The 72,089-nt window shown below is 41.3% G+C and overlaps 2 protein-coding genes across 2 annotated transcripts; one reads left to right on the top strand and one right to left on the bottom strand.

The window, feature by feature from the left end:
* The first annotated feature begins 36,321 nt into the window (after positions 1 to 36,321).
* Positions 36,322 to 49,021, top strand: ZNF30 (zinc finger protein 30). The gene is given in 4 exon segments (XM_021700821.2): positions 36,322 to 36,332; positions 47,499 to 47,850; positions 47,852 to 48,537; positions 48,540 to 49,021. Coding segments are annotated over 3 exon segments (1,323 nt in total). The 5' UTR covers positions 36,322 to 36,332; positions 47,499 to 47,536; the 3' UTR covers positions 48,863 to 49,021.
* A 15,354-nt stretch (positions 49,022 to 64,375) lies between these two features.
* Positions 64,376 to 69,827, bottom strand: ZNF792 (zinc finger protein 792). Its single transcript, XM_021700851.1, has 4 exons — positions 69,792 to 69,827; positions 67,197 to 67,323; positions 66,606 to 66,728; positions 64,376 to 65,966 (listed from the first exon to the last, which is right to left on the bottom strand). The coding sequence occupies exons 1-4, from the start codon at positions 69,825 to 69,827 to the stop codon at positions 64,393 to 64,395; spliced, it is 1,860 nt and encodes a 619-aa protein (XP_021556526.1). The 3' UTR covers positions 64,376 to 64,392.
* Between the last annotated feature and the right edge of the window lie 2,262 nt (positions 69,828 to 72,089).

Genomic DNA, 72,089 nt, shown 5'->3' with positions numbered 1-72,089 from the left:
TCCCCTCGCAGATTCCAGAAATGACCAAATTAGCAGTCACTGACTTGACCGACGTGTCCACGGGGGCCCAATCCCGTCTGCCCCTTTATCTACCCGCACACCAGATATCGGTCATGGAATGGGATGCACAATTTCCAACTCTCCTTTTGCTGCCCCTCCTGATGCTACTTTAGATTCCAACCCATCTTTGGGGTTTCACTTAATAATGAGAAGAGAGGCCCTTTGCATTCCAATCCCTCAGTCATAGTTGCAGGATCTTCTCCTTCTCTTACCACACCTCCTAGCACCTCATCCCCCTCCCTCTCCTGTCTTTAGAATCCAGTCACCTACATCTATGTGTGTGGATTCTCCTCCCTTTTTCTTACAGCCTCCTCTTCAGGTCCCTTTCACCAGTGTCCCCGTCTTCACCAGCCTCCGCAATCACCCCCCTAACATCGCAGTCAGCACATCTGCAGAACGGACCTCAGTGGCTGCTTTGGACTTGGTGTATCTGCCATAGACACCACTCTGCCTTGCCAGGCTTTCATCTTCAGGTTTCCACCAGGGTCCAACATGAGCCCCGTCCCATGGAACCAGGGACCTCTGCAAAGGCCACCATTGCTACCTGCTTTTATGGCTAGCAGCCCTACCAGAACTTTCCCCCTTCCTTTTAGGGCAGGAACTGCCCTTGAGCTGAAATTTGGGAGCCGATCCAGGCAGCGGCAGGAAGCCAGGCTCTTCAATGCCCCTGGCTTTTTCTGGCCCACCTGCCCCTGCTTCTGCAGTAGCCTCACTCGAAGACTCTTCAGCCTTGCCATCCAAGCCAGCCTTTGACTCTGATACCGCACTCAGTTCTCAGCCTTCTATCTTCCCGCCTCTTCTTGACAGCTTTCACAGCTCTTTCCCTCTGGGAAAGCTAGCAGCCCTCGCAGAACCTCCATACCTAGCCTACACTGCGGCCCTGGCACCAAACAGCGGTCCGCTTTTGGGAGTTTGGCACCCCCGCGTTCCAAATTCGGCATCTCCTGAGCACCCAGCCAGCTCTGGGTGGCCCTTCAGCCGTTTTCCCCACTGGTGCAGTCACGCTTCCCTGCTCTGGGGCTGCCACCAGCATGCACAGCCCTGAAGACTGCTGCTCACCTTTTGCAGGCACTACTCCAGACCCATCTGGGGTTATGGGACCTGCAACCCTTATGGATAGTGGCAGCTTTGGGGTTACTGTGTACATCCCAGGCTGCGGCTTCATGTCCGGAACACTCAATTTTGGAGCAAGGCCAAGTGGGACACCCAGCACCCCAGCTCGTGTTGGGGGATGCTGTCAGCCTGTTGCATTCCTGTTGCAGTTGGAGAGGCCAGCACTGCTGAGAGCAAATCCGTCCTTGGAAACACTTTCCTTCCTACCTATAATCAGAGCACCTAGAGCCGGCCCAGCCGTAACATGCTTACTACTACTGGACGAGAGAGCGTCACTGAGAAGGACCATGTGCCATAAGGCACTTTTGGTCTTCCTTACGTTCAGATCACCTGGGACCCATCCAACCAGGGTACATCTATGGCAGTTAAGGGGACAACACCATACCTGTGCCTGGAGGGCTTTACGTTCCTACCTGCAGTCAGAGATCCTGGGTCCCCCCTGCAAGAGCACGTGTTTTATAGTGGGAAAGGACAATGCTGTAACTGTCTGGAGGGTTCTCTTCCTGCTTCTGGTCTGAGCACTTGGGGCCCATCTAGCCACAGGAGACCTGTTACTATTGGAGAAGCCTGCACCACTGAGAAGAAATGTGTGTCTTGAGATACTTCTGTTGCTGCCCTCCATCAGACAACTGGTGTCCACCTGGCCAGGGCACCTCTGTCGATATCTGAGGGGCTGCCATTGTACTTGTGATTGGAAATGCTAATGTCAGAGCACCTGAGGGACGTGGTCCAGAACACAGGTGGTGCAGTGGGAAAAGTCAGCACCATACCTGCCCTTCTGGGTATTTTTGTTCTCACCGTCATTCAGAGCAGCCAGGCACTCATGGTCAGAGCACATCCGTCTCATGGGACAACGGTACCCTTAGGAAGATTCTCTATTCTCACCTTCACTCAGAACATTTGGAGGCTACTTAGAGTACTCTCTTTGATGTGGAGCAGTGAACCCCACTAAGGAAATGTCCCAACTTCAGCACTTTTGCTGCTGTCTTTCAGAGCAGATGTAGCGCTGTCCTGGGGTACCGTGAGCAGTGCTCTACCTTGGGGCACCCTTGTCACCTGCCCAGATTTCTCTGGAGACAGACGTGTTGGATCACCAACCCCTTCATTTTCTCCTACTGAGAGAAACAATGTCTCAGCAAAAGCTACCTAGAAATGGTGGGTGACCGCCCATTGCCCTTAATGGGAAGAGGCTCAGCCCCTCTAGTTATGTCAAACAAACTTAACCTACACTCCGTCCTCCTAGAGCGAGCTGAAGCCCAGTAGCTCAGCACGTTTGTGTATGTGTAAAATGGTGCAGTTGCAGATGAGGCTGATCAGAAGTCAACACACTGGCCACGAGAGGTTCCACTGTGGAAGGAAGAAAGAGATCAGTAAGTATCAACCATGTCATACCTGGTTGCAACTGTTAGCCTCGCACACTTGGGCTATGGGCCAGTTTTCCTCTATTCTTGGGTGGGCAGGACCTCCTGCTGCCTAAAGCTGTCCCCTTTTGCACTTGCATCACCCATTTGCCTCAGTGGGCTCTTTTCTTTCTTGCCAGATTAAATAATATATAACATATAATGACATTTTACATCATAATGTAAAATTATATATTATGGAATATCTGTATATTACATGTATACATTATATATTACATAAAATACATGTAATATTATACATTATAATATATAAGGATATACCACATCCTATTTGCTGAACCACAGAACTTTGGAAAGTTAAGCCTGACTCAACACATCACCACTCATACAAGTCAATTTTTCCTCCACAGTTGAGTAAAAGAACGAAGATGTATGAGCAGCAGGTTAATTAATGAGAACAAGAAAAATGTGGTATAAGCCAAACTTTACAACTGCATGTGCTGATGTCTGAAACTTCTACTTTAGATGTAAGGGATGGTGACCATGAGGAAGTGAAGTTCAGAGGAGAGAGATATGGGTGGCCCTCTCCCATCACTCCAATTTCACTGTAGGTCAGATCATCCCTAATGTGCATTCGGAAAACACACTTAATAATTTTTTAAAATAATTAAATGTCTCATTTGCATCTTTCTCTTTAATTTGGACTCAGGCAGTCAGCCCCACACATTCATAACTCGAGAGGATGACTGTGGCATCTAGGCTCTTGTGCCTAGAGGAACAAAGGAAGAAAAAGCTCACCACTGCTCTGTAATTATTGGAAATTTTAGGTCTAGAATGCTTCATCTAGGAGTGTTTTCATGCTCTATAAAAATTCAGAAAAAAATCTCTCCTCAAGGGAATAACTAGATATAGCCTCTTTGGAAAAATAATTGGTCTGGCATTCCTCTAAACCCCTAAACTAGCAAATCACAATAGTGATCATTTCACCCAGTTCTGGCTGGCTGTAGAGTCCTGCTGTCTCCACTAGACTTAATTCTTGAAAATATGGTATTTTCTAAGACAATCCATATACTACAAGAACTATCTGAAGCTGGGAAAAAAGAAAAACCTAAGCCTTTCCTTCATCTTTTACTTACTATTTTATTAAATATTTATTCAGCTGATGATTCTACTCTAGACATTGTGCTGCTAGAACCCTAATAAGAGAGAGTTGAGAGACATCTCTTGCCTGAAAGGAATTTACAAATACAGTAGGAGAGACGGAAGAAGATACCAAGGTTAAAACTGGAGGGGTTGTTGGTAGGGATATGGGAGCAGGTAAGAAAGACATAAAATGAAGAATTAATGCCAATTCCTCAGAAACTCCCCCCAAAAAAGAAGATGAGGGGACTTCCAATTCCACACTTAAGGAGGTGGGAAGTCACTACTCTGTCCTAACAAGGAAAAAAGCTGAACAGACTGAAAAATCAACCATTCTTCTTAGATCTGTGAGAGGTGAGACACAGGGCCAACTGCTGGCCCTAAGATAGGAGAGGCAGGTGAATACAGGGAGTCATGGTTTACCACAACAGAGACTTATGAGTGGAGGGGAAGTAAACACACCTCGTCCAGTCTCCTTGAATATGTAAAGACATAATATAGAAATGCAGCTCTCTCCAAACTGCATGTAGGCGAACAAATGTTTAACTTCAGACCTCCATCATTTGGTCTATAAATACAGCCTTTATGGGGACGGTCAGTTCGAAGTCTCACCTGAGGGGAGGATGATCCGCCCAGGGCTTTCAGTCGGGACTCCAGCCTAGCCCTCTCCACGGGGCTTCCCCAGCTAATGAGGTTGGATGTTGTAAGTACCCGATTTGATGTAACTCTGTTTTATTCTCCTTTACTGCTTACTATTGCCCTCAACTATGTGCAGATTTCCCTTTTCTACTTTCTGTTTCTATGAGATTTTTATAACATCAGTAAAGTGTTTTTCCCCGTTGAAACTGAGAGTCTGGCTGCCATGAACCTTTTCTTTAGAACAAAAACTTGAACTGTTGTTGACAAATTTCTGGAAGCACGATGTGGACAAGTCTGTAAGTTAAAAACTCCTGGGGGACCTCCACAGGAAGGCTCCTATAGTGAGTAGTATTTCCAGGAACTTGACCAGGTTCTCACAGTAAATATCAGAGAAAAATCCCCTTGTGCTCTGACGTACGTGGGGTTGAGAGGGATGAGGAATTATTTTTTGACATATGCCAGAGCCCTCTGTTCTTAACAAGGCCTACCCTCAGGAGAAAATACTTAATCACAGCCTAAGTGACCTTAGGGAGGAAAACACACAACTCCAGTCAGCTTGAGCCTTCCACATTATTGGAGAAGGGAAATGCCCCACTCTAGTCCATGCTAAGCCTTCCATGGGGAGAAGGGAAATACCCAACTCCAGCCCATTCTAGCCATCCTGTCCCACCTAAGAGGGAAGAAAAACACCTGAGAAACACTTGTGAAGTTCACAGTGCTGTCGTGTAGTGAAGCGTAGGCTTACTGAAATACTAATTACAGGACTCTCGAATGCTTCTCTTCCCCCGACACATTACCACCACATTACTAAAGGCCTATTTACAGCAGTTCCTTTTACCCAATACATCATGTTGGCCTATCAAAAAAAACATTACAAGGCATTACTAAAATAAGGCATTAGAAGAAAACATTACTAAAAGACCAAACAAAAACAAAAACACTTCCCACACACAGCTTGACAATAGAAAGCAAGCAACAGAACCAAAATAGCAGGGATGTTAGAATTGTCAGACCAGGTTTTTTTTTTTCTTTTAAAGATTTTTTTATTTATTTGACAGAGAAAGACACAGCGAGAGAGGGAACCCAAGCAGGGGGAGTGGGAGAGGGAGAAGCAGGCTTCCGGCGGAGCAGGGAGCCCGATGCGGGGCTCGATCCCAGGACCCTGGGATCATGACCTGAGCCGAAGGCAGACGCTTAACGACTGAGCCACCCAGGCGCCCCGTCAGACCAGGTTTTATTTTTTATTTTTAAAGATTTTATTTATTTATTTGACAGAGAGCGAGATAGCGGGAGAGGGAACACAAGCAGGGGAAGTGGGAGAGGGAGAAGCAGGCTTCCCACAGAGCAGGGAGCCCAATGCGGGACTTGATCCCAGGACCCTGGGATCATGAACTGGGCTGAAGGCAGACACCCAATGACTGAGCCACCCAGGCGCCCCATCAGACCAGGTTTTAAAACAAGTATGATTGATATGCTAAGAGCTCAAATGGATAAAGTAGACAGCATGCAAGGACAGATAGGTGATGTAAGCAGAGAGATGGAAATCTTAAGACAGCACCAAAAACAGACTACTATTCTGTCCTAACAAGGAAAAAACCTGAACAGACTGACAAATCAACCACTCTTCTTAGATCTGTGAGATAAAAAACACTGTAACAGAAATGAAGAGTGCCTTTGATGGGCTTACTAGAAGACTGGACATAGCTGAAGAAAGAAATCTCTGAGCTTGAGGATATCTCAAGAAAAACATACAAAACTGAAAAGCAAATAGAACAATGACTGTAGAAAATAAAATAAAAGAAAAGAACCGAATAATCGACAAAGTGGGACAACTACAAAGGTGTAACCTACACATGATGGGAATACCAGAAGGAAAGAAAAGAGAGGAAGAGAAGAAATATTTTAAACAATAATGCCTGAGAATTTCCCCCAAATTAACATCAGACACCAAACTAGGGATGGATATCCAGGAAGCTCAGAAAACAAGGAGGATAAACGCCATAAAATTACACATAGGCATATCATTTTCCAACTACAGAAAATCAAAGACAAAGTCTTGAAAGAAGCCAGAGGCACTGGGTGTTATATGCAAGCAAGGAATCATGGAACACTACATCAAAAACTAATGATGTACTGTATGGTGACTAACAAATTGTAATTAAAAAAAAAAGGAAGAAAAGAAAAAGAAAACATATAACCAAAAAAAAAGAAAGAGGCCAGAGGCGGGGGATAAAAGAGTAACAAAGAATTACATCTGAGTCTCTTCAAACACTGTGCAAATGAGAGTGGAGTGAAAAAGTTAGTGCTGAGAGAAAAAAACCACTAAACTACAACTCTGCAGCCCACGAAATTGTGCTTTGAAAGTGAAGGAGAAATACTCTCTCAGACAAACAAAAATTGAGGGAATTTGTTTCCAATAGACCTGCCTTGCAAAAAATATATTAAAAGAATTTCTTTAGTGAGAAGGAAGATAATATAGGACAGAAACTCAGTTCTACTCAAAGAAAGGATGAATGCCAAAGAAGGAATGAGTGAAGATAGAAATTTTTTCATTTGTTCTTTGGTAATTGTTCTAACAGATAGCAGTTTGTTTAGAAATACTACTAATAAAAAATACTAATAATCAATAATTTGATTATGTGTGGTTATCTATCATCTACCCGTCTATGGTTATATGTGCTTATATATAGATGAAATGATTGACAGCAATGAAACAAGGCATGGGAGGGAGTAATTTGGATTATTTTGTTATTATAAGCTACTCACACTACCCGTGAAGTGGTATAGTGTTACTTGAAGGTAGACCTGGGTCAGTTGTAAATGTACATCACAAACTCTACGGCAACCACTAAGAGGGAAAAAGAGAAATATGCTTGATATGTTAAAAAAGGAAAGAAAACGGAATCATATAAAATGCTCAATTGTGGCAGAAAAAGAGTAGAAGACAAAAAATAGGAACATAGAACAAGGTCAATAAATAGAAAACAGTAACAAATAAGATCAATATTAATCCAACTATGTCTATGAAGGGTGAAATAAAATGGAGTCGCTTATGTCAGGGGGTTTTAAAATGGAGCCAGGAAGCCATTAAGGAGATGGGCTTTTAATGCAGGTCCCCACCAGGTGGAAACTAGAACACTTCAGTTGGGCCAAACTACAAATACTCCAAGGACTCTGCACAAACACCTGCACCTTGCTACAGTAATAGACCTGTTTTTGCTGAGTGATAGCTTTAGCAACCAATTATGTTTGGCCAAGATTAGTTTTCTGCTGCCAAAACCAATCAAAATTCCTTGTAAACAATGTGTACACCCATTTCTTTTTGACTTTAAAAAACCCCCATTGTATTCTTTTCTTTCTTTCTTTTTTTTTTTTAAGATTTTATTTATTTGACAGAGTGTGACACAGCGAGAGAGGGAACACAAGCAGGGGGAGTGGGAGAGGGAGAAGCAGGCTTCCCGCTGAGCAGGGAGCCCGATGTGGGACTCGATCCCAGGACCCCGGGATCATGATCTGAGCGGGAGGCAAATGCTTAACTGATTGAGCCACCCAGGGGTCCCCTAGGTTGAGTTTTTTTTTTAAAGATTTTATTTATTTATTTGACAGAGAGAGAGACAGCGAGAGAGGGAACACAAGCAGGGGGAGTAGGAGAGGGAGAAGCAGGCCTCCCGTGGAGCAGGGAGCCCGATGCGGGGCTGGATCCCAGGACCCCGGGACCATGACCTGAGCCGAAGGCAGACGCTTAACGACTGAGCCACCCAGGCGCCCTCCCGTTGTATTCTCTTCTTGTTAAGCTCTGGTATTAGGGTAATGCTGGCCACATAGAACAAGTTAGGGAACATTTCCTTCTTTTCTATTTTCTGAAAGAGTGTGCAGAACACTGGCAAAATTTCTTCCTTATATGTTTGATAGAATTCGCCAGTAAAATCATTTGGACCTGCAGTTCTTTTCCTAGAAAGGTTATCCTTTCCATAGCTTTCAGATCTGTATTCATGATGCAGTCTTATTCATATTTCTAGTTATTTGGGGTTTTTTTTACAGCTTTACTGCGATATAGTTCACATACTATACAATTTACTGCATTAGAATGTAAGCTCAATGGTTTGTAGTATATTCACAGATATGTGCAACTGTAATGTCAACTCACACTCTTGTGTATTTCTCGCCTACTCTTACGCTATCTCAGCACTTCACTTCTGACACCAGACGTGTAGGTTTTCTACACACCAAGCAATTCTCCAATTCTCAGTGGAGTCCTACAGATTTAGCTCAGTTCTGACACTGTCTACCCAGAGACTGTGTCAGATCCCTTAGGTTAAGAGCTCAGTCCAATCACAAGTCTCAGGCTGTCACCCATTCTCCTGACTGGCCGTAATTTGGAGGTTCCCATGACTTTCCCCACAGGTTCAGTTTAATTCGTTAGAGCAGCTCACAGAACTCAGGAAACCAGTTTACTTACTAGATTACCAGTTTATTATAGAGGATATTAAAAGATATGAATGAACAGCTGAGGAAGAGATACATAGGGGAACCTAGTTGGTATATCACTGTGGCTTTGATTTGCATTTCCCTGATAACTAATGCTGTTGCACATCTTTTCGTGTGCAAATTGGTCATTTACATGTCTTCCTTAGGGAATGTCTATTTAGATATTTTGCCTATTTTTCAATTCTTTTTTTTGTCTATGTCTTTTTATTAATGAGTTGTGTTGCTTACATACCTATAGATATAAGTCCCTAATCAGATATATGATGTATACATATTTTCTCCCATTCTGTGGGTTTTCTTCTCAATTTCTTGAAGCACAAAAGTTTTAAATGTTGATGTAATCCATTTTATCTGTTTTTTTCTTTTGCTTGTGCTTTACTATCTTACCTAAGGATACTTTGCCAAATACAACAAACAAAAGGTCATGAAGATTTACCCGCATGTCTTCTAAGAATTTCTTCTGTAAAGTTTTTAACTTAAACATTTGGGTAGTTGATCCATTTTGAGTTAAATTTTGTATATGGTGAAAGATAAAAGTGGGGCGCCTGGCTGGCTCAGTCAGTTAAGCGTCCAACTCTTGATTTCAGCTCATGTTGTGAGCTTAGCATCCTGGGATCAAGCCCCACATTGGGCTCCTTGCTCAGCAGGGAGTCTGCTTGAGGATTCTCTCCCTCTGCCCTTCCTCCCACTCACTCTCTCTCTCTCTCAAATAAATAAATCTTTTTTTAAAAAAAGAAAGATAATGGTACAACTTTATTCTTTTGCATGTGGCTATCCAGTTAGTTGCTCCACCACCATTTATTGAAAAGACTGTTTCTCCTTATTGAATGGTCTTAGCACCCTTATAAAAAATAAGTTGACCATAGATATATGAGTTTATTTCTGGACTCTTATTACATTGATCTATATATCTACCTTTATGCCAATACCACACTGTCTTGATTAACACTGCACTGTAGTAGCTTTTGAAATAGAAAAGTGTGAGTCCTCTTACACTGTGCTTTTTCAAGATCTTTGGCTAATTGAGGTCCTTTGCAATTCCTTATGAATTTTAGAATCAGATTATAAATTTCAACAAAGAAGTCAACTGGGATTCTAAAACAGGGATCATGTTGAATCTGTAGGTCAGTTTGGGAAGTATCACCATCTTAAATCAAGTCTTATTCATGAACATGAGGTTTTTCATCTTATTTAGAGCTTTTAAAATCTCTTTCAACAACGTTCTTATAGTTTTCAGGAAACTTTCTTGTTTCATTTATTCCTAAATATTTTATGTTTATGATGGCATTGAAAATGTTTTCTTAATTTCATTTTTTATTGGTTCACCGCAAATATATAGAAATACAATTGATTTTTGTATATTGATTTGTATCCTGTAATCTTGCTGAAATTATTTATTAGTTTTAATATTTTTTAGTGTATTCCTTGGATACTCTCTATATAAGATGCATATCATCTGTGAATATAGTTTTTCTTATGCTTTTTCAATTTGGATGGCATTTTTTTTTCTTTCTCTTGCCTAACTGCTTTGGCTAGAAAGTCCAGTAAAATATTAAGTAAAGGGGTGAGAGTGGACATTCTAATCTTGTTCCTCAACTTAGAGATAAAGCATCCATCTTTTACCTTTTTTTTTTTTAAAGATTTTATTTATTTATTTGACAGAGACACAGCGAGAGAGGGAACACAATCAGGGGGAGTGGGAGAGAGAGAAGCAGACTTCCCACTGAGCAGGGAGCCCGATGTGGGGCTCGATCCCAGGACCCTGGGACCATGACCTGAGCCGAAGGTAGACACTTAACAACTGAGCCACCCAGGCGCCCCCATCTTTTACCTTTAAGTGTGATATTTGCTGTGGGTATTTGTCCATGCCTTATCAGCTTGAGGAGGTTCACTTTTATGCTTTGTTGAGCTCTTTTATAATAAAAGGATGTTGGATTTTGTCACATGCTTGTTCTGCATCTGTTGAGATGATCATGTGATTTTTTAAAAAAATTCCATTGATATGATGTCTTGCAATTAATTATAATTGATGTATATTAGTTTTACATGTACAACATAATGATTTGATATTTGTATGTATTGCAAAGTGATAACAACAAGTCTAGTTAATGTCATCACCACAGAGTTACTTTTTTTTTGTTGCTGTGACAAGGACTTTTAAGATCTACTCTCTTACAAACCTTCAAGTATACGATACTGTGCATTATATACCCAGGATTTATTTTATAACTGGAAGTTTGTACCTTTTGACTACCTTCACCTTCACTCATTTTGCACACCTCTAACCCCTACCTCTGACAAATACCAATCTATTCTCTTTATATAGGAGTTCAATTTTTTTAGATTGCACATATAAGTGAGATCATAATGCTATTTGCCTTTCTCTGACTTATTTCATTTCATGTAATACCCTCAAGGCCCACCCAGGTTGTCACAAATGGCAAGATTTAGTTCTTTTTTTAGGGCTGAATAATATTCCTATCCATTCATCTTCTTTATCCATTAATCCACTGATGGACACCTTGGTTGCTTCCATGGCCTGGCTATTGTGAATAATGCTGCAGTGAACATGAGGGTCAGATATCTCTTCAAGATAGTGTTTTCCTTCTCTTTGACAGATATCCAGAAGTGAAATTGCTGGATCATATTGTTGTTCTACTTTTAATTTTTTGAGGAACCTCTATAGTTGTTTCCATACTGACTACACCAGTTACATTCTCACCAACTGTGTACAAGTGTTCCCTTTCCTCACATCCTCACCAACACTTATTACTCCTTGTCTTTTGATGATAGCAATTCTAACAGGGTCTAAGGTGGCATCTCATTATGTATGTTTTTCCTCACTGTGGTTTTGATGCATTTCTCTGATAATTACTGATGCTGAGCACCTCTTCATGTACCTGTTGGCTATCTGCATGTCTTCTTTGGAAAAATGTCTATTCAGGTCCTCTGCTTATTTTTATTTTATTTTTTTTAATTAAAAAAATTTTAGAGGCGGGTGCCTGGGTGGCTCAGTCGTTGAGCGTCTGCCTTCGGCTCAGGTCGTGATCCCAGGGTCCTGGGATCGAGCCCCGCATCGAACCCCGCATCGAGCTCCCTGCTCGGCGGGAAGCCTGCTTCTCCCTCTCCCACTCCCCCTGCTTGTGTTCCTGCTCTCGCTATGTCTCTCTCTGTCAAAAAAATAAATAAAATCTTACAAAAAAAACTTTTTAAATTTAAATTAAATTTAGTAAATTTAGTTAAATTAAATTTATATTAAAAATTTTTAAATTTTTTATTTAAGTTCAATTTCGTTAACATATAGTGTACTATTAGTTTCAGGGGTAGAATTTAGTGCTTCATCAGTTGCATATAACAACCAATGCTCATTACATCAAGTGTCCTCCTCAGTGACCATCACCCAATTATCCCATCCTCCCACCTATCTCCCCTCCAACAACACTGTTTGTTTCCCAGAGTGAAGAATCTCTTATGGTGGTGCCTGGGTGGCTCAGTCGTTAAGCGTCTGCCTTCGGCTCGGGTCATGATCCCAGGGTCCTGGGATCGAGCCCCGCATCGGGCTCCCTGCTCAGCGGGAAGCCTGCTTCTCCTTCTCCCACTCCCCCTGCTTGTGTTCCCTCTCTCGCTGTGTCTCTCTCTGTCAAATGACTAAATAAAATCTTAAAAAAAAAAAAAAAGAATCTCTTATGGTTTGCCTCCCTCTCTGTTCTTATCTTATTTTTCCTTCCTCTGCTCATTTTTAAATCAGATTGTTTGGTTTTTTGTCATTGAATTGTATGAGTTCTTTATATATTTTGGATATTAATTTTTTTTATCAGATATATGATTTGCCAATATTTTTTTCTCACTCAGCAGGTTGGCTTTGCATTTCATTGATTTTTTCTTTTTTTTTTTTTGTGCAGAAGCTTTTTGGTTTGATGTAGTTCCACTTGTTTATTTTTAGTTTTGTTGCCTTTGTTTTTGGTGTCAAATCCACAAAATCATTGCCAAAACTATATCTAGATGTGAATACAGATATACATATGTGTCTATATATCATCTGTATCTATGTCTCTATCTCTATCTGCACTTACATCTCTATATATCATATGAGTGGACTAGAAAAGTTAATATTGGTAAGTAGTCATTTTCAGCCAGGACTTTAAAAGCTGGTTGTGGAATTACTATATGAGATACATTGCAGTCCTTGGCTTTTAAGCCAGGGTGCATACTTCGCTCACCTGAAACGCACCTGCTCTCCTTGCCTCTGGAAGAAGATCACTCATAGATAGCTGTGTAATCAGCTGCAAGGCTCAACTAGGAGAGAAATGCCCAATATTGCTGTGCTGACAATTGTCGGTCTCTGCAAATGCAGGAGGTAAGAAAGAGAAACAGAAGGCATGCAGATGAAGCAGAAGTAAAGCTGACTATTCAGAGATACGTGATCTACAGAAAACACTATGTGTATGTAGAAAACTCAAAGGAATCTGCAAAGAAACCACCAGAAGCAAAAAGTAAACTTAGCAAGGTCCCAGTAAACGTAGAGAGAGAGAGAGAAGGAAGTGTATTTTCCATGTACTACTAATTACCTATTTAAAAGACACTATTTAAAATAACATTGATGGGCGCCTGGGTGGCTCAGTTGGTTAAGCGACTGCCTTCGGCTCAGGTCATGATCCTGGAGTTCCGGGATCGAGTCCCACATCGGGCTCCCTGCTCAACAGGGAGTCTGCTTCTCCCTCTGACCCTCCCCCCTCTCATGTGCTCTCTCTCTCTCATTCTCTCTGTCTCAAATAAATAAATAAAATCTTTAAAAAAAATAATAAAATAAAATAAAATAACATTGACAAATCTCATAAAATTAGGAATAAATTAATGAAAGCTGTGCAAGACCCGTACACAGAAAACTACAAAACAGTAGTTGCAAACTTTCTCTGTAAAGGGCGAGAGAGCAAATATAAGTTTTGTGGCTCACATATGGTCTCTATCACATATTCTTCTTTTTTATAATAAGTGTTATAGCTCTTTAAAAATATTAACACAATGCTTAGTTCACCAGCCTCACAGGCTATGAGCCGAATTTGGCCCATAGGCTATAATTCGCTGTTTCTTGCTACAAAACATTGTTGAGAGACAATTAAAAAGACCTAATTATATACAGTTAGGTCCCGTGCAGTGGACTGCAAAAATTAATATACTGTTGTCAGTTTCAAGCAGGATCCTGAAAACTGGTCTATGGAATGATTTCAAAAGTTATTGGTGCCCTTAGGGCACAAGGCTTTGAAGCCAGGATGGATCCTTTACCCATCTGATGTGTATCTCCTGTCCCTGCACAGACAGTTCCGTGATTGGCTGCAAGGATCAATCAGAAGAGAAAGGCCCAATGGGGATATGCTGCCAACTGGTGGTCTCTGCCCAGCATCTTCTGAGGAGCCTGGAGCCCAGGTGGCCAATGGCCCACTTATGAGTTGAACCAATTCAGATGCCTCCTAGGCAGCGCAGGTGCTCACCACAGGTGAGCCATGATGCTGCGTACTCTAAGGGCTGTTACGATGGTAATGGCTGATGCCTACATAATGAGGAGGCACCACGGTCCGGTGGCTACGTTCAGGAGCTCTGGAATCACACAGACCCGGTTCCGATGCTGGCTCAGCAACTACCACCTGTATAACCTGAGCAAAGTTCTAAGGCTTAAATGCTGCTTTACCAATCTCACACACACACACAAAAACAATGAAGAGAACCTGCCTGCCAGGAAGAGGTGTGAAAAGCAGCATCCAGGCCGTTGGGGGCATCTTGTTTCCACCTCAGAAAAGGTCACTGCCCAGATGGTGATGCTGTAGGCTCATACCTTTCCCTGGCTCGGGGACCCGGTGAGGCGCTACGGAAGTTCCTCGGGGGCTCTGAACTACCTGTCTGGGGGTGGAGGGAGGGAAAACGTGTCCTCTCGGGCGGCTGCCTGGAAGGGACCCGCTGGGGGTTCTTGGCGCCGCCGCTGCTCTGGTCTCTCCCCTCCCCGCCCCCCCCCCCCCCCCCCAGCACTGGCCCGCTGCGCCACCACCCCATGCAGCATCCCCACCGTGGGAGGATCAGGGTCGCTCCTGCCCTTGGGTGGGAGCCCGTTCTGCTTCCAGGGACCCAAGCAGGAAGGGCTGTCGGGCTCACAGGCCTGGGTGCCAGATGTCAGGAGAGCCTCCGCAGTCCCGGACAGTCTGCACACCTGGCGCGGCCCTTTGGGTGCCAAACGCCTGGAACGAGGTGAGGGGAGGCTCGAAGGCCCTGGGAGTCAGCTGGGCTTGGGCCGTTGGACCTCGCCCTTCGCCCTTGGCCGCTAGTTCTTCGCGCCCTTGGCTCGCGCACCGTTTCTCCGTCATCCGTTGCAGTGGGTCCAACATCCGCTGGGCAGCGCGAGCTTCGGAGACCCCGTCCTGCGTCCCGCAGCCCGCTCCCGAGGACCCCGCAGTGCAAAACTGCTCTTCGCGGCACCCTTCTAGGCGAGCCTCGCTCCCGCCTTGTGCCCCCACGCCCCAGCCGCCACCACCCTCCAGTGCTCACCACTCCTCCGGGGATCATCACCATGATGACCCTGCGCCCCTCCAACCCCTCCCCTGCGCCGCCCCCCACCCCCGCCCGGCCCCTACTGCAATCACGTGTCTTCGCAGGCTCTTCTATTGCAATCGCGTGTCTTCCTCGCCTCGGTTTTCCATCGCTAAGACGTGCTATCTGATCCCACGGGCTCAGCTCCCCTCCCTGGAGTCCCTACTCCGTGTCCCCGCAGGACTCTCAGGTTAGCCCAGTGCCGTCTGCCGGCAAGTCCATGATGTTCCTCACTCGAGAAAGTTAAGTGGATTGTCCAGGATGCAAACTGACTCTCCAATTGCCACCTGAGCAGGCAGTCTTCTCTATGAAGCCAATGCCATTCAGACACTTCCTAAATCCTGGCCCAAAGGAGGCTGAAGCGAGGACCCCAAGAGAGACCAGAAAGGGCTAGTGAAGGTGGAGGAAGATCCGAAGTGACCGAAAGGCAAGGCAATAGTAGAAGGGGTCCCACCATAGCAGTGGGAGTATACAATCAACATCTACCCCTGCAGGCTTGAGCCTCTATGGGAAACCTCCATTCCAACCACCCAGAAGGCCCCCTGAGTAAGAAACCAGAGACATACGTGCTCATTTATTACAGGCTATGCGGTCACCAGCTCACATAGCCTGCCGGAGCATTGCTGCCTCTTTGGAGGAATAATCGAGGTGCTTTCTGGTCCATCCTCAATGGGCTTCCATGTTGCCAGAAAGTTCAACAAAGGAAGAGCTGATGAACGCCGCTCATCCAGTCCTTCAGCCTCAGAAGACAGAGAAGAGGCAGGGAAGGAAGGTCTCAGAATATGCTGTCAAAGAGGAATTGTCCACCCACTCGTGCCAGTGGTAGGCTCTGTAAACAAAATTCCAATGCCCCTGATGAGGCCACCACTGCCATTGTTTTGAGGTCCGGGTGAGCTGTCCCCAACACCTAAGCTCCTTTGAAAGCTTCTTTGAAGAATTGGAAGGAAGTATAATATCTGGACAGTACAAATCTACAAAGGAGAGGCAATGTTTAAAAAAGGAAATATAACTGCTAGATACACATAAAAAGAAAGTATGTGAGAATTTTTTTTTAAAGATTTTATTTATTTATTTGAGAGAGAATGAGAGACAGATAGCAAGAGAGGGAAGAGGGTCAGAGGGAGAAGCAGACCCCCCGCCGAGCAGAGAGCCCGACGTGGGACTCAATCCCGGGACTCCAGGATCATGACCTGAGCCGAAGGCAGTCGCCCAACCAACTGAGCCACCCAGGCGCCCGTGAGAATTGTTTTTAAATATATTAAGGAAACCTTTAAAAAGTCGTGGAAAACATGGAGGAGGGAAAAAATGAGGAAAAAATCAAATATGAATCTAAAGCATCTAAATAAAGACCAAATATGTGGTTATTGTCTTGCTTATTGATTAAAAAAAGAAGAAAGTCTGTGAGTGCATATGTCCATGCATCTGAGATCTTGTAGGAAAACACGAAGCTTGCTCAGTGCCCACCCGACTGTAGGGAATAGTTTCTGCAGGAGCACCTCTCAACAGCAGATAAATACCCCAGCCTCCCCATGCTTTGGTGGGACAATTCTGAGGATGCTCCATCTGATTTCTCAAAGGATCCTTACCATGTGGGCCCAAAATAGCCCACAACATTACTTATCTCTTCTTATTTAAATAAGTGCACTTCATACTAAAAAATTCATTTTTTTTTTTTTAGGACCGTTTGTGCCTACTTCTTATTACTACAGTTCTCATCTCCTTGAATAAAATCATTTTATTAATTACAATTTTGGATTATTACAATAAATCTTATGTTCTAGTGGTGTATGTAGCTCAGATAATATTCTCTCTTTCAGAGTTCTGTCTTCATATGATTAGTATGCTCATGCAAGCTCATGTTGCCAGTATATATTAAGGAAGGGATAAATGAAAATTTCCAATTGGTGTCTTTTCTGTTGACTATAAAGAGATACGATGAGCCCTGGACACCACAACTTGATGTTAACCTCACCCACTTCTTCCCAACTTAGTTGGGTATTAGTGGCCTAATGCTAGTGATAAACAGAACTCAGAGGAAAAAAAAACTTCCCAGGTCCTCATTCACTGGACTTGGAAGTTTGGAGAAGAGAGGATGGAGAAGTTCATGCCCAAATACAGCTGGCAGATTAATTATTCAGCAATAAACACGAAATAACAAAGAATGCCAGTATCTCTGTGGGAAGACATTAATGTCAAATTTCCCAGAACATCTAAATTCAGTGCAATTTTAGTTTTCCTGAGGGGATTATGACAAACTTGAAAAATACATTGTAAAGTTTACATAGAAGAAAAAAAATCCAGAAAGAGATAAGTCAACCTTGATTAAGAAGTTCAAGGGCTGCCTGGATGGCTCAGTCGGTTAAGCTTCTGTCTTCGGCTCAGGTCATGATCCCAGGGTCCTGGGATCGAGCCCCACATTGGGCTCTCTGCTCAGCGGGGAGTCTCCTTCTCCCTCTGCCTCTGCTCCTCCCCAACTTATGCGCTCTCTCTCACTCTATCTCAAATAAATAAATAATCTTTAAAAAAAAGAGCATATTTAAGGCAGTGATTTCACCACAGTCATAAATTAGGTGTCCAAATGTGTGTGGATCTTCTGAGCTCTACATTCTTGCCACTGATCTCTTAGTCTAACAGTGTGCAAAGATTCAAGGTCAAATGATTCTTATTTCTGCAGCTTCAGAATTTATCCTAATTTCTGGTAGAAAAAAAAAACAACACACCCAATAATTTTTTTTGCCTTTTCTAAGTGTGTCTGTTATTATCTGTCTTGTGGATTTCCTTATGACTTTTAGAAAACTTAAAACAGGCATTTTAACACATTCTCACAGTCCTTTTTATCTCCCAATACCACCAACCCAGCAGAAGCCAATGTATGTTGAGAATCTAATTCTGAGCTCCATCCACCTGGAGAAACGGGGATGAGGCTTACTGGCCTGGAAGCCATGGAGAAGACAGGTAGTGCTGAGGAGACCCTCCCCACTTCCTGCTCTGTGAAGCCGAGGAAAAGTTTACACAAATATCATCCAGGAAATATTTCCATTCCCAAACAAAACTTACTATTAAATGTATGGTGTGTGTGTCCATAAATTTATTTTTTCTTTAGCATTTTAGACAATAATGAAATTTATCAGGATATTGATTATCCTCTCAGCATCTAGCAGAGTTATTTTTCTTCTTTGAATAATTTCTTTGAGAGGGGTCTCATGGTAGATCTCATTTTGAAAAAAAATTCTAGGGTTTAATGTGCTCACAAATATTTCTTCTTCTCTCTTCCTTTCAAATATTCTTAGTGTAGAAATTTCTTTCCTTCAATACTTCAAACTTTTTACTTCTTTATACTCTTGCATCCGCTGTAATTACTGAGCCAACTGGGACTGAGCTCCAGCTGATGGGTCCTTTGCATAAACTACAGAAGTCTTCTTTGCCCTTGATTGTATTACAATGTATCAAGATGTAGGTTTCTGTTTTATAAAACTTTCCTTTCTATATTTCCTTGCTTTCTTTAAATTTTATCATCTAGATATGATATGTCTGCTTGGATCATTGTTACTTATTAGCTTTTTTAAGTTTTTCTTTCATATTTTCTGTGGCTTTGCCACTTTCCACCTGCATCTACAGTTCCTTTATCTGATATTTCATCTTACAGTTTCATATTTTAGCTATATCAACCTTATTATCCCATCCATTATATTTCTGTAAGATTGTATCTTATTCCCAATATTTCCACATTTATAATTTTTTTTAAGATTTCATTCATTTATTTGAGAGAGAGAGAGCATAAGCAGGGGGAGTGGCAGACAGAGGGAGTAGACTCCCCGCCAAGCAGGGAGCCTGATGTGGGGCTCCATCCCAGGACCCCAAGATCATGACCTGAGCCGAAGGCAGACGCTTAACCAACTGAGCCACCCAGGCGCCCCTGTAATTCTTTTTCTTATACTGTACTATGAATGAACAATCACCTTGTTTTGGATATAATCATTATATCTTATTTAGTACTATTTTACTCTGTTAAAAAAGCTTTTTCCAGTATCATATACTGCTTCCACTTAGACATAACTCTGAAAGAGAAGGGCAAGAAGTGGCTATCTTGTTGACCAGATGTTAAATAAAACACACTAGAAGGTAGCAGTGACAGATTTAGGTGGTAGTGAGGGTCAATTCCAGGTGGCAGCTAAGCGGTTTGAGAGCCTGCAGCTGTAATGGAAATGCAGGGGTGGGGAGGCATGAGGTCAAGGGGCCCAGGCCTCACCCGACTCAGGGAGGCAGATGAGAAACTTCCTCATGGCAGCCTCCTGCAAGACAGGGAAGCAGGTGAGAAATGCTTTGTGAGAGCTCTTCACGAGATTGTCTGTTTGGTCGTGTTCCTGGCACAGTCATTACAGGACGTTCCGCCAACCCTGGGGTCAGACTGCAGGAGAGCCTTGCCCACGTGATCTTTGTGATGTGCGAGGTCACCGGGGTACCGTGGCGGAGTTGTTCCTATAGCTGTGGTCCTGGCACAAAACCAAATAGATCCATGGGGTAGAACAGAAAGCTCGGGGACATCCTCAGGCCTCTATGGGAACTTTTATATGATGTATGTAACATCACAAATCGATATATTTGTGTATTCAGACTGCTCAGTACATCTGTACCCTTATAATGGCCTTGTGGGATCTGCCCCAAGCTGACCTCTGACCTCATCCCTTGTTGTTACCACCCACTTCTCAAATACACAAAACCCTTCTGTCCAAGAGACCCTGCATTGATATCCCCATCTCCTGGAATGATTTTATCCCAGATGTCCACATAGCCTGTTCTCTCATCTCCTCCAGGTCAATACTCAAAAGTCCAATTGTCAGAGATATCTTCACTGAACAACCTTACAAACATCGAAACGGTATTTCTTTTCTATTTTTAATTTTTAAAGGAATCTCCATACTGTTTTCCACTGTGGTTACACCGATTTACGTTCCCACCAATAGTACACGAGGGTCCCCTTTTCCAGTAATTTCACTACGGGGTATTTACCCAAAGAAAATGAAAATACTACTTTGAAAGGTGTATGCACCCCTATGTTTTTTGTAGCATTATTTACAATAGCCAAGATCTGGAAGCAGCCCAAGTGTCCATTGACAGGTGAATGGATAAAGAAGATGTGGTATACATATACAATGGAATATCACTAAGCTATCAATAAGAATGAGATCTTGCCATTTGTGACAAAATGGATGGACTTAGAGGGCATTATGCAAAGTGAGATAAGTCAGAGAAACAACAAATACCGTATGATTTCACTTATAAGTGGAATCTAAAACAAAACAAAACAGATGAACAAACAAAACCAGACTCTTAAATACAGAGAGCAAACCAGTGGTTGCCAGAGGGGAGGCGGATGGGGGGGTGGGTGAAATAGATAAAGGGGATTTAGAGCTACAAACTTCCAGTTTTAAAATAAGTAAGTCATAGAAATGAAAGGTACAGCATAGGGAATATGGTCAATTAACATTCTAATAATGTCGTGTGGTGACAGATGATGACTACACTTATGGTGAGCATTGAGTACTGTGTAAAATTGTTGAATCACATGTTATATGCTTGAAACTAATATAACATTGCATGTTAATCACACTTCAATAAAAAAGATATATTTCCTATCTTAAAACAATTTCCAAAAGAAAATCCCAGATCCTGACAGATTTATAGGAGGAGAGTTTTAGGAAATATTCAATGATAAATCCAAATATACTCAAAATCTTTCAGAAATAAGCAGTTACTAACTCATTTAATGGGGTTAGAATGAGATTGTCATAAAAAATTGCTAATTAGGGGCACCTGGATGGCTCAGTCAGAAGAGCATGTGACTCTTGATCTCAGGATCATGAGTTCAAGCTCCACGTTGGGTGTAGAGATTACTAAAAATAATAAATAAACTTTAAAAAATGCTAATTGAATTCATATGTATACAAATTGCAATACCTTGAGTTCCTATTAGGAATGATTTATTACTAGGAAACAGATAAATGTCATTCACCATATTAGTGGATAGTACATAATCATAACATCATCTTAATAAATATGGAAAAATGTAAATAAAATTCAAATCCACTCATATTTTTAAAAAATATGTCACACTATGCATAGAAATATGTGCCCTTATTTAGTAGAATATTATCAACAAAACCACTACAATAAACTGATTTTAGTGATAAAACATCAGAAAATTTTGCTTTCAAATTAGCAACCAGACAAGGCTATCATTATTACTTTTTCAATATACTATTATACCAGATAATCTAGCTGGTGTCATGAGACAGAGAAAAAGATTTAAAAGGGTTGTAATAGTACTAACATAACAATAATTTTTCTGAGAGTATCTGATCATGTACACAGAAAAAATAATATGTAATGAAAACTGGAATACTCACGACACTTTATCAACTTTGCCATTATCTGTGATCAGTTTCTAAAAACAAAATAAAGTCCACTTCTACAAATGAGAACTAGATGAGGGGACTAGGTAATTTTTGAAAGGTTTTTGCTTTATAGCAAAAAGAGGTATTCTGATCCTCAGAATAAAACTAATAAAACATGTATGTGGTGGAGATAGCAAGTTTTCATATATCTGATAAGGGGGATTAATATCCAAAATATATAGAGAACTCTTACAATTTAAGAAATGATTTTTAAATGGGCAAAGACTTAAATAGATATTTATCCAAAGATATACAAATGGCACATGAAATGATGCTCAAGATCACTAATAATTAGGGAAATGTAAATCAAAGCCACAATTAGATACCCATTAAGATAGTTATTAGTGTAAAAATGGAAATTAAGGGGTGCCTGCGTGACTCAGTCAGTTAAACATCTGCCTTCGACTCAGGTCATGATCTCGGAGTCCTGGGATAGAGCCCCACGTAATTGGGTTCCCTGCCCAGCAGGGAGTCTGCTTCTTTCTTTCTTTCGCCCCTCTGCCCCTCCCCACCGTGTGTTCTCTCTCTCAAATAAATAAAAATCTTTTAAAAAATGGAAATTAAGTGTTGGCAAGGATGTAGAGAAATGGGAACCCCGGTGCATTGTTGGTGGAAAAATCAGCAGTTGTGGGAAAAAGTAGAGAGGTTCCTCAAAAAAATTAAAAACAAATACCATATGATGCAGCAATTTCACTTCTGGGTATATATCCAAAAAGAATGAAAGCAGGAACATGAACAGATGTACACCAATGTTCATAGTAGCATTATTTACAAGAACCCAAAAGTGGAAACAGCTCCAGTGTTTACCAACAGATGAATGGATAAAATGTGATGTACACATATACAATGGACTAAAGGAATGAAGTTCTGATACATGCCATAACATGGATGGATAACCTTGAAATCATCATGCTAAGTGAAATAAGAGGACAAAAAGCGTACAATTCCACTTACATGAGCTACCTAGACTACTCAAATCCATAGAGACAGAAAGCAGAACAGTGATTGCCAAGAGTTAGAGGTAGGGGGTGATGGGCAATCCTTTTTTTTTTTTTTTTTTAAGATTTTGTTTATTTATTCATGAGAGACAGAGAGAGGCAGAGACAGAGGGAGAAGCAGGATCCTGCAGAGCAGGAAGCCTGATGTGGGGCTCGATCCCAGGACCCTGGGATCACACTTAACCGACTGAGCCATCCAGGCGCCCGATGGGCAGTTCTTGCTTAATGGGTACAGAGTTTCAGAATTTCAGTCTGAGACAATGAAAAGGTCCTGGAGATGGATACTGGTGTTGGTTGCATGGCAATGTAAATGTTCTTAATGCCATTGAATTGTACACTTAGAAATGGTTATAATGTAAATTTTATGTTATGCCAGTTTTTTTCACAATTTTTACAAAGAGCTTCCCCACCCCATCCTAACATGAGCATATCCTTCTTTGCATTCTTTAATGAAGTTGACAGAAAATTTTAAGAATTCATGATAGCCTTGTGTTCTAATCACTACACAGCTGGTGAAGGAGAGATTTCCCCAACCCAAATAACACAGGATGGTCGAACACAAAACACCTAACACTGGACAAATGAAAGTGCCAACAGTTTATTAGTCACATATACACACAGCCTAGGCCAAGACATCACATGCCACACAGGGTCACGCAGGTGTTGCACTCATGAGAAGGGGCTTTGGGGGAGGGGCGGTTTATAGCAATGAGAGTGTGAGGTGCCCCTGGTTGCCATGGAAGTATTGGCCTGGCTTGTATGAGTAATTTCACCAGCGGGCGGGGAACTGAGACCCGCCGATTAAGGACCAGGTGCAGTGCATGGTTCTGGCTGATAGGGGGAGCTAGCCAGGTAAGCAGCCTTTTTCCCTGGGGTGGGGAGCCTACGTGGCCTGAGCCGGGGACCTCCCAGTGTGGTCCTTGGGCCCCAGTGAGACTCAGAGATGTCAAGGTACCACTTGCAATCTCAGTCCTAACTGAAGAGGTGCCTGGGAAAAGCTGCCCAACATCACTGATGATCAGGGAAATGCAAATCTAAACCATAGTGAGATATTATGTCATCCCTGTTAAAATGGCTGTCAGCAAAAAAGATAACAAGTGCTGGCGAGGATGTAGAGATAAGGAAATCTTCGTACTGTCGATGGGAACGTAACTTGGTTCAACCACTGGAAAACAGTATGGTGATTTTTCAAAAAATTAAAAATAGAATTACCATTATGATCGAGCAATCAATCCCCCACTTCTGGGTATATATCCACCGGAAATGAAAAACGGGAGCTCAAGGACACCTGAGTGGTTCAAGTCAGTTAAGCTCTGCCTTTGGCTCAGGTCACGATGGCTCAGCAGGGAGCGTGCTTCTCCCTCTGCCTGCCACTCCCCCTGCTTGTGCTCTCTCTCTCTCGCTGACAAATAAATAAATAAAATCTTAAAAAAGAAAAAAAGAAAACAAGAGCTCAAAAAGACATCTGCACTCCCATGTTCATTGCCGCATTATCCACAATAGCCAAGATATGGAAACAAGCTAGGTGTCTGTCAACAGATGAATGGATAAAGAAGAGGTGGTACACACACACACTCACACACACACACACACACACACACACACACACACTGGACTATTATCCAGCCATGAGAAATATGAAATCCTTTTATTTGTAACAATGTGGATGGACCTTGAAGGCAGTATGCTAAATGAGATAAGTCAGAGAAAGGAAATCTGTATGATATCACATGTGGAATCTGAAAAAACCAAATTTGTGGAAACAGAGTAGAACTGTGGTGGCCAGGGGCTGGGGGCATGTGGTAACTGGAGGGATGTTGTTAAAGTGCACAAACCTACAAGTAGAAGATGAGTAAGTTGTGCGGATCTCATGCACGACATTGTGATTATAGATAACAATACTGTACTATGTACTTGAAAGTTGCTAAGAGACTAGATCTTAAATGTTCTCACCACACACACACAAAAGATGATAGCTTATGAGATGTGGTGGAGGTGTTAGCTGACGCTATGGTTGAGATCCTCTTGCAATACATAAGTGTATCAAATCAACACATTGTACACCTTAACCTTACACAATTATATCTCATTTTTTTAACTAGATGAATTTAGAAAAAGAAAATTCAGGCCTTACAATACAATTGACCCCTTGATATTTTGACCTTGAATTAGACCTTGATGACAGGTCTTTTAGGGAGTGGAAGCACTGGGCTAAGAAGCAAAGGAGGCTTTGGACCAGGAGGGAGAACAAGAACAAGACAATGGGGGGACCTGTGTGGCATTGGTGTAGGGAGCCCAGGTCCCAAGGGGAGTGTGAATTCAGATGAATTGGTGTCAGTGGGAATAACAACCCCACTGTGGGGGATCCGTTTGCCGCTTTGTAACATAAACAACTCTAAAGAGGAAAATAAGTAAAATATTATTTTATTAATAAAATAGAATAATTCATAACCATCAAAAATTCATAATTATGGTGACTGAATTAAATTGAGGAGTGTTTACTTTATTAGACTGAACAAAATTAAACTGCAAACATTTGACCTCTTTTGACTTAGAGGAATGGTAATTTCATGTGGCTCAAACTAAAATAGTTTCTGAAAGAAGCAGAAGGCTATAGTCTATACGTTTATTATAAGACATTTATTTATATTTGAAAAGTGAGCCTTTTAAAATACTCAATAATGATAGTGTGCAGGAGTGTTGTGTCCCTTAAGGCGTAAACATATAATAGGACCTGGGTTATTCTCTAACATGTAGCCCTGTTGACATTCATTATAGCCATGATCATTGTCAGGACTTTTCCTTTCTATTCATGTATTTGCATTTGCTCCCTCACTTCATCCCTGCCTTGGGCTAGCATTCCATCCTAATGACACCTTGCCCAGTTACCCCATGTAAAGTCACCCCGATCTCTTTAATCTCTTCACTTCTATTTGGTTGTCTTCAGAACTGATATTTTGCTCAGTTATTGAGTTCCTTTTTGTGGATCTGTCTTTAGCCCTGGACCCTGAGCTGCTTATGTGGAAGCCAGTCAGTTTCACAAGTTGATATTGCCTCTGTGATTTAATGCCATTTTCCCTGAGAAAAAGGTATAACTTCTGATGACATCCAATGTGTTTCAGAGTGTTTAAAAATGACAGACATAGGGGCACCTGGGTGGCTCAGTCGGTTTAGTGTCCAACACTTGATTTCGGCTCAGGTCATGATATTAGGGTCATGAGATCAAGCCCTGAGTTGGGCTCCACCCTGGCTGTGGAGCCTGCTTAGGATTCTCTCTCTCCTTCTGCCCCGCCCCCCAAATGACAGACATTTTGGACACGAACAACCTATATGGTGAACTTACCAGGCAAAGGGTGTGGCCAACAAACAGCTGCTCCACCAAAAAAACCTGTAGCTAACAAAGTGGAGGGACATTTTTGGAGAGCTGGAAACTAATTCCTACAAGGTTGAAAACATACTGCTGCTAGTAAGTAATATCCTAAGTATTCCATATGCAAACACTTTGCTGAAAGTATATTTAACTTGATATCGTAACACTGGGCTAACACTAAAAATAGTGTAATGTAGGCTTAATAAGACCAGATCTTCAGGGGTGTTTGGGTGGCTCAGTCAGTTAAGCTACAGACTCTTGGTTTCACCTCAGGTACCCATCTCAGGCTGGTGAGATGGAGCCCCAGCCACAGGCTCAAAGGGGAGTCTGCTTGAGATTCTCTTCCTCTCCCTCTGCCCCTTCCCTGCTAGTGCTCTCTCTCTCAAAATAAATAAATCTTAAAAAAAAAAAAGACGAGATTTGCAAGTCAAAGTGATTATTTGACTGTATTCAGTCTTACCACTACTTAAAAAAAAAAAAAAAGAGTGCTATAAAACCCACGGACAGTTCAGACAAGTATTATTGAAAAAGAGTAAAAATATCCTAATGTATGATGAGACAGGAAGAAACATTTCTTTTAAATATATATATGTTTAATTAGTCCTACTGTATTTACATTCTCCTTTTTAAAGGTCTTACGTTTATGTATCTTAAGAATACACAATAATATAGGGTACAAAATTTAAATATTTAGTAAGAACTTGCTGTGTCAGAGGATGGAAACATTTTTCTCACACCTGTTTGTCTTATTATTAATTGCCACTATTAGTTCTATTGATGTTCTATTTAATAGCATTTCTGTAATAAAAAAAGTAAACAATCCAGAAAGAAATAATTTCAAACACCTATTTTTCATATCTTTATGTTAAAATAATAACACAACTTAGAATATATTATTATTATGGTTTTGGGAGGTCTGGTACGGCAGTGTCCTGGGCTGGCTCTCTACTTTGGGCGTCAAGCGTCGGGCAATCGTGAACTCCTGAATCCTCATCTCTGCCTTCCCTGGGCGGGTCAGGTACTTACTTACTCGCCTCCCTTGAGCCCCGACGACCAGCCCATTAAACTCGCCCAGTCCTAGAGTTCGCAGAAACACGTTAGGCTGTCAGCTCAGCGAGAGCCTGCGCCTGCGTAATCTCAACACCCACGGGAACTCCCAGAAGTCTCCCGGGCGCCGAGTGGGCGGTCCTTATGGGAGGTGGGCCGCATGCTTTCTACGGTTTTACCGCCCGAGACTACATTTCCCACAGGCTACTGCGATGAGGCGAAATCAGCCTGAGACTACATTTCCCAAAGGCCACCGGGGCAACCTGGCCCTCTGCCTTTTCCTCCCACTCTTTTGTGATTGTTGGCGCGGCTGCCGGCTCTGAGGTCTGTGAGGGAGGAGTCGACACCCAGCCTTACCGCGGGGGCACTGCAGACTCCGACCCGCTCACAGGGCTGCGTGGACTACTGTGAAGGAAAATAGTGAGTGCAGGGCGTTGCGGGGAGGGGGCTGGCCGGGGCTGGCCGGCGCTGCCCGCGTCCCCGGCGCGCGTGTGTGCGTGAGTAGCGGGGTGCCGGACGGTGAGGGCGAGGGCGAGGGCTGTGCGCCCGCGAAGGCTGCGCGGGAGCGGTGCCACCGTGAGCCGTGTTCTAGGTTCCTGCTGCCTCCTGCCCCTTTCCCCTCACAGCCAAGTGGTCTGCCCTAGACAGACGGTCCCCGGAGGGAGGTCGGTCATGGAGCCTTTGAATGAAAGCTTCCCATCGGGAAGGCGGGGAACTGATCCGGAGACGGGAATTTTAGAGCCTTCAGTTTCTCCAAGCAAAGCTCCCGAGGAGACTGGATGGGAAATTACCCCCTTTTTGTTCACTAACTTGTTTTACGAGCACATTTGTTTTCCTTTGCCCGAAGTACTCCACATAATTGTGACCTACTCTGTGTCTTCTTTCCAGTGAATGATGGGGTCCTTAGAGATGGATTTCCCTTCCCTGTGGCCCCTCATCCTCTCTTTTTACCCAATATTCTCATTAGCATTTTAGTTGTTATTTCTCACTACTGATTACAAATCATTTAAATCTTATTCTGTGATCCCTTTTCTAAGCATCGTGATAGTAGGTTATAGGAATACAATTCCTGAAGTTTGCTCTCAGGGCTTTCTTTTAGACTTCGATAGAGTAAAAAGATGAGTATTAGTATTTGGTTGGCATACTAGATACTACTATACAAGACAACTCACCTTCTCCCAAGGCTTCATCGTCAAGTTCAGCAAGATAGGCATTGGTTTAATAATTTCAGTAGCATATAACAGTCGTCTTCCATGAGAAGCTTTTAGAAGTGGGAATGTGATTGTAGGTTTGAGTGTATTGGTAGGTCTGTGTCCTTAGTCATTTGTTTTATTTTTTTAATTTTAATTTTTAAAAAAGATTTATTTATTTATTTGAGAGAGAGAGAGCGAGCACGCACGCACACAGAAGGAGAGGGAGAAGCAGACTCAAGCCTGATGCAGGGCTTGGTCCCAGGACCCTGGGATCATGACCTGAGCAGAGGCAGACACTTAACCGACTGAGCCACCCAGGGGCCCCTAATTTTACTTTTTAAATTTTATTTGTTAGGCCTTGATTTGACAGCAGAATTTGTTTACACGTCATTGGACAGTGAGAGGCAGCGTGGTATGCTGTTGAAGAGTATGAGTTCTGAGTCTGAAATATCTGGCTTTGAATCTTGGCTTTGCCACTACTAGATATTTACAATCTACACACTCTGCACACTCTGTTTTCTAAATCTTTAAAATGGGTATAACAATAGTTCCTGCTTCATAGGGACATAATAAGGATAAGATGTATTAATATGTATAAAGTTCCTTAAAACAATGTCTGGAACATAATGAACACTCAGGAAGTATTAACTCTTTTTTTTTTTTTTTTTAATTTTTTTTTTTTTTAAGATTTTATTTATTTATTTGACAGAGAGAGACACAGCGAGAGAGGGAACTATAAGCAGGGGGATTGGGGGAGGGAGAAGCAGGCTTCCCGCCGAGCAGGGAGCCCAATGTGGGACTCGATCCCAGGATCCTGGGATCATGACCTGAGCCGAAGGCAGACGCCCAACGACTGAGCCACCCAGGCGCCCAGGAAGTATTAACTCTTCATCATTGGTGATTCTGGGTCATTCCTTTCAGAATTCAGTAGCAATAGAATAAGCTTAACTTGTTAAAAACAAATTTTTTTTTAACAAATCCTTTTTTTTTTTAAATATTTTATTTAATTATTTGACAGAGACACAGTGAGAGAGGGAACACAAGCAGGGGGAGTGGGAGAGGGAGAAGCGGGCCTCCCGCTGAGCAGGGAGCCCTACGCAGGGCCCGATCCCAGGACCCCCGGGATCATGACCCGAGCTGAAGGCAGACGCCCAACCAACTGAGCCACCCAAGAGCCCCTTAAACAAATTCTTAAACTGAAGACTGATTAGGGCTTCCAGGTGACCACAAACCACTTATAATTGCATACAGAGTTGTAGTTTATATATGTGTATTTTTCTGGAGAGAAACATTGTGATTTATTCAATTAATAAAGGTGGTATATGCAATAAAAATATTTAAAACCGTTGGTGTGCAAGCAAAGATTTTAATAGCTGGGAATGATCTTGTACAAAATTAGAGTTCAATATTGTATAAATAGTTAAGTACCTCAGTCCATATTTATGTGATGGAGTATTATGCAACTAACAAAAATATGTTTATAAAGGATCAGTCACAAGAAAAATGTGAAGTAGTTTTAAACTACATGCACAGTTATGGACAGTAGTATTCAAGGAAATCTTAAATTATATATGAATCTCATTTACTACCATATGGTTTTGTGAGATATTTTTCAAGGACGGTACATATTTTAATTAGTGGAGAAGAGGGATTTGGCCACATTTATGGATCATTCCTTGTGTACCCAAGAGTGTTCTCTCTACTTTGCGTTCATACTCTCATTCAGTCTGCAGTGGCCCCTTAACCTGAATTATGTCTTTCAGAGAAGAATAGATATAATTATGTTGATGAGATACAACTAAAAGATGTCCAAGTACTGCTTTTCCCTGATGATCCTATTTGATCTTGGTTTTATTAAAGTCTAGAATGTATCCACTGTGAATAACTGTTTAATTATAACTGTAAAATTATTGTAAAAGTCTTCATATTAAATTCTGAAGGTAGAATTAGGGCAGACTTGTCCTCCCCCCCCCCAAAATCAGTAATCCAAAGAATTTATGAAAAAAGTTAACATTTAAAAAAAAAAGTTACCCATAACTCTACCTATTAGACTGTGAAATAATAAAAAATGTATTTATATTGGTTTCTACTCCTGGTGCTTGCTAATATTTGGTCTTTGACCAGGGTTCCTGACACAGAACTCCTAAAATCCTTGTGATTTCCTGACTAATAGGAGTGTCTGACACAGAACTCCTAAATCTCTTAGAATTTCCTGGGTAATAGGAGTATCTTTTGTTCTAAAGAAGTGACTTTTGGGTTCTTGAATGGGGCCTGGTCACTAGAAAGACCAAGCCATGTTTAGAAGCTTGAACCCTCAGGGGTGCCTGGGTGGCTCAGTTGGTTAAGCGACTGCCTTCGGCTCAGTTCATGATCCTAGCTTCCTGGGATCCAGCCCTGCATTAGGCTCCCTGCTCTGCAGGAAGCCTGCTTCTCCCTCTCACTCTGCTGCTCCCACTGCTTGTGCTCTCCTGCTCTCTCTCTCTGTCAAATAAAGAAAGAAAGAAAAAAAGAAACTTGAACCTTCAGCTCTAGCTCCCATTCTCAGGGCAGGGATAGGGGGAAGGGACTGGAAAATGAGTTAATAATTGATCATGCCTATATGATGAAACCTCCGTAAAAATCCCTAAAGTACAGGGTGTGGAGAACTTGCAGGTTGGTTAGCACATCCATGTGCCAGGAGCATGGCACACCCCATCTCCTCAGAGACAGAAGCTCCTACACTTGGAACCTTCCAGACCTCACCCTGTGTATTTCTTCATCTGGCTATTCATCTGTATACTTTATCATATCCCTTAATGTATAATAAACCGATAAACTTAGTGTTTTCCCTGAGTTCTCTGAGCTGTTCTAGCAAATTTTTGAACCTGAGGAGGGAGGTGTGGGAACCCCAATTTATGGCCAGTTGGTTAGAAGTACAGGTGACAACCTGGGACTTGTGACTGGTTTCTGAAGTGGGGGCAGTCTTGGACTGAGCCCTTAACTTGTGGGATTTGATGCTAACTCCAGGTAGATAGTGTCAGAGCTCGGAGCTGAATTGAATTGTAGGGCATCCAGCTGGTGTCAGAGAATTGTTGATGTGTTTAAAAAAAATACATAGTTGGTGTCAGAAGCACCGTGAGTGTGAGAGTAGAGGAAACCAATGCATGTGTCCGAAACACAGACATAATATTAATATTTTGGTGTGCATTCTCCTCCCCCCGCCCCAGTTTTTTGTTAGCAGATATATAGGGTTTTATTGTATCTGCAGAATAGAATCACGCTAATTGATATGCAAAGTAGGAAAGACTCTTCAACCCTTAGACTAAAACAGGGAAACTATAGGACTCAATGTTCTTTGCGTGCAGCAGGAAGAAGAGGGAAGCACCAGTGATCCTCTTGTTTGAAAAGCCTTATCGGTATTTACACATTTTGGGATTATAGCAATGTCTTATAAAAAATATAGGTGCAGGTGAAAGGACTTCCAAGGATCTGTTGTACAAATTATTCTTCCAGTGACAAATTTATATAAGAAAAGAGAGTAAGATGATAGCAGTTGTGAACATGTACACCAATCTCCAAGTTGCATAGGAAGAACAGGATTCAACCTTTGTTAGTTATTTCAGTTTTGCATCTTGTAACAGAATGGTGCCTCTCTGTAATTTCTATAGAGAAAGAGGAAATTTAAACATCAGAGAAATCTTTCCTGCTATTTTTTAAAAGAAAAGTTGCATTCTTAAGGTCAGGCTCTAAGTGTTTTCATTAAAATTATAAGAAAACATGCCAGAGAGAAGTAAAAAATGGAAATAAATTATGTCCTTTATAAAAATGAAATGAGGGGCATGTCATGTTCTTCAATAATAATAATAGCTAACTTATGTTAAGCCAATTTTCTAGTAAGTGTTTTAAATGGATTTTCTTACTTATTCTTCAAGATAACCATATGTAGTAGTTGATATTCTTATCCCCATTTTAATGATGAGAAAACTGAGCTACTGAGGTGTTAGTAAATGCCTGATCAGTGTCTTCTCTATTTTCTCTCTCCCGTCTTGACGTTATCCTGAGCCCACAAAAGAAGTTCTGGTTTGGGTGGTATGGCTTCTTTTTCATTTAGAATGTAGGAATGATTTTATTTAGGAATGGGCAGAAGCCCTGAATAAACACTTTTCCAAAGAAGACATACAGATACCTGACAGACACATAAAAAGATGCTCAGTATTGCTCATCATCAGGGAAATGTAAATCAAAATCACAATGAGACACCACCTCACACTTAGAATGGCTATTATAAAAACGACAAGAAATAACAAGTGTTGGTGAGGATGTGGGGAAAAGGGAACCCTCGTGCACTGTTGGTGGGAATGCAAACTGGTGCAGCCACAGTGGAAAATGGTATGGAGGTTCCTCAAAAAGGTAAAAATAGAACTACCCTACAATCCAGCAATTCCACTTTGGGTATTTACCCAAAGAAAACAAAAACATGAAATCAAAAAGATATCATCACCCCTATGTTCATTGCAGCATTATTTACAATAGCTAAGATATGGAAGCATCCATCAGTAGATGAATGGATAAAGAAGATGTAGTACATGTATACATACAATGGAATATTATTCATCCATAAAAAAGAATAAAATCTTGCCATTTGTGACAACATGGAGAGACCTAGAGGGTATTATGCTAAGTAAAATAAGTCAGAGAAAGACAAATACCATTTGCTTTCACTTATATATGTTGAATATAAAAAACAAAACAATCGAGCAAACAAAACAAAACAGAAACAGACTCAAAAATACAGAGAACAAATGGGTGGTTGCCAGAGGGGAGGAGGGAGGGAGATGGGTGAAATAAGTGACAAGGATTAAAAGATACAAACCTCCAGTAAAATAAGTCAGTCACAGAGATATGTAGAATAGAGAATATAGTCAATAATAATAACTTTGTATGGTGGCAGGTGATAGATTTATTGGGGTGATAATTTCATAATGTGTATAAATGTCAAGTCACTGTGTTATATACCTGAAACTGAAACTATACTTCAATAAAAAAAATTCCAACCCAAAAAAAAGAGAATGTAGGAATGTAGGGAGGAGGATCTGTTCAAAGCAGAACTGTGCAGGCCAACATTCGATCTAGATCAGCCTCCCCAAAATGAAGGCCTGTCCAGAAAACCTGCTGACGTGTCTAATTCTGGCTTCCGTGAAGAAGTGCTGTTGTTCTGCATCCAGCTGTGTGCATCTTGGTTCACTGGGGTTTGGATTTATCCAGAATCCCTCTGTTCTCCAAAATTTCATGTGAGGGTGGTTGTAACATCATTTGGAACCAAAATGTGGGGACAAGAAGGTTTATTGGCTGAAGTTATTGGGAACACTAAAGCCTCCTTTTCTTTCAGCTCTGAATTTTCTAGAGTTTGAACTTCTCTGGTAGAGGAACCCCCCAGGAAGACTGATCGGTTCTTACATTTCTAAAAGCATGGCCCATGTAAGTTGCTTCTCTGTGAAATATTGGGATTTTTAGACTACATAGATATTTTCATTAAGCACCATCTCATTACCTGCTTGATTCCTCCGGTTTGAAACAGTGCCAAACAATTGCTTCTTCCTTATGAGGTCCCCTTTTCTAAGTGGTGTTCATTAATTCATTGAGCAAATTACGGAAAAGATCACATGTGATAAATCTTTGCTGAAGGACTGTGATGGAACAGTGAAGGTGTGAAGTCTCATGAATTATTTGAGCTCCCTGTGTCAGTCAGTGGTTTTGTGAGTTTGAGATATTGGCCTCATTTGACCGTACATCAGAAGATTTAACATTTTCCACAGACCTACTAAGATGGGATTTTGTACTGATTGGTCTGTCTTAATATGATGAGATCACGTGCTCTGTGAGGCTTTTAGGAACACATTAGGGCCATGACTGTGACATGGAAACACTGATACCATCGTTCTTGCCAGGTGATGCCTGAGAGTGACAGTAGGTCAATTTTGTGGTGGAACGGGACCTGCCAGACTTGGGTGACATTCGTTTGATTCTGAATCATAATCCGCTAACTGAAAAACAGCAAAAGTGTTGAGTGAGGAATGCTGCATGACAATATGAGCTTATTATCGTAAGTTGCAGATTAATGTAGATTACCTGAATTGGGGAAATCAGAGACATTTGGTCAAATCTCATATAAATCTAAAATAATGACTAATTCTGATACATATTCACGAGAGGTACTTTTATGCCATCATGAAAATTTTTTTATTAATATAAGGAAAAATGTTTACGATATGATCTGACATAATAATCTTGAAGCTTGAGAAATTAACAAATTTGTGTAATATCTATTTTCTAAACTAAGGATTTTATGCTTAAAAAATGCCTATTTCTCTTAAAGGGAAAATAATGTAAAGATTACTATTCCTTGAGAATTTATTAGGTTAGGTACTGAGCAGGCAGTGTCTTTGTGTATGCTGTTTTATTTAACAGAGAAACTTGGATTATTTTATCAATTTCTCAACAGATCTGGAGTACTGTGGTATCCCACAGCATACAGAAAATTTTGACCGTAGCAACAGGGTTCTTCCAGAACATGCAGATATTCTGATTCATTTGCTTCTATGCTACGTTGAAACTTATTATCTCCTCTTCTTTCATCTTAAAACATTTTTTTTTTTTTTCAATTTCACCAGACATATGTGGGTTTGCAGTTTCAGGGATCAGTGACATTCAGGGATGTGGCCGTAGCCTTCTCTCAGCCGGAGTGGGAGAGTGAATCCTGCTCAGAGACACTTGCACAGGGATGTGATGTTGGAGAACTATAGTAACTTGGTCTCACTGGGTAAGTTTACCTCTGTCGATAAATTAGAATCTTCTCCCCAACATCGTACATTTTAGGGCTATCTTAAGAAGTGAACGTAATTTCTTCCCTCTGTCCCCAAAGAAATGGTTTGAGCTTTGTTAGGCTGGAAAGGATGAAATGGCAGGATTAGAACTCTGGGGTGTTTATTGCATAAACATTGACAAAGGCCAGATTTCCCATTATGTTTATGCTCAAAATTGCTATAAATGCACTATTACTATCTGACCCACCTGCAGGCAAAACAGCTAGACACAGGGTCCTGATTTGTTCTATCTGAAGAGCCTGTGCAACTTATACAGTGGGGGGGCTGGATAAAGAAACTTAAACCTGAAGGTACCTCACTTTCTTTCTTACAAAACAATTACCCTGATTTTGTGGTTAAAATTTATAATTCATGAACTTTGCATTTAAAATTAAATGAGTATCCTATAGATACATATGTCTCAAGAAACTTTTGGTTTTTCTCTTAGAAAAATAACAGTAATAATGTTAGTAACTCACATTGTGCTTACTGTGTACCAGTCACTATCCTAAGCTCTTTACATGTTTGTATCTGATTTGTATTAACTGATTTTTCTCCTCACAATCACCCTATGAGATAGGGATTATTGATAACCATTTCAGATGAGAATGTTGAAGACAGTTTAAGTGTGTTTCCCTAGGTCACACAGCTGGTAGGAGGCAGAAACAGGAATTTGAACCCATGCACTCTGGTACCAGAGTCTGTGTTCTCAATTACAAGGTCATGCTTTCTGTCAAGACACAGGAGAGAGAGAAAGAAAGAGAGAGAGAATAGATTTCACTTAAAATAAAACCTTTTGCCCATCTATTTGGATTCTTGAATCACCTTGCCTTTCCCGGAAGTACTTCTCAATGTCATTTTAGTCTATTCCAAGTTTAACCTAAGCTCAAAGTATTTTTTAATTCCTATTTTATTTCTTTTCTACATTGTATGGCATTCTTACCTTGTAAGCTGGACATTCCATTTCTAAACCACATCTGATTACTTTATTGGAACAATGGAAAGAGCCGTGGATGATAGTGAGGAAAGATCAAAGAAGACAATACACAGGTGAGTAAGAGCAGGTCAGGTAGAGAAGCTCTCATTGCTGGAAGTAACCCATGTGGTCAGGGAGTAGGCACATTTCTGAGCTGTTGTTTGTAACTTTCCCTTCAAAGGCCCCAGCAAGGCCTGCATAGAAAGCCTGAAACTTGGGAGAAAGATAAATATCTCACCAAAATTTCCAAAGAAGCTTCACCTTTACCAATTTTATCATTCCCTCACCTTCTCATATTTCCCTGGTCATCTTATTAGGCCTGCTCTCTTTCCCAGTGCAATATTTCAGCTATATTTTGAATTTGACTGCTTTCCGCTCCTCTTCTGCATTTAGATTTATTTGTATATTCTGAGGTGGTGATAACTGAGCAGAGATAAGAACAAGAAGGGATTAGGCTGTATAATTATATAGAACATTCCAGGCAGAGTGAATAACAAATTTGCATTACTTGAGGTGGAAATGAGCTTTGTGTGATTCAGGAGCAATGAGCAGAGTGGAACAGAATTAATGAGGGGAGAGTAACAAGAAAAAAGGGAGAATATCAGAAGGGACCAAGTCATGTATATTTTTTTGTTAATTATCAGGAACCTGGCTTGTTTTCTAAAAGTGACTAGAAGCCATGATCTAATTTACATTTTTCTGATTTAAAAATTTAAAAAAATTTTTAAAAATGAGATGAAGACTAGAAAGCCATATTAAATTACACAGCTTAATGAGTTATTATAAAACAGATATCCTTAAAACATCAATCCTGAGCAGAAGTAAAACATTTAAAAAATAATAATTTCAGGGGCACCTGGCTGGCTCAGTCAAAGAGTGAGCGACTCTTGATCTCGGGGTTGAGTTCAAGCCCCATGTTGGGTGTAGAGATTACTTAAAAATAAAATCTTTTTTTTTTTTAATTTTTTATTTATTTATTTGAGAGAGAGAGAGAGCATGAGAGGGGGGAGGGTCAGAGGGAGAAGCAGACTCCCTGCTGAGCAGGGAGCCCGATGCAGGACTTGATCCCAGGACCCTGGGATCATGACCTGAGCCGAAGGCAGTCGCTTAACCAACTGAGCCACCCAGGTGCCCAAAAATAAAATCTTCAAAAAAATAAGCAGTAATAATAAACTAATTAAATAAAAATAATTTCAGGCTTACAGAGAAGTTGCAGAATTCTACAAAGAATTTTCCTATTCTCTTCACCCAGATTCTCCAAATGAGGAGATAAAACTTCTCCAACTCCCCTCAAGCCCTTTACCAGCCTCTACCTAATGACAACCCTTTTTTCTCTCTCTCCCTGATAGATCACTTCCAACCACATCCAACCTTACGAAGCACCCCAAACCTCGCTATCGGTTTCACTACCTCTCCTCCAATTAGCCTGCTAACCTTTTAGATGAATATCTACTGGTTATTTTGAGGTTCTCAGGTCTGCAGTTACCCTCCATCGCTCCCCTCCGCTTTTTCCTGCACAGATGCATAGAGGATGGACTGAATGGGGGCAAGGGTAAGAATAGGAAAAGCTGCCGCGAGGCCAATTCTGTAGTGCAAACTGGGGGTGATGGTGGTTTGGATTAGAATGTTAGTGGTGGAAAGTGGTGAGAAGGTATGGCACTCGTAATGGATTTTGAACATAGAACTAACAACATGCTGGTGAATTATAAATGGGGGTGGCGGCAGAAGGACATGAAGAAGGATGAGCAGGTTTTGAGTTGAGCAGGTGAATGGTGACACAACTGCCTGAGATGGGAAAGAGAGAGAAAAGGCAGGATGGAGAGCAAATCTAAACACGCGTACTTTGAATATGGGAAGCTTGAGATGGCTATTAGAAATGCTGACGAGGCTGTTGAATATGCAAGCCTGAGCTCAGGGAGAGTATAGGCTCACACTTGGCAGTTGGGTTGTATTGGCATATGGCTGGTGTTTAAAGCCAGGGGAGTGCATGAGGTCTCCCAAAGAGCCAGTGCAGACAGAGGAGTCTCACAGTTGTGTCTGTCGGCGGGGCTGCACAAGAGACTGTTGAGAAGCACATTTTAAGGTAGAATTAAGTGGTACCACCAAAGACAAATGAAGAATATGTTTCGGGGCGGACGAATGATCACTGAAACAGGAATTAAAACAAGAAATGAGCAATGGCCTCAATATTTGACCTTCCCAGAAGGGGAAATCCTCAGTGGCATCAAGGAATGAAAGCCTGATAGGAGTGGTTTAAGCAGAATGGGAGTGAGTACCACAGTTCTGTAGAGGCATTGCCTATGAAGAGATGGGGTTGGTTGGGACATGGGGTTACACCTGCATGATTGATGTCGGGAACGCTTCCACAGAGTGGTAAAAATGGATGAATTAGGAGGAAATTATTGTGGAAGCAATGGCCTTCAGCTGGGTGGGTAAGATGGTGGAATTTTGTGCATAAGAGAAAAACGGTGACAGTGGATGTGGATGTCGATAACTTAATTGATATAGTAGAGGAATGAATATATATCTTTTATCTTGTGTTTTCTCAGAGCTATAAGAAGAAAAATGATTAACTGAAAATTAATGAGGGGAGGTATGAAATCTTTGTTGTTGAGTTTACTCATGCTATGCTGACTTATTCCCTTTTTGATCATTGTCTCTTATGCAGACAGGGGTGGTGATAATAGCAGTTTCTTTATTGATTCTCTACTCTATGCCTGACACTGTTCTAAGCATTTTACACGTTATTGCCTTATTGATTCTCCCGGCAACATTGTGAGACGTTTTTCAGATTGCTATCAGTATTTTATTATCTGAGGGAACTAAGACTTGGGATGATTAAGAAATTTTCCTAATTATAGAGCTAGTTCTTAGAACTAGAATTTAGACAGAGTTGGCTTATCTTTAATAATCACTGTGCCATTCTGCATTTGTATATTCTTCTTTTAACTGAAATGTATTGATTTAAACAAATATGTACAGGGTTCTTAATTGATGGATTTTATGTAACTCTTTATTTTGAAATAATTCCTAACCAGAAAATTTGTGAGAATAATACAGAACATACATGTAACCTTTACCTGGAGACTGTTAATATTTTATATATTTGCTTTTTATCATTCTCATTCTGTCCCTTTCTCTTGAAATGACTTCACCTTTACCCTAAATGTTTCAGTGTATATTTCTTTTTCCTTTTTTTCTTTTATTTATATTCTTTTATTTAGAGAGAGAGAGAGTGCACATGAGCAGGGGGAGGGGCAACGGGAGAGGGAGAGAGAGAATCCCAAGGAGACTTTGCTGAGTGCAAAGCCCAACTCCGGCCTTGATCTCAGCCCTGAGATCATGACCTGAGCCAAAAACAAGAGCCAGAAGCTTAACCAACTGAGCCACGCAGGTGCCTCCTCACTGGTATCCTTTATAGAAAAAAAATAAAATTCAACCCAGTATCCAAGACAAAAATCATGAATTTCATTTAGTAGTCTTCTTACTTTAATCTCCTTTAATTTGAAAGAACTCCTTGGTCTCTCTTTGCCTTTTATGATCTTGGCACTTTTGATGAGTACATCTCTTTTGCAGATTGTTTCTCAATTTGAACAATGTTTCAGTTATTTATTCGGTGTGAGCCCAGGCATTCTTACTGTATTCAGTCAGTTGTAATCTTCTACTATCATTTTGATATTCAAATTGTCTCATATTTGGCAAACGGGAGCCTCTTCATGGTAGCCTCTGTGTCCTTTTTTACTTAAAAAAAAAAAAACCCTTATAATGAAATTTAGTTTTAATATGTGAGCTAGAATATGTAATTAAATGGCATTCACAACTTAGTAAAGAGCAGCTCTAGTAGGATATGGAGATGTAAGTGAGGGCAAGAGATGTAGACGCTGGAGTCTGCTGAGGAGAGATGGCCCAAGAGTGGCTGGGAAGGAGGAATGTCCTAGAAGAAGATGCAGCATCCTAGCAGTGAAGAGAAGGCAGGAAGAAAGACATAGCATTCTTTTTGATAAAATGAAGGTCTTTTGCAACATTTCAAATACAGTTCTGTGGTTGAAAGTCATATAGTTAGGAACATGCACTAATTATTTTTCATTTAAAAAACAAACAGAAGAAATTTAGCTTCTTTTTTAAAAAGCTGATATAAGTTCTAATAGAAAATGTTCACGTTTGACGGGAAGGGGAAAGAAAAAGGAGAGAGGGAAACAAACCATAAAAGATTCTTTTTTTTTTTTTTTAAAGATTTTATTTATTTATTTGAGACAGAGAGAATGAGAGACAGAGAGCATGAGAAGGAGGAGGGTCAGAGGGAGAAGCAGACTCCCTGCCGAGCAGGGAGCCCGATGCGGGACTCGATCCAGGGACTCCAGGATCATGACCTGAGCCGAAGGCAGTCGCTTAACCAACTGAGCCACCCAGGCACCCTAAAAGATTCTTAAAGATAGAGAACAAACTGAGGATTGATGGAGGGAGGTGGGTGGGGGATGGGCTAGACAGCTGCCGGGTATTAAGGAGGGCACTTGTTGTGATGAGCACTGGGTGTTGTATTTAAGTGACAAATCATTGAATTCTACTCCAGAAACAATATTACACTGTTACGTTAACTAAGTAAAATTTAAATTAAAAAAGAAAAGAACAGAAAATGTTCATGTTTGAAATTTATAATTTTTTTCAGAGACTATTATTTGCATTTAAAATTTTTATTTAGTTTCAGTTCTGTGTCACACGTTTTGATGGGCTCCCACCTATTTTTTTTTAATTGACACTAACTCTCTATTTATTCCTATAATTATTCAGGATTTGATTAGAATTGATTTTCAGAAATGGAAATTACCTGAAGAAAAGTTTTGTTGTTTTTTTTTTTTAAGATTTTATTTATTTATTCATGAGAGACAGAGAGAGAGAAGCAGAGGGAGAAGCAGGCTCCCCGCTGAGCAGGGAGCCTGATGCGGGACTCGATCCCAGGACCCTGGGATCATGACCTGAGCCGAAGGCAGACGCTTAACCGTCTGAGCCACCCAGGCGCCCCGACAAGTTTTGTTTTTTTTTTTTAACACCTATTTCGTAGCTCTTTTCTGTATTATATATTTATCTTTGTGTATTAGTTTTTGCCATAATAAGTCACAAACCTGTAAATTGGTTCTGCTGTAACAAAATACTACAAACTTGGTGGCTTAAGACAACAGAAATCTACTGCCTCACAATTCTCAAAGCCAGAAGTTTGAAATCAAGAAGTCAAGGGCATTCTGTCTCTGAAGGTTCCGGGGGAGGATCCTTTTTTGCTTTTTTGTAGCTTCTGGTGGTTGCTGGTAGTCTTGGCATTCTTTGGTTTATAGCTACATCACTCCCATCTCTGCCTCTTGTCACAGCATGTCCTCCTTTGTGTCTGTCTCTGTGTGTCCTCTCCTTTTCTCGTAAGGACACCAGTTACTTTAGATTTAGTGCTCACACTAATCCAAAATGACCTCATATTAATGAATTACATCTATTTCCTCACATTCTGAGGGAGGGGGAAACCACTATTCAACCCTATACACTTTGTATCTAATCAGTCTACATATATCACTTTGAGGGCTTTTTGTTTTGTTTTTTTTTTAAATAAATTGTATTGTTTTTAATGTTTCTTAATGTATGGAAATATGCCGTTCTTAAAAGTCTGTTTTGTTGTGTTTTGGTTTTGTATGTTGCCAACTGAATTAAAATCCACATAAAAGTTGTAAAAGTAATACAGCAATCCTTAAAACCATCACGTAGATTCACCAGTTTTTAATATTTTGCTTTGTTCTGTATCTATATAAAAAAAGTTTTGCTATGGGGCACCTGGGTGGCTCAGTTCGTTAAGCGACTGCCTTCGGCTCAGGTCATGATCCTGGAGTCCCGGGATCGAGTCCCGCATCGGGCTCCCTGCTCAGCAGGGAGTCTGCTTCTCCCTCTGACCCTCCCAACTCTCATGTGCTCTCTCTCTCTCTCTCATTCTCTCTGTCTCAAATAAATAAATAAAATCTTTAAAAAAAAAAAAAAGTTTTGCTGTACCATTTAAGTAAGTTGCACAAATTATAACATTTCATCCCTAAATACTCAAGAATATACTAAAGAAAAGGACATTATATTCTATAACTACAACAAGAAAATAATTTTTTTTTTTTTACCTGCAGCACCTATGAGAGGGTCATCTTAGGCTCAAATGAACATTCAGACTAAGACTGCCTTTGGTGATCTTGGCTTTAACTATTCGGAATATCACACAGCAGGCACACCAGCATGTTGTTCGTTCTGTGTTCAAAATATATTATGAGTGCCATACCTTCTCACCATTTTCCACCACTAACTTTCTAATCCAGACCACCATCACCCCCAGTTCGCACTACAGAATTGGCCTCCCGATGACCTTTCCCATTTTCTGAGTCCATATGCAACTTGTCTCTCAGTGGTCTTTTTTTACCATAAACAATATTAGTAAGATAGTTCACCACGTACCACTTTGTCATCTAGAATGTAATGCAAGCCACATATGTAATATAAAGTCTCCTAGTGGTGAATTTAAAAAGAAAATGGTAAAATTAATAATGCATTTTGTTTATTTCAATATATCCCAAATATGATCAGTTTTTATGTACAATTACTATAAAATTACTAATGAGATAATTTACATTTCTCTTTGCTCTAAGTCTTCAAAATCTGGTGTGTATGTTACACTCACAGCACCTCTCAATTTAGTCTAGTCACATAGCTGGTGGCTACCATATTGGACAGGCTGCTCTAGAGCACTGCTCCCTTTATCTTTGCACTCATCTTCTGATTTACATGATATTTATGAAGTGTCTTTCTTTGTCACTTTGCTTATCTTTGCCATAATGGGTAGAAAATGAAAAATTTTGAATTCTCAACTGTGTTCAATAAACACTAAATATTTTTTAAAAGATTTTATTTATTTATTTGACAGAGAGAGAGCACAAGCAGGGGGAGAGGCAGGCAGAGGGAGAAGGAGGCTCTCCACTGAGCAGGGAGCCCGATGTGGGGCTTGATCCCAGGACTCTGGGATCATGACCTGAGCCGAAGGCAGATGCTTAACCGACTGAGCCACCCAGGTATCCCAAATGCTAAATATTTTTTAAGGCACAAATTGATGTCTGAAGTCTTCTTTGAAACCTTAAAAGATAATGGATGCAATCCTTTGAGCAACACATTGAGAAAACTGAAGGACAATGTAGTAATGATTTATTTCACTACTGTATCATCTTTCTGGGCAATGCCAGAATTCTTCCACTTCCTTATTTTAATTTTTCTTTTTTGTACACTGGGATATAATTGATAATGATGAAATAGCTTTTCAGATGATGAAACAGAAAAATGTCCCAAGGGAACATTATTCTTTTATTCTTAAAGGAAAAATAGATGATTGGTATCCCATTGTATATCTTAGTTCCATGAAAAGATCCAGTAGAACCCTATGTAACTGTAAGGTAGAATGAAATTTATTCTTTTTTGAAAATAAGTGAATTTTTGTCTTTGGAAGGTCTTTAAGAAAGAATAAAAGTCAGAAAATATTAATTCTTACAAATAGAACTGCTTAAAAAAAAACAACTCAAAAACTAAAACTTAATCCCATGGGCCCTGATAATTTATGGAAGGTTAAGACATGTCCCAGGAAGTATGTTTTTCTCAATTTTGTTTAACCCAGAGACAAGGAATTATGTTGGTTTCACTTCTTGGTTTCCCCTGCCACCTTTTTGGTCATTTTTCAGCCTTATCTGGAGGATAGAACATTATCTTCTCAGGAGCAAAATTCTCCAAATGTACACAATTGTTGGATGTGTCATGGTTGTGTGTATATGAAAGTCATTTCAACCTTTGAAAGTGTATTTTCTTATTTTTTTATTTGGAAGATTATTTGGATCTGTTGATAAGAAAATGGTGGCACAACAGCATTTAGGACTGTAGATTATACATTTGAATGCTGTAGTATAGACAATACTATGAGAAATATTATGATCAGGATTTCTAGTCTGCTTCTAAACCAGGATCAAAGACTAGTACTCAAATTCAACCAAAAGAACAGATTCCATCCCTGATCCAAAGAGCCCACAGAACCCAATATGGAGGGAATTATCCTTATTACCTAACTTGGTGATTTTTTACTTGTTTCCTGGGTCATTTTAGTAATCTTATACATCTCAGAGAGGTCTTTAAAGATGTGAGTACAACATTCTAAGAGTCATATCTCTGCCTTGTTGGGCCAGTATATTTTCTAAACAGAATCTGTCTAGAACCACTGCCTATCCAATTTCTTGGATACGAGTGCTATACCTTTGTGACATGATCCCAATCTAGTGGTCCTGAACCACAGTGCTGTATAATTCTCCCCATTTTGAGGTCATCTGGTATAGTATGACATGAAAAGCCCTGAGAACAGAAGAAAGCAGTTCAAAATTCTCCTTTAATGGTGGTTGAAGTTTTTTGACAATAGTCAACGCCCAGATTTTCTCCTCTTTGAATGAAATGATCTAAATAGCCTTTTTTTTTTTCTGAGAAGTTGGAGAATTGATGGGCCAAATTGATCTTAAGAGATAACAGAAATCATCCTAAAGGCAGACAGTCAGTTTAATGAGATAACATATCTGATCCAATTTTTCAGTTGACTCTTGTGTGCAAATTCAATACTTATCTGTAGGGGCCATCCCAGTGGTCTAGTTTTGGTCGAAATGCCTGTACAGCTTATCACATAACATGGAAATATTTTTAAAAGGTAAACATTTTTGTCTCAGTGGGTTAAGCAGCCAACTCTTGATTTTGGCTCAGGTCATGATCTCAGGGTCCTGGGATCAAGCCCCGAGGTTGGGCTCCACACTCACTGGGGAGTCTGCTTGAGGATTCTCTCTCTCCCTCTCCTGTTCTGCCCCCCAGTTGCACAGATGCATGCTCTCTCTGTAAAATAAATAAATTAAAAAAAATATATATCGACCACTGGATTAGAGTGATAACAGTCCAAACCCACATTATTTAATTTTTCCCCTTGTAACTAAACAGTAATCTGTGTGGTTTTCCTTTTACTTTATTATCCAGGAATATTCATTTCTTTAGCAACTTGTCATGTTGTTAATCCTCATCAGAATAAAAAATATCATTATTTGTAGGAAGGTACTTTGTTACTATAGTTTCTTGTGTAACTATTTCTTAGTGTTCTAAACTAATACTTTTTGGTTATCTTGAAACATAGTTCCAATGAAAAGAGAAAGACAAATTATTTGACTCTTTACTAGTAGTTAAATACTTTTTCTAGGGACACCTGGGTGGCTCAGTCATTGGGCGTCTGCCTTCGGCTCAGGTCATGATCCCAGGGTCCTGGGATTGAGCCCCGCATCGGGCTCCCTGCTCGGCGGGAAGCCTGCTTTCCCTCTCCCACTCCCCCTGTTTGTGTTCCCTCTCTCGCTGTGTCTCTCTCTGTCAAATGAATAAATAAGATCTTTAAAAAAAAAAAAAAAACTTTTTCTAAGTATGAGATTATTCAACAACAAAGATAAAAATTTTTTTTTCTGTTCACTTGTAAGAATTACTATGGATTCATCTTTTATCCACCCATTATCATTGATTCAGAATGTATAATTGAAAATAATCATTCATGTGTTCCTTTTGTCATTGTATTTGCCATACAGAGCTCCATAGTAAGTCTCTTCCGTTTCTTGAGAAACATATGAGTCTTCAAAATTTACCTGACTTTTTAAAGGCAAAGATATCTGAGGTTCATCTTGTACCTTTCCTGCCTCATTCAAGAAATTGTTTATTTCTTCAGGGATTATCTATATTATATTAATGGGTTATCAGTGAGTTATTTGTATGATATTGTCTTTTAATTATATCCTAATTCTTTCTTTTGTCTAGAGATTTGTCTTTTTTCCTTTTTTTTTTTGCAATCAATTTCTGCTGTGTGCTAGAGAGTTATAGTTCAGTGAAATAGGGGTTGGGCCTGCTTTTGGAGTTAGTTTTCTGTTGCTTTGTAACAAATTACCACAAATTTAGTAGCTTAAGACTATAGTCCTATGTAATCAAATAATTGTATAGATCAGTTCAGCACAGGATGGCTAAATCCAAGTATCAGCTGTGACTGCAGTTCTTTGGGGCATGAGGTCTTCTTCCAAGTTCACGGGTTACTGGCAGAATTTATTTCCTTCTCACACTTTCCATGTGGCCCCCTCTGTCTTCCAGCCAGCAACCAGCAAGTCTTGTCCATCTCACACTTTGAAGGTCTCTGACTTCTCTTCTGCCCTCAGCCAGGAGAAAGCTCTGCTTTTTAGGGCCTACCCAGATAAGCCAGGTTAATGTCTCCGTCTTAAAGCAACTAATTAGTAACCTTAATTACATATCTTTTGCCATGTGATGCAACATATTCACAGGCATGATGTGGGCAAAGGTCATGAAGGCCAAAATATTTATCACAGGTAGGTCTGGGAGAAGTAAATTAAAACTTTTGACAAAGAGAAATAATTATATAATTGAAAACAGGTAGGAATTACAAGAATTAAGTGTTAGAAGATAAAGACATGGACATCCTAAGACAAGGTCAGCAATTTACAGTATCCTGATAAAGTGACATTTTACCTTAAACATATATAGGATGAGAAGGATCCAGTCTGCAAACAACACATGCCAAAGAATTTTTGGGAGATGACATCACCTGCAGATGGAACCAAAAGATGAGAAAATTTGTGACACATTCTAAGTGCTGAAAGGGGAAAGTGAGGTAAATAGGGAACAAAGAAAATTATGACTTGATATGAGGCCTGATAGGTAAGCGGGGATCATATTAATGAAAGATACATGGATTTTACTCTAAGTGTAAAGAGAAGCCACAGTGGGGGGAAATGAAATTTCATCTGTATCAGAAACATTTATAAGAAATGTTAAACATATCAGTGCCCAGGAACTTGCCTTGTGTATTCTGATTCAGGAGGTCTGGGATGATGCTGGAATATCAGTTTCTCAACAAGCTCTTCAAAGATTCTGATCCACACCTAATATCAGAAGTGAAACCTATTTTATCACCAACGTTGGTATTTTAAAGAAACTCTCATTAATCTCTGTATTTCTCTTTGACCTGTTTTTGATTTTTATAACAGTATTTTAGTATTGCCTAGGCTATTTATTTCTAGTAGATATTTTCAGTGTGTCTCTTCCATAGAAATCTCTATTCCTATATTTTCTCATATAGGAAAACAATATTTGGGGGGTTTTTTTTGTTTGTTTTCTTTCAGATTTTCAGTTGAAGGATGAGACCGTCAGCTCTAAAGAAATGCCCACTATTGAGAAATGTACATCTTTTGCTCTACATCAGAGACTTCTTAACAGAGAGCAATCATGTGAATGTCAGGAATGTGGGAAGACGTTTTGTCAAGGCTCAAACTTTGTTCAACATGAGAGAACACATTCTAGTGAAAAAACGTGCAAACGTAAAGAATGTGGGAAGAACTTTAGTAATGGACATCAACTCACCATACATCAGAGATTTCATATTGGTGAGAAACCTTATAAATGTAAGGAATGTGGGAAGGCCTTTACCACCTTTTCGTACCTTGTTCGACATCAGAGAATTCACACTGTTGAGAAACTATGAATGTAAAGAATGTGGGAAGGCTTTTATTAGAGGCTCAGGCTTTGTTAAACATGGGAGAATTCATACTGGTGAGAAACCATATGAATGTAAGGAATGTGGGAAGACCTTTAGTAATAGCCATCAGTTTACTATACATCAGAGTATTCATACTGTTAAGAAACCCTATGAATGTGGGGAATGTGGAAAAGCTTTTTATAGTAGCTCATACCTTGTTCAACATCAAAAAATCCATAAAGGTGAGAAACCCTATGAATGTAAGGAATGCGGGAAAGCTTTTATAGTGTATGGAAAACTTCTTCGGCATCAGAATATTCATACTGGTGAAAAACCTTTTGTATGTAAAGAATGTGGGAAGGCCTTCAGTACCTTCTCATACCTTGTTCAACATCAGCGAATTCACACTGGTGAAAAACCCTATGAATGTAAAGAATGTGGAAAGGCCTTCAGTAGTAGCTCACCCCTGGTTAAACATCAGAGAATTCATACTGGTGAGAAACCCTATGAGTGTAAGGAATGTGGGAAGGCCTTTACTGTGTATGGACAACTTACTCGACATCAGAGTATTCATACTGGTGAGAAACCGTTTGAATGTAAGGAATGTGGGAAGGCCTTAAGACTTAGTTCATTTCTTAATGCACATCAGAGAATTCATGCAGGGGTAAAGCCCTACAAATGCAAGGAATGGGGAAGGCCTTTAGTCATGCCTCATACCTTGTTCAACATGAAAGACTTCATACAGATGAGAAACCGTATGAGTGTAAAGAGTGTGGCAAGGCCTTTAGTTCTGGCTCTTCCCTAGTTCAACATCAGAGGATTCATACTGGTGAGAAACCCTTTGAATGTAAGGAATGTGGCAAGACCTTTAGACTTCATTCATTCTTTAGTGAACATCAGAGGATACACACTGGTGAGAAACCCTTTAAATGTAGAAAATGTGGGAAGGCCTTTAGATATAGTTCAGCCCTTAAAGTACATCAGAGAAACCATATGTGTGTAAAACCCTAAAAATTTAAGGAATTTGGGAAGTCCATTATGTATGGCTTAAACATTGTTCAGCATCAGAGAATTTATGCTAATGAGAAACATGGATGTTAAAAATCTTGGTAGGCCTTTAGAAAATATTCTCCTATTAGAGAATTCATAATGGAATTCAGAAAACATAAAGCCGGGGCACCTGGGTGGCTCAGTTGGTTAAGCGACTGCCTTCGGCTCAGGTCATGATCCTGGAGTCCCAGGATCGAGTCCCGCATCGGGCTCCCTGCTCAACAGGGAGTCTGCTTCTCCCTCTGACCCTCCCCCCTCTCATGCTCTCTATCTCATTCTCTCTCAAATAAATAAAATCTTAAAAAAAAAAAAAAAAAAAGAAAACATAAAGCCTTTATTTGTCATTCTTGTGTTTATAATATTTGAATCCGAATATTCTGGATTGGTGGCCAATTCAGAAAAGGTGGGAGACATTAATACAGCATTGATAGCATGAAAGTTTATATGACATACTCTAATATGGTTGAATGAACTAGTGAATAAAAAAACCTTCCAGTACTCTTAAATCATTGCTAAACTTCAGATAATCCATCCTGATTTTTAAAAAACAGTTTATATTGGAAAGCCTGCCATAGCACAGATGTCAATTCTTGTCATTGTCATGCCACCACTGTCAAGCTGTTTGACATTAGGCACCTTACTTTTTATTTCAGGGCATTGCTTTAAAATGGTGGTGATAGAACCTACATACTTGTAAAAACCTATGCTCAATATTTATTAATTTTATTATTAGCATTTTTAAATTTTTTTAAAGATTTTATTATTTATTTGACAGAGAGAGACACAGTGAGAGAGGGAACACAAGCAGGGGGAGTGGGAGAGGGAGAAGCAGGCCTCCCACAGAGCAGGGAGCCCGATGCGGGGCTTAATCCTAGGACCCTGGGATCACAACCTGAGCTTAAAGCAGATGCTTAACTAACTGTGCCACCCAGGTGCCCCTAATTTTAAAATTAATGTTATTTTAAAATTAATGTTCCAGGGGCGCCTGGGTGGCTCAGTTAGTTAAGCATCTGCCTTCGGCTCAGATCATGATCCCAGGGTCCTGGGATTGAGCCCCGCATCGGGCTCCCTGTTCAGCGGGAGTCTGCTTCTCCCCCTCCTTTTCGCTTGTGCTCTCTCTCACTGTCTCTCAAATAAATAAATAAAATATTTTAAAAATAAAATTAATTAGAAACTTACTGTCACAGTGTATGCAATTAATAAAGGTGTTAAAAGAAGGGACAATCATACACATTTGTTCTAGGACCATTTCTTGAAACAAATTCTCTCCCTCCATTGAGTTGCTTTTTGAAAATCAGTAGACTGCATAACATTTATTTCCGAATACGCTTATATACTATTGTACCATGTGTCTATTATTCTAACAATACCAAAGAGTATTGCTTACTGCACATGTCAAAACTGCTACTGCTTTGTTGAAAGTCTTTTTCAGTTACATATTTTAAAATCAGCTTGACAATTGCTATGGGGGAAAATGTTTTGGGGGATTATAATATGGATTGTATTGAATCTATTGATCAATATGGAGATAATTCACATCTGAATACTACTGAGTCCACCAATTCATGAACATCTGTTTCTTTTTATTTAGGTCTTTAATTTCTCTTAGCAATGCTGGGTAATATTCAGTCTTCCTCATATTTTGTTAAACTTATCCTTAAGTATGTCATAATTCTTGATGTTATGATAAATTCTGTTGTTAAATATATATAATATACATAAACACTTTATATATATAACAATATATAACAAATGAATATATATACATACATACACACACACACACACACACACATATATATGTATATATGTTGCTCATTTGTTTTTATTGTTGAGTAGTAGTCCTTATGGGTGAACCACAATCTGTTTATCCATTCACCAGATGATAGCAGTTTGGGTTGTTTCCAGGTTTTGGCAATCATTAATAAAGGCACTGTTGGTACTTTTGTGTGGACATTTTCATTTCTTTAGGTAAATACCTAGGAGTAGAGATGCTGTCATATGGTAACTACATGTTTTTAACTTTACAAGAAATTACCAAACTATTTTCCCAAGTGACTGTATTATTTTACATTCCCAACATCAATGTATGAAAGTTCCAGTTATTACACTGTTGCCAGCACTTGGTATTGTCAGTTTGTTTTTGTTTTCAGTTACTCTAATAGGTGTCTGATGGTACCTCACTGTGTTTTTAATTTGCATTTTCCTAGTGGCTAATATGTTCGCCACTTTTTCAAGTGATTATTTGACATCCACATATCTTGTGAAGCATTTATTTATTGGGCTGTTTGTTCTCATACTGTTGAGTTTTGAAGAGTTCTTTATATATTCTAGATATAAGCTCTTTGTTAGATGTGTGATTTATAAATATATTTTGTCCAATCCAGTTTTTTTTATTATCTTAACTATCTTTTATAGAGCAAAGGTATTTAATTTTCATATACTCCCATTTTATCAGTTTACCTTATGGATAGTGCATTTGGTGTTTTATCTTAGAACTCTTCGCCTAACCCAAGGTCATGAAGATTTTTTTTCCTGTATTCCCTTCTCGGAGTTTTATACTTTAACATTTTGTGTCTATGATTCATTTTGAAATAATTTTTGTGTAATATGTGAGGTTATAGGTTGAGGTTCATTTTTTGCATTTGGATGTCCAGTTGTTCCAACACCACCTGTTGCAAAGGTTGTCCTTTCTTTATTGAATTGCCTTTGAACTTTTGTCAAATATGAATCTTCCACCTCCTGATAAACATCATTATACCTGTTACTGGTCTAAGGAAGATTGGATGTATCAGAAAAAAATTATGAATAATGATTGAGACCATTCAACAAGTTCTGATTCATTTATAACCAAACTCTATCAATTCCTGTTTCCTTCTTTGATTATATATTTTGGACTCCGTGGGCTCCATAGTGTTTATGTTGTACAGGCAGTAGAAGTAAATCCAACATACTCATAGCCCCAGCCTCCACCCAGACCCTCCCCTACCATGATGACCACTCACCCCATCATCTGAGTACTTATTGTCTCCATTTATCTTTAACATTTTGCTACTATATAGTACTCATTTTGATGGATTTTAATTGTTTCCTTTCTGTGTAAACTATGCAACCTCCAAAAATATGCTTATAGATACTGATATTTGGTATTATCCAAAGAAATAATGGTACAAAACAACTCTACCATAATCTGAAGCACATACAGTTTTAAGTCACTGTTTTAGTGACATTTTTCCATGTTTTTTTTTTTTTTTAATTGAGGCATAATTGACATAACATTTTCAGGTATACAACATAATGATTCAACATTTGTATATACACTGTAAAATGATCATTATAATGTCAGGTTTCCTCCTATCATCATATAAAGTTACATATATCATAAATATTGTTGACTATAGCCACCATGCTGTACATTATATCCCCATGACTTATTTATTTAATGACTAGAAGTTGTTATATCTTGACTTCCTTTGCCCATTTCACCCACCCCAGTTCTGGCAACCACAAATTTGTTCTCTGCATCTATGAGTTCTGTTTGTTTTTCTATATTCCACATATAAGTGAAATCATATGGTATTTTTTTCCTGACTTATATCACTTAACATAATACCCTCAAGATCTATCCATGTTGTTGTAAATGGCAAGATTTTATTCTTTTTTACGGCTGAATAGTATTCCATTGTATATAAATACCACATTTTCTTTATCCATTCATCCATTGATTGTTTCCATAATACTGCAATGAATGTAGGGGTGCATATATCTTTTTGAATTAGTGATTTCATTTTCTTTGGATAAATACCTAGAAATGGAAATGCTGGATTGTATGGTAGTTATATTTTTCATCTTTCATCAACAGTGCATGAGGATTCCCTTTTCTCCACATTCTCATTGACATTTGTTAATTCTTGTCTTTTTGCTAATAGCCATTCTGACAGGTGTGAGGTGATATCTCATTGTGGTTTTGATTTGCATTTTCCTGATGATTGGCAATAAGCATCTTCATATGCCTGTTGACCATCTATATGTCTTCTTTGGAAAAATCTCTGTTCAGATCTTCTGCCCATTTTTAAATTGGATTGTTTTTTGCTACCAAGTTGTATAATTCCTTTATATATTTTGGATATTAACCCCTTATCAAATGTATCATTTGCAAACATCATCTCCCATTCAGTAGGTTGCCTTTTTATACTGTTGATTTCTTTCATTGTGCAGAAGCATTTTAGTTTGATCTAGTCCCATTTGTTTACTTTTGCTGCCATTGTCTCTGGAGTCAAATCCAAAAAATATCTCCAAGAGCAACATCAAGGAGCTTACTGCCTGTTTTCTTCTAGGAGTTTTATGGTTTCTCATCTTTTATTCAAGTCTTTAATCCATTTTGAGTTAAAGTTTGTGAATGGTGTAAGATAGTGGTATAGTTTCATTCTTCTGCATGTAGCTATCTGGTTTTCCCAGCACCATTTATTGAAGAGACTGTCCTTTCCCAATTGCATATTCTTGGCTCCTTTCTCATAAATTTAACTGACTACATATGCATGGATTTATTTATGGGCTCTCTATTCCATTGTGTAGGTCTGTGTGTCTGCTTTATGCCAATACCATACTGTTTTGATTACTGTAGCCTTATAATATAGTTTGAAATCAAGACGTATGATGCCTCCAGCTTTGTTCTTCTTTCTCAAAATTGCTTTGGTTATGTAGTACAAATTCAGTCATTCCATACAAATTTTAGGATTGTTCTATTTCTGTGAAAAATGCCATTGGGATTTTGATAGGGATTGCACTGAACCCATAGATTGCTTGGGGTAATATGGACATTTTAACAATATTATTTCTTCCAGTCCATAAGCATGAAATATCTTTAGATTTATTTGTGTCTTCTTTGATTTCTTTTATCAATGTCTTTAAATTTTCAGTGTAAGGGTCTTTCACCTTGATTAAATTTATTCCTAGTTGTTTTATTCTTTTTGATGTAATTGTAAATGGGATTGTTTTCTTTTCTTTTCTTTTTAAGATTCTATTTATTTATTTGACAGAGAGAGACCAGTGAGAGAGGGAACACAAGCGGGGGAGTGGGAGAGGGAGAAGCAGGCTTCCCGCTGATCAGGTAGCCTGACACGGGGCCCGATTCCAGGACCCTGGGATCATGACCCGAGCTGAAGGGAGATGCTTAATGACTGAGCCACCCAGGCGCCCCTGGGATTGTTTTCTTAATTTTTTCTTTCTGATGGTTTGTTGGTATATAGAAACACAACTGGTTTTGTATATTGATTTTGTATCCTGCAACTTTACTGAATTTGCTTATTAATTCTAATAGTTTTTTGGTGGAATGTTTAGGGTTTTCTGTATATAAAATCTTACCGTCCACAGATAGTGATAGTTTTATTTCTTTCTTTCCAATTTGGGTGCTTCTGTTCCTTGCCTAATTGCTCTGGCTAAGACTTGCAATACTATGTTGAATAAAAGTGGAGAGAGTGGGCATCTTTGTCTTGTTCCTGATCATGGAGGAAAAGCTTTCAGCTTTTCACTGTTGAGTATGTTTGCTGTGGGCTTGTCATAAATGGCCTTTATTGTGTTGAGAAATATTCACACTATTCCTGCTTTGTTGAAAGTTTTTATCATAAATTGATGTTGAATTTTGTTACATGCTTTTCCTATAACTGTTGAGATGATCAGATGATTTTGATTCTTCACTTTGTTAATGTAGTTTGTCACATTGATTGATTTGTGGATGTTGAACCATACTTTCATGCCTGGAATAAATCCCACTTAATCACAGTGTATGTTCTTTTTAATGGATTATTTTATTTGGATTGCTAATATTTTGTTGAGGATTTTTATATCTATGTCCATCAGGGATATTGGCCTGCAATTTTCTTTTTCTGTGGTGTTCTTGTCTGGTTTTGTCATTAGGGTAATTAATGCTGGCCTTAAATAAGTTTGGAAGGATTTCCTCCTCTTTGGTTTTTTTTTTTGGAAGAGTTTGAGAAATTTTGAGAATTTTTCTTTGTCTGAATACCTAGTCACATATTCTACCTCCCCAAAAGTATCAGCCAGTGTGAATTCGGTATGTATCCACTTTATAGAAATTTCACTTATATTTTTATTTATCTTTGCTCAATCCTTTCATGTGAGTTTAAACTCATTTAAGCTTCATACTTAATTTTTCTGCCATGTCATATAGATGTAATGGCATGTAAGATCTTTATGCTTATCTTTTTAAAGAAGTCTCCTTATGGGCTCATTTTTATGTGTTCAGTGTATTTTAATCCATAATGGTCTGGATTCTCTTTTATTGCTCAAATTTTAACAGGCCAGAGATGTAGCTCACTTACGTCATCTCCAGACAGGACTATATTAATTTTATAACTTTTTATTATTAAAATTTCCAAGTACAGTTTTTTAAATTATTAATAGAAACAGACTAGCATACCCAGAATACCTGAAGGTGGGGCTGAGATAAATACCATTTCCTTGCTTGGGCAGGGGCTCACATGGTTTGAATCTTGCAAAAGAAGAGACCACTAGGGCTTTCTTATCAGTTTGCCCAGATGTGAGACACAAGAGGAAGAAAAGCCTTCTACCTTAAACAAAAACGAACTTAAAATGGATCACAGACTGAAATAAAATGTAAAAATACAAAATATTTAGAAGGAAATGTAAGAGGAAATTGTCAGGATTGAAGGCTAAGTGAACTATAAGGAAACATTAAACAAAAGTATTGAGAAAAGGATCTGTTTCCACATTTAAAAAACAAGAAAAGAAGGAGCATCTGGCTGGTTCAGTCAGTAGAGCATGTGACTCGACTCAGTTGTAAGTTCAAGCCCCATGCTGCATGTAGAGTTTACTTTAAATAAATCTTAAAAATAAAGTAAAATGAAAACTAGGAAAAGCAAAAAAACCCCAGGGTGCCTGGGTGGCTCAGTCGCTGGGCGTCTGCCTTCGGCTCAGGTCATGATCCCAGGGTCCTGGGATCGAGCCCCGCATCGGGCTCCCTGCTCAGCGGGAAGCCTGCTTCTCCCTCTCCCACTCCCCCTCCTTGTGTTCCCTCTCTCGCTGTGTCTCTCTCTGTCAAATAAATAATAAAATCTTAAAAAAAAAAAAAAGAAAAAAAACCCCAAATAATAAAAACCTAAATGGAAATCAGTGAAGTAAACAGACTAAACTATAAAGTCGGTAAAACCAAAAGCCTTATGAATAATAAAATAGATAAGCCTCTAGCTAAGATTTATCACATTAAAAAAGAAAACACACCAATTATAAATATCAGGAATTAGAAAGGAGACATCACTACAGATTATACAAATATTGAAGGGGAATAAGGGAAAATCATGAACCTATCTATACCAATAAATGGACAACTTAAATGAAATGGACAAATTCCTTTAAAGGCATAAATGACTGAAGTTTACATAATAAAAAATAGGTAACCTGCGTAGCCCTATATCTATTAAGTTAAATTTGGAATTAGAAACCTGTGCATAAAGTTATTTACATCTGTTGCATCTCTATGATGGATATAAAATACAGTGGTGTACTACTACACACAGTTCCCCAACTTCCCATTCACGGGCAGCATTCATAGCTTGAAAATGGCTGCATGGTAAACACTATAGCTCAAAGCTGGACTTATTGTTTTATTAGCTGTGAAGATTTAAGAAAGTAGACATTATGTTAATAATTAAAAGTGTATTGTGTCTATAGTTTTCCATTGGGAACAACATAAAATTTTAAGGAAATATTTTCAGTATTCAAACTTATTACCCCATTAAGTAAATAAGTTACAACATCATTGATAAATGACTGAAGTTCCAACAAAGTTCTTTGCTGTTTCATTGTATTCTTGTTCATGAAAATAGAAATATTAACCGACATTTATTTCAAAAGAAGGCAAAAGATATGAAAGGACATTTTACCAAAGATATGTGGGTGGTAAATAACATTTTTAAAAATGCTCAAGGTCATGAGTCATTAGATAAATGCAAGGTAAAGCCACAGTGAGGATCTACTACTACCTACCTGTTAAAATGACAAACATTAAAAACATTGATCATAGCAATTGTTGGCTAATATATGGAAGAACTGGAACTCATTCACTGCTGGGGGAAAGTAACATGGTCTAAGCACTTTAGAACACAGTTTGTCAGTTTCCAAAAATTTAAATATTTCTCTGCCCTGTGACAAAGGTACTGTACTCCTAGATATTATCACAAGGGAAATGAAAGCGTAGACCCATATGAAGACCTGTACATTCATGGTCATAGCTTAATTTGTAATAGCTAAAAACCCATGTCATTTAACATATTAAAAGGTTAAAAAATTATAGTGCATTTGAATAAGGATTCTGGAAAGGTAGTGGATAGGAAGCACTAGAAAGTAATCTCCCTACCCTGACAACAATTGTACTGGCAGAATGTGTCTACTGTAATTATTTTGGGACTCTGGGATCCATTCAAAGGCTTACAACTTCCAGAGGAAGGCTTAAGCAGTAGTAAATTACAGTTAATTTGGGTTAGTGTCAGTCCTTAGCACTGTAGCCGCTCCCATCCCTTATCCCCTTGCCCTGTGGTAGGCAGCTATGTGTGTGTCCCTGGAGCAGCATGCATGCAATTTTTGGGAGCCTGGGTAGGACCCCACTTTCCAAATATTGAGGATCTGTGCTCTAACCTGATTGCAGAGGTGAAATCACAGTAGTGGGCAGCCATTTGTGCAACCCTTATCCAATTGTTGCAAGCCCCTCCCTCTCTGGCAGAGTGACTTTCAGGGAATTTAGGTACCAGCACATTTTTTTCCCCTTCATTTTTCTTTCTCTCCTTTTGGGAGCTAAATATTTAGGATTAAGACGTTCCAAAGCAATCACATATACAGGAGAATTTTAAAATTCAAGGCACAGGCTCAGAAAAGACCTGAGATACACCACAGGCTGTTCCCCAGCAGAGACAACCTATGACAATTAAATTCTAAAAATTAAATAAAAATGGCAAACCCTGGGGAAAGATGAAGAATCTGATTTTCCCAGAGTTAACATATTATTAAATTTAAATTGTCCAGTGTTCAAAAAAAAAAAAATCACAAGGCATATAAGGAAATGGGAAAGTATGGCCCATTCAGAGAAAAAAAAAAAAAATCATCAGAAACTATCTCTTAAAAAGACCTGATGGTAGCTCTACTAGACAAAGACTTTAAAACAACTATCTTACAGATGATCAAATAACTAAAGTAAGATATGGAGAAAGGCAAGAAAATAATGTATGAACAAAATGGAAATGTCACACAAGACACAGAAAACATAAAAAGAAAAAAAAAATTCTGTTGCTAAAATTACCATAACTGAAATGAAACATTTGCTAGAGGGATTCAAAAGCAGATGTGAGGATATGGGAGAATCAGTGAACTTCAAGATAGGAAAATCAAAAGAAAAAAGATAGAAGAAGTCAACAGAATATACAGCACCTCTGGAACACCTTCAAGAGGAACAATATACATGTTGTGTGAATCCCAGGAGATGAGAGAAAGGAGAAGAGGGATAACTTGAAGAATTAACTCCCCCAATTTGATGAAATACATGAATATAAGCATCCAAGAAGCTCAATGAACTCCAAGAAGGATAAATTCAAAGAGGCCCAAATCCAGACAAATTACAATCTGTCAAAAGACAAAGAAATTTGAAAGGAACAAGAGAGGTGATTTGTCGCATACAAAGGATACTCAATAAGATTATCCACAGATTCTTCATCAGAATCCTTAGAAGCCAGAAGGCAATGGGCTGGTACGTTCAAAGTACTGAAAGAAAAGAAAATGGTAACCAAGCTCATCTATCTGGCAAATATGTCTTTCAAAAGTAAGGGAGAAATTAATTCCGAGATAAACAAAATCCAAGGAAGTTTGTTACCACTAGACCTGCCCAGCAAGAAATGCTAAAGGGAGTCCTTCCACTTGAAACCAAAGGGCATTGGACTAATTCTAAGCCATATGAAGGAATAAAGATCACTTGTAAAGATAAATACATGGACAATTTTAAAAACTACTATTATTGTAACTTTGGTTTATAACTCCATTTTAAAATTTCTACATGATTTAAAAAGCTCATGCGTTTTCTTAAAAAGCTTGTACATCTTTAAGAACAGTTATTAGCCTATGTTTTGGACATAAAATGTATAAAAATGTAATTCTGTGATATCAATAACTGAAAGAGTTGGGGATGGAATTACATAGGAGCAGAGTTTTTGTATGGTATTGAAGTTAAGTTAATATAAATTCAAATTAGAGTGTTAATAATTTTTGAATGTTCAACATAATCTCCCTGGTAACCACAAAAAAAATAGCTATAGAATATACACAAAAGGAAATGAGAAGGGAATTAAAGCATTTCACATAAAAAAAAAAAAGACAGTAATATAGGAAATGGACGACAGAAAAGCCATATAGAAAACAAATAGCAAAATCACAGAAGTAAATCCTTCATCAGTAATTACTTTAAATGTAAATGGATTAAACTCTCCAATCAAAAGACAGAGACTGACAGAATGGATGTTTAAAATATTATCCAACTATATGCTGTCCACAGAGACTAACTTTAAGTTAAAGACACAAGTAGGTTGAAAGTGAAAGGATGGAAAAACATTCCATGTAAATAAGTTTCCATACGAAAAAAGTTTACAACACAAATTTGGACATTTTTATATCATAATAAAAGGTTTTATACAGCAAGAAGGTATAACAATTATAAACATTTGTGAAACTAATAACAGACCAAGAAAATATATGACTCAAAAACTGACAGGAAGAAATAGTTTTACAATAGTTGGAGACTTCAACACCCTGCTCTCAATAATGGAAAAAAGTCATTAAGGAAATAAAGGTCTTGAACAATACAATAAACCAATCAGAACTAACAGAAATGTACACAATACTCTAACCACCACCAACAGAAAACATTGTTCTCAGGTGCACATAGGACATTTCTATGATAGACCACATTAGGTCACAAATTAAGGCTTAATAGGTTTTAAAAGATATTATGCAAACTATTTTCTCTAATCTCAGCAGGATGAAGTTAGAAATTGATGAAAGGCAAATTGGAAAATTCACAAATCTGTGGAAATTAAATAACACATGCTTAAACAATCACTGAAACAAAGGAGAAATCACCAGGAATATTAGAAAATACCCAAGATGAAAGAAAACAAAAACACAGGGCACCTGGGGGGCTCAGTCGGTTAAGTGTCCGACTCTTGATTTTGGCTCATCATGATCTCAGAATCGTGAGATCAAGCCCCAGGTCAAGCTTTACACTCAATGCAGAGTCTGTTAAGATTCTCTTCCTCTCCCTCTGGGCCTCGCCCTCCTGCTCACATGGGCGCGTGCATGCTCTCTATCTCTCAAAAAAAAAGCGGGGAGGGGGGAGAAGAAAGGAAGGAAGTATGGATGGAGGAAGAAAGGAAGGAAAGATAGAAAAGAAAGGAAGGAAGGAAGAAAACAAAAACAACATACCAAAATTTATGACATGTAGCAAAAGCTGTATGGAGGAAGGTTATATTAAAAAAGAGAGATCTCAAATTAACAACCTTACTTTGCAACTTAAAGAACTAGAAGAACTAAACCAAGAGCTAGACAAAGTTAAGAAATACTAAAGATGGGGCTCCTGGGTGGCTCAGTTGTTAAGCGTCTGCCTTCGGCTCAGGTCATGATCTCAGGGTCCTGGGATTGAGCCCCACATTGGGCTCCCTGCTCCACGGGAAGCCTGCTTCTCCCTCTCCCACTCCCTCTGCTTGTGTTCCCTCTCTCACTGTGTCTCTTTCTGTCAAATAAATAAAATCTTAAAAAAAAAATACTAAAGATTAGAGATTTAAAAAATAGAGAATAGAAAAACAATAGAGAAAAATCAACAAATCCAGAAGATGGTTCTTCAAAAAGTTGAACAAAATTGACCAACCTTTAGCTAGAGTGACTAAAAGAAGAGAGAAGGGGCGCCTGGGTGGCTCAGTTGGTTGGGCGACTGCCTTCGGCTCAGGTCATGATCCTGGAGTCCCTGGATCGAGTCCCGCATCAGGCTTCCTGCTCGGCAGGGAGTCTGCTTCTCCCTCTGACCCTCCCCCCTCTCATGTGCTCTCTCTCTCATTCTCTCTGTCAAATAAATAAATAAAATCTTAAAAAAAAAAAATAAAAGAAGAGAGAAGACTCAAATTACTGGAATCAGAAATATAAGTGGGGGCATTACTACCAATTCTACAGAAATAAAAAGGATTACAAGAGTACTATGAACAACTGTACACACAAAAAATGGAACCTAGGTGAAATAGACTAATCCTTAGAAATACAAATCCTATCAAGACTGAGTCATGAAGAGAATATCTGAATAAACTTATAATTAGTAAGTATAATGAATAAACAACCAAAAACCTCCTCACAACAAAGCTCTGGACCCAGTGACTTTATTGGTGAATTCTACACATTAAAGAAATAGCACTAATCTTTGTTAAGATTTTCCAAAAACTTGAAGAGAACAATTCCTAATTCATTTGCCCTGATACCAAAGCCAGAAAATGATAGTATAAGAAAAGTGCAGACCAATATCACTTATGAACATGGGTGCAAATATCTTTAAATACTAGCAAACAGAATTTAGCAGCATACTGAAAGGATTATATACCATGTTTAAGTGGGATTTATTCTTGGAATGCAAGGAAGTTTCAACATACGAAAATCAATCAGTATAATACACCACATTAACAGAAGGAAAAAACATAGGACCCTATCAATTTATGGAAAAAAAAGCATTCGACAAAATCCAACACCCTTTCATGATAAAAACACTCAACAAGGTAGGATAGAAGGAAACCACTTCATATATATCAGGATAGATACTATTCAAACATTTTTTAGATTTTTTTTTTAAAGATAAAACAAGTGTTGGTGAGGATGTGGAGAAATCAGAACCCATGTATACTGTTGGTAGGAATATAAAATGATAGAGCAACTGTGGAAAACAGTATGGCAGTTCCTCAAAAAATTAAAAATATAATTACCATATGAGCCAGTAATTCCACTTCCAGATATATCTATAAAGAAAGCAAGGGGGCGCCTGGGTGTCTCAGTTGGTTAGCTGTCTGCCTTCAGCTCAGGTCATGATCCCAGAGTCCCAGGATTGAGCCCCACATCGGGCTCCCTGCTCAGCAGGGAGTCTGCTTCTCCCTCTGACCCTCAGCCTACTTATGCTCTCTCTTGCTTGCTCTCTCTCAAATAAAATCTTAAAAAATAAATAAATAAAACAAGAATAGAAAGCAAGGTCTCAAGGAGATATTTGTACACCCATGATCATAGCTGCATGGTTCACGATAGCTAAAAGGTGGATGTAAACCAAATATCCATTGACAGATGAATGAATAAGTAAAATATGGCATAAAAATACAATGGCATATTATTCAGCCATAAAAAGAAATTCTGACACATGGCATAAAACATGGATGAACCTTGAGGACATTATGCCAAGTGAAATAAACCACTCACAAAAAGACAAATACTAGATGACTCAATGCATATGAGGTACCTGAAGTAGTCAAATTCAGAGAGACAGAAAGTAGAAGGGTGGTTTCCAGGGGCTTGCGGGGGGCGGCTTTGAAGTTATTGTTTAATGGGTAAGGACTTTTGGTTTTGCAAGATGAAAAGAGCTCGGGATGTGAATGGTGGTGATGGCTGTACAATATGAATGTACTTAATACCCCTGAACTATGCACTTAAAGATGGTAAAGATAGTAAATTTTATATTATGTGTATTTTACCAGAGACTTTTTAATTTAAAAAATAAAGCATAAAAAATTGTGATGGATTTACTCAAGAGAGCACTACTCAACAGCAAAAGGAACGAACTGTTCATACATACAGCATGGATAATTCTCAAGATAATTACGTTGTAAAAGAAAAAAGACCAAAAATAGGGTATAAATACTTTATGATTCCAGTTGTATAAAATTCTAAGAAAGGCAACAAATCTGTAGTAAAAAAAGAAAAAAGGGTAAATCATGGTTTTCTGGGAAGGCATGAGGGATAGTAAAGGGCACGAGGTAGCTTTGTGGGTGATGGATAGGTCCATTGTCATTGTCATGGTTCTGGTGTTGGTTCCCTGAGTGTATACATACTGAAAAACTTCTCAAATTGTACACATCAAATATGTACAACTGTTGCATGACAATTATATCTCAACAAAGCATTTAAATAAATTGTTGCACATAAAAATCTGATCTCCCATTCATTTTAGAAAATTAGATTTGGCAACCCTACATTGACTCCCTTCTCTGTCTTGGCAGCAAAAATGGCTGGCTATGTGACAAATGCTACATCCCTGGAGTACAGGGTCTACCTTCTCTCAGCCCCCATTCTCCTGCCAATGCAGCAATGGCTGTGGCACGAATAATGCAGAGAGACTTAGTACCCACAAAACCTTTAGGTTTTTGCTCTGTCAGTGACCTGAGTCATAGGACAGAGGTCTGGAGGTCCTGAGAATTTCTGCAAAGCCTGAATTCTGCACAGTCACATTCAAAGGAACATTTGTGGATGCACTTTTAGAACAGGTACATTCCCTCTAGTTTGCTGCAGACTCGTCTACTTCATCATCACCTCCAGTGTTTCCGTACAAATTATGGTCTCAGTTGGGCCCAGTAAGTCTTACAGTTAGGACACCTGTATACCAGATGCTAAACTTCAAGGCATATGGCTCCTTGGCAGGTGCCAGGTAAACAGTGTCTGCTTAACAGTGCTAGGGAACATGAGGCATCCCGTGGAAATGGGGCCCTATTCATGCTGCTCCCAGATACAGAGGAGGTTGTCACAACTGCCCCGTCCTCAGGATAATCTCTGGCTCACAAAAATTCATGCCATTCAGATCACATTAGGCCCACAAAGTCCTACCATCTTCCCCAGGAAGCCTTGAGTAGCAACACAAAGGAGGCCAAATCTGGACAGCTATTCTCCACTATCCTGCTCTTTCTCTGAGGCAATACATTTGGAGACCCTTTTAGTTTGGTAGACCTTAACCGTGTTCTCAACCCACTTCACAGTGATCAGAACACATGGGATTAAAGGGGGCTTTATCACTAAGGCAATGTAAAGTAGGTAGTTGTTGGGATGGGTAATGTGGAGTCTGGATAAATCCATCATGAGCATCATAGGAGATCTTCCCTTGGAAGAAGGGAAACCTTCTCTGAAAGCCGCCAGGAGAACCCAGCTCAGGTCTTTATGGTCAAAGATGGGTCATGTCCACAGCTACACTGGTCACAGAAGGAGGGAATGACATCTTCCTGTGGCCTCAGGCTACTCGGGATTCCCTCCTGGCAAAAGAGAAGAGGTCTGAACACAGGGACTGGCTGACACATGCTCTTGGAGACCTGCCAGAGCTCAATGGCTTCTACCACAAACACTTGCAGTGACAAAGGTCTGGTAGAGTCCACGGTGAGAAAATGCTACTTTGTTCCTGAGACCTTCCAACATGACTAGCATTCATAGGGAATCTGCCCAGTGTGGACACTGGGATGAACGAGGTTCAACCTCTGGCTGATGGCCCCCTCGTAAAGACTGTTCTCAGAGCTTATCTCCACTGCACATCGTTGTGCTGGAGGAGGGTGCACATTCTCTGCACTCCTTTCCCTAGTGTGAATTTTCTGGTGCCGGACAAGGGTAGGCCTCTGGCTGAAGGCTTTTCCACATTCGCCACACTTATATGGCCTGTCTGGTTTGTGAACCTTCTGGTGTTGCCTCAGATTAGACCTTTGCCTGAAGGTTTTCCCACATTCGAGGCACTCATAAGGCCGCTCACCGGTGTGAAGTCTCCGATGGTTATGGAGGCTGGAGCTTTGGTTAAAGAATTTCCCACATTCGGGGCACTGATAAGGCCGTTCACCAGTGTGAAGTCTCCGATGGCTGTTGAGGCTGGAGCTCTGGCTAAACAATTTCCCACATTCGATGCACTCATAAGGCCGTTCCCCAGTGTGGACTCTCTGATGCTTCATGAGGTCGGAGCTCCGGCTGAAGGCTTTCCCACATTCGCTGCACCCATAAGGCCGTTCACCAGTGTGGACTATCTGATGTTGGATGAGACTGGCGATGTGGCTGAAGAATTTCCCACATTCGTTGCACTTATAAGGTCTTTCTCCAGTGTGAACCCTCCAGTGCTTAATGAGGCTGGAGTTGCAGTTGAAAGATTTCCCACACTCACTGCACTCGTGAGCACTTTTACCCGTATGAACCCTCTTATGATGAATGAGGTTGGAGCGCTGGCTGAAGAACTTCCCACATTCGCTGCACTCGTAAGGCTTCTCTCCTGTGTGCACCCTCTTATGCTGAATGAGGTTGGAGCTTCGGCTAAAGAATTTCCCACATTCACTGCACACGTGAGGGCTTTCCCCAGTGTGAACTCTCTGATGTTTAACGAGACTAGAGTGTTGGCTAAAGAACTTCCCACATTCGCAGCACTCATAAGGCTTTCCTCTATTGTGATCTCTCTGGTGCTGAAAGAGGCCGGAAGCGTGGCTAAAGAATATCCCACATTTGTTGCACTCATAAGGCCTTTCTCCAGTGTGGGTTCTCTGGTGCTGAATAGGTGTGGGCTTGTCACTGAAAGCGTTCCCAAATTCACCGCACTTGCTATGGCTCTGCACGCCAGTGCTCTGGGGGGGCTCCTCCACTCTGTGAGCGACCTGATGCCGCAGAAAGCCGGATGTGGCCATCCCACCCACAAAGTCCTTCCCATCCTCCCTGACTGTGAAAGGTTCCTTTGATGTGTCATCTCTGCAGCTCTTCACAGGTGAGGCCCTGTCCTCATCCCTTCTGACAGGCTTGTCTATATTCAGCATGGACTCGATCCCTCTCCCAGCCGCCTCACACACGTCTGGTTTCTGCCTGGCATGTGTTGCCTGGTGTTCAGTCAGGTGCAAAATGTCTTTCAAGTACAGGCCACACGTGTCACAGGAGTAGTCCTTCTGGTTGGACAGAGCCACCTTGAGCTTCCTGTCCTGTGACACTCCTTCTGCAGACACTCTACGCTCACCCTCCGTTCCACAGCAAAACCCTGAAAGCAGAGAAGTGCTGGTGAAGTTCCTAGGAACTCAGACGGAAGGAAGCAGCCCCGTGACAAATCATGCCTGACTCTGGCATGAGTCCTCGGGACTGCTGGCAAGAAGAGGAGCCGGAGGTCAGGGTAAGGATGTCTGCTCTGCAGTACTGTGCCTGGCAAGGTCACAAACCAGGGAGGCCTTGCCAGGACCAAGGACACAAGGATGGGGCACAGTCTTAGGCCAGAAGGCGGGGTTTCCAACTCACTTCTTTCTAAAGGCTTTCCAGCAGGGCCTTGGCCGCTGCTAACACACGGAACCCTGTGCAGAACGGTGTGTCCAGGCCCAGGAAAATCTGATTGCAACTGAGCGGCTGCTGTTTAAGGACTATGAAAGGGAATATGCACCTATCATGCCATATTAAGTGTAGGTCCACGTTGGAGACAGTCACAGAGGGAGCTGTGGAAAGAGTGAGCCAGGGGCCACAAGTCAGAGCAGAAATGACAAGTGGGCGATGTGTCAAGAATGGGAAAGGAAAGGTAGAAGAGAGACGTGGCCATTGGCTTCGGCACCAAAACAATGACGAACATGAGAAAAACTGCAGGTGTGATTTGAAGACAGCAGTGATGTCACCTGTCCCCGCATCCCCTACTCACCAGAGATAGGTCCGCTGTACGCCCCTCTTGCCATGGCTGATGTCATGTCCACCCTGTCAGGCACCCATGGCTCTGCCCCAATCTGCAGCTGGGCGACTATGTGAGACCTGAAGGAGGTAAGTCCTGAGGGAAAGACAGGGCAGGTAAGTGGCCAGCACCTGGCCAGGTGAACCACCTGATGACAGACCAGAGGAAAGAAAGTGAAGTATTACAACAGGACCACACAAGGGAGGTATGGCAGGAACATCCCAGTGGTCACAGCAAGCGGTGACCACATCAGGGCCAGAATTCCCAGCAGTCAGGCCCTAGGAAACGTTAGCTAAAGGACAGGATCACCCAGGCAGAGAGTGGCCAAGCCAGCTGGGATCCACTGGGCTACCTGCAAGACTCCTCGCTGCCGGCCCTTTCCCCCCAGTGCTTTGGGGCTGCTCAGGAAGAGGATGGGACGCTGCACTCGGCGTGGGCCTGGAATATGCAGCACATATCCTGGGAGAGGCGGGCAGGAAGCGGGGCCAATAGGTCTGGCCGTGGGAAGGAAAAGGGGACGGGCAGAAACGAGCTCAGGACCCCCAGTGGGTGTGAAGGCCTTACCCAGCGAGGCTATAAGTGCAAAGTTCTCCAGCATCACGTCGCAGTACAGGAGCCTCTGAGCCTCATCAAGGAGCCCCCACTCCTCCTGGGAGAAGTAAATGGTCACGTCCTCAAAGGTCACACAGCCCTGCCATGACGGGGACAGTTCATTCCAGAATCAGCTTCTCTCCTCAGGCCTCCCCGTCTGTCCCCTGCTCCCTCTCCTCCCCAGCTTCCCAACTCAGAGGAGATCCCAGGCCCTGGCTTCACTGGTGTTTGCTCCTTTGTATGCCTCACCTGACCTCTGTGTCAGTCCACAGCATCAACAGGCAGGTGGGCAGAGGGACACCACGGCCCAACCCCCTCCTCTGTGGGCCCCCTCCCATGTCACCAACATCATGCTTCCCACGTACAAACACGGACTCAATCTTCTCCCTTAATTGCGAGTACCAAGGCCCTGGGGCCAACAGCTCACACTCACTCCTATATGCATATCACTTCTTGGACTGCACCTTCCTCAGACTCTGGACCTCACCACTGCATCCCCATTGTCACTGTACTCTCTCTCCATCCCAGCCCACATCATAGCCGTTGCCACGGACCCTCACATGTCACTCTGCACACGACATGCAGAAAGTTCTTAGCAAATCCAACCATGATCCCATCCAGATCCTTGGATGGCTCCCACTGCCAAGGGCAACAGCCACCAGTGATCTGAAGGTCTCCCCACCCAGCTCTTTCCTGGCTTCAATCTAAGCCATGCAGAGCCACACAGATATCAGATACCCTTGGGCCTCTTCCTCTTCTATGTTGCACATGGGTTCTCCTATCCCCACCCACTCAGGGTCACCCATTCCCAGCTGACCCCATTTGCCCCTGAGCTAATTCCCCAGCCCAACTGAAAACCCCCGGCCCCATCAAGGGGCACCACAGACGCCTGCCGAGGATGCAGAGGGGTGAATGAGCACCAGCCCAGGGCTCGCTGTAATACTGCCTCCGTTACTACGGAGCCTCCCCATCCCTCCCATATCTACACCACCTGCTAGACCCCCTTTCCCCACACAGCAACACCATCACCACCACCACGACCACTACTCCTCCATGTCTGTCTGCATGATGCCAAACAAGCCAACCACGGTGTCCCACCAAGAGACCCCGTTCTCAGTTCTCAGGCCCCGCCTTCCTCTTTCTCTCTAACACCATTGCCGCCTTGACCTGAAGGTTCACCTTCTTGAACTGGACACACAACCACACCCTTGTCCACACACCAGATGCCACATTTAGATGTTTTAACTGTGGAAAGACTAACCAAGTAAGAAAAACAAAGGCTATTTATACTGAGCTTGCAACAGCGAGGGAGGGAGCCACTGTTGCTTATGCTTTGGCAGAGGAGTGGGAAAGCTTTATAGCAGAAAAGGGAAGGCTTCAGATGTGCCCTGACTGGGGGCTGCTGGCCCAAGGAAGCTGCAGGCAGGCTAACTAGAAGCAGGGCATCCTATGTGATAGGTTAGGGGTGCATATTTGGTTTTCTCTGCCTGGCCCCGAGTTGGAAGTAGGAACAAATATTAGAGAAGCTGTCAGTTATTAATCCAGCCCTGGTCATCTGGGGCCGGTTTTTACAGAAGTTACTGTTCCCGGATTGTCACTAGAGATAGCAATCTGGCTTCCTGTGAGTCTAATTTAAGCAGGGTAGCTTCCTGGGTTGTTTATTGTAGATAAAGAGGTTGGTTTCCTGGGCAGGTCCCTGCAGGTTGTGGGTAAGAATTCTATTTTTATATACGGTCTGGCCTTTGTCCCTTTGTGTATTTGGTCTCTCATAACCTTAACTATACCGCCCCCAAACACGTAACCAGTGGCTAGCTGCCCACTCAACTCCATTCAGGGGTCTCTGGAACATCAGAGCTTAGCAGGGCCAAAACCTCACTTCTGCTTTTATATTGAAAATTCCTTCTACAACCAACTTCCCCAGCTCCGTCCCGCATCCATCCTTCCAGCTGCTGAAGCCAAAAACCATCCCTTCTCTTTCTCACCTTCGACATCAGAAAATCTGGTCAGCCTGACTTAAAAGCCGGATCCAGAATCCAAGCACTTCTACCTCCATCCACCTGCAGTACTCACCTGAACTACTGCAATAGCGGACTCCCTGCCCTCCCTGCCTCCACCCTTACCCCAAGTCCGTTTTCCACTCTGCGTCCACGGGGAGCCTGTCAAGACCCGAGTCAGATAATCTTCCTCTTCTACTCGAAACCATCTATGGCTCCCAACACCCTCAGAATAGAGGCCCAGCTCCTCAGCCCGCCATTCCGGGGCTCACTGTCTCCCACCTGCTCTCCGAACCCTCAGCTCAATCTCACCGCCAAGCCTTGCACACGCTGGTCCCTGTGCCTAGGAAACCCTTCCTCGCCTCCTGCCCCTAGATTTCGGAAATGGGAAGCGCTCTGTATCATCTCCGGCCTGGATCCAGCACCCGAGGCTGGGCGTAGCTCTCCTCCAGCGCCCCCAGACTCAAAAGCCGAGGAGAGGTGGGAGAGGAGAGAAGACAGACAAGGCCCACCTCCGCGGTCCCGGCGCCAGGCACGACAGCGTGGGGGTCGCGGTGGCTACTTGTGCACTCACCTGTCCCGGGTCTCTGAGTGCCGCCGCCGCCGCCATCGGTGCCCGGGCTCGCAGCGGAGCCGCCGGAGACGGGTCAGCCCCCCGTAACCCCCGGCTTCGCCTGGCCCCGGGCGCGGCGGGCCCTCGGGCCTCGGGCTCCCGGCTGGTGCAGGCGCGCGGGCCGCGGGCCGCGGGGCGGAGCAGGGTCCCAGCCCCCCGGTCTCGGCCCCCTAGCTCCGGAAAGGCCGGGTGACGCGGGCGCGCACACCCGGCCCGGGCCGGGACTGGCAGGCCTGGAACGCAGGAAGTTCCGGCCCGAAGCGGCGCCGCGCTCCCGGGCTGTCATTGGCCCCGCGCCAGGCACGGAGTCCAGGTTCAGTCTCCCCGGCTGGCGTTTCCCGTCCCGCCCACGGCCGCGCTGGAGGGCTGTGCTGGGGGCGGTGCCGGGGGCGGGGCCGGGGGGGGGGGCTGGGGGGGCGGTTCTGGGTGGTGGTGCAGGGGGTGGTGATGGGCTGTGGTGCGACTGGGGAGGTGCTGGGAGGGAGTCCTGGGTGGTGGTGCGGGGGGCGGTGCGGGGAGGGGGGGGGAGCGGGGTGGTGGTGCGGAGGTGGCGGTGCTGGGGACGGTACGAGGGCGCGGCGCTGGGCAAGTGGTGGGGGGGGGGGGGTGGGGGGGGGGGGGGGGGGGGGGGGGCCATGCTGGGAGGGCGGTGCTGGGTGGTGGTCGTGGGGACAGTTCTGGGTGGTGGTGCAGGGGGTGGTGATGGGCTGTGGTGCGACTGGGGAGGTGCTGGGAGGGAGTCCTGGGTGGTGGTGCGGGGGGCGGTGCTGGGAGGTGGTTCTGGGAGGGCCGTGCGAGGGGGCGGTGCTGGATTGTTGTGCGGCGGGGGGACGGTGCGAGGGGCGATGCTGGGAGGTGGTGCCGGGGGTGCGGTGCGGGGTGGTGGTGCGGAGGTGGCGGTGCTGGGGACGGTACGAGGGCGCGGCGCTGGGCAAGTGCTGGTCGTGGTGCGGGGCGGCAGTGTGGGGACGGCGCTGGTGGGCGGTGCTGGGGGCGGTGCTTGGGAAGTCGCGCAGGGGGCGGGGTGAGGCGGTGCGAGGGGGCGGGGTGAAGGGGGAGGAGTCAGTGTGAAGGGGCGGTGCAGAGGAGCGGTGCGCGCGCCGTTTTCCTGCTTCTCGGAGGTTCCCGCCTGTTTTTGGTGTCGGGGGCTCGGGAGCTTTTCATCTTAACCGGGCCAGTCCCAGTCGCCGTGAGGGGTCTCTTACGGGAGACCTATTTTTGCGTGCGTGGTTGGAGGCGCGTCCTGCACCTCTCAGACTTCCGGCAGGGCCCAGGTTCACACTGACAAATGAAGGTAAACACCTAATCTGCGGGGCCTGTTGTACTAACACTGAATGTAGCTCTAATTCAGTGTTTCTCAAACCAGCATCAACATCATCTGGAAATTTGTTAAAAATGCAAGGTCTTGGGCAGCAACCCAAACCTAGGGACTCAGAAATTCTGCGGGTGGGGCCCAGCCTTCTGTGTGTGAACAAGCTCTCCAAGGGATACCAATTTGAGAAAAGGGACTCTCTTGGTAGGTAACAGGGTCCACACGTATTTACTGCTGGATACTTAAGAGCCAGCCGCAGCAGCATCAACCGCCTCATCATCAGGAGTCCCACTGTGGGAGGGCAAATCAGAGACACCTCGCTACAGGGTAACTTGAAATATTTGTCAAGATAATGACTCTCTAATTCAGCAAGTAACAGCATAGGTGATGGTGATAATGTTCACGTGAAAGCACACTTTTTTACCATTTGGCTATTTTATTTTATTATTGAAAATACGTAGAAAAAATACATCATGCAGGAGAGTTTCATAAACAACAGGTAGGCCTATTGTGCAGGGGCCAGATTCTTACAGGCCACATGATTCAACATTTGAGAACATCAGGGTTAAATGTCCTTGAGTGGACACAATGGAACGGACGTGGTTTCAAGTTCATTACATAAGACGCTATGTCATTACTCATGTCTAATTCTCAGGCATTATTCAAGACACTTGTTGAGGAATGATACCAGGCCCTATTGTGCTAGGTATAGGGACCACCGCAATAGGAGGTTGTAGTGAGAGAGAGGGATTGAGATCAACTCTTACAGCCAAGCAACAGGTGGGGGCAAGGGGATGGGTTCTGGCTAAACTGACCTAACAGGATTCTTGCTGAAGGCAGGTTAGGATGATGAGCTGTCACCTGGGGGGTGTTGGGGAATGAGGGACCCGATCAGATATCACCAGTGATCAGATCCAGAGGGTAGTTCTGGTCAAACTGACTTTGGC

Source organism: Neomonachus schauinslandi, chromosome 16 (genome assembly GCF_002201575.2).
Source record: "Neomonachus schauinslandi chromosome 16, ASM220157v2, whole genome shotgun sequence".
NCBI classification, from domain to species: Eukaryota; Metazoa; Chordata; class Mammalia; order Carnivora; family Phocidae; genus Neomonachus; species Neomonachus schauinslandi.
Note: the sequence above shows the minus strand (reverse complement) of the source record. Positions and strands in the feature narration are given on the sequence as shown.

What these genes read in the sequence shown, in the direction of transcription:
- ZNF792 (XM_021700851.1), bottom strand. Translation starts at nt 69,827, where the DNA reads ATGGCGGCGGCGGCGGCACTCAGAGACCCGGGACAG. An exon ending in CACTCAGAGACCCGGGACAG is followed by an intron (nt 67,324 to 69,791) that starts GTGAGTGCACAA and finishes CCGTCATGGCAG; the next exon opens with GGCTGTGTGACCTTTGAGGA. An exon ending in GTACAGCGGACCTATCTCTG is followed by an intron (nt 65,967 to 66,605) that starts GTGAGTAGGGGA and finishes CTCTGCTTTCAG; the next exon opens with GGTTTTGCTGTGGAACGGAG.